Source organism: Ptychodera flava, chromosome 10 (genome assembly GCF_041260155.1).
Source record: "Ptychodera flava strain L36383 chromosome 10, AS_Pfla_20210202, whole genome shotgun sequence".
Classification (NCBI taxonomy): Eukaryota; Metazoa; Hemichordata; class Enteropneusta; family Ptychoderidae; genus Ptychodera; species Ptychodera flava.
The window spans coordinates 14,392,554-14,464,642 of NC_091937.1; the positions used below are offsets into that span (position 1 = coordinate 14,392,554).

Genomic DNA, 72,089 nt, shown 5'->3' on the forward strand with positions numbered 1-72,089 from the left:
GCTAAAAATTTCAAAGTTTTCTCAACATCTTCTCTGCGCATGAAATCAGTGTTCGTGCCCCGAAATGCATTGACTCGACCTCGAGTGAAGTGCGGTGACTTTGCCTCAGTCGGTGATGGCTGTCCAAATATTGCACATTTTTTTGGACGTGGAAATTGCAAATGAAAAAATGATGAACAGAAAAAGAAGCAGAAAAACGACGGCCGTAGGTTAATTTGGACTGAAGTTTTACATAAGGTTAATCGTCATCGCGTAGAGTCACACTTTACAATTTAAATGACATCCAAATATAGGCAAAAATGAAAAAAAGACGCACCGAATTTCTTGTCATGCTTTTCGAAACAAACGCAAGTGGAAACTCACACCGTAGAGTGGTAGTATTCGGGTCGAAATGAAATGTAATATCGATGACACTGCACTCTCAGAAAAGAGAGGGACTCACACAAGCCTGGCCCTAGTTGTGCGAATCAACCAATGGCGGAAAAGACGATTACGTGGGTGTTGATATTGGCAGGCAAAGTCGTATAAAGCGATCGGCGGATAATTGTTTACATGTTCACGATAAAGATTTTCAAAGGCACACACAGGCATCCATTGAAAAACAATTTGCCGTCCGTGGCTTATCAAGGGAGTCCTATAAGCCTTAGTCACGCGCAGTGATTGGGGCATCTGCTATGCTTCGTCGCCAGGTATGCGTACTGAGTACTACCATGGGCCGGTCGATACTCCTTCCTTTATGCGTGCTGTATTTGTCGTGTAATGCCCAATTTGACGGGAACGACAACGCTCCCGAAGTCCGCAAGCAGGCCAACGGGTGCGCGTACACCTTCCTGCTGCCCATTCCCGACGACGGGGAGTGCTTCGAACCGAACGAAGTGGCGAGTTCGGTGTCGCCCTATGGCGAAGACGTCAGCGCGCTGGTCAAGAGATTGCAGGCTCAGGGTGACAAGATAGACAGCCTGAAGCGAATAGGTCTGCAGCACTTATGGCGTATGGACGAGCTGGAGGCCAACAAACACGAACTGCAGAAAGCAAACACCATTCAAACTTCGAGAGTCAATGAACTTGAAGACGAAAACAGCCGACTCCTGTCAGAGCTCTCCGAGCAAAGCCAAGAAATCCGACGCCTTCAGCGCCTTGCAAGCCAGCTGATTGAATTAAGAAATGCTGCCCGGGAAAATGCCACAAAATTGGAGCAACTGAAAAACCAGCTGCGAACCTGTAACGGTGGGCAAGACGACACCGCGGGCATCGATATCGGTAAGGTGAAACACAATACTTATGCGATATCGCTTTAATCTGTTACATAAACCGTCTTTTCCCCTTCTTTATTTAAAGTTTGCACAAGATAAAAGCAACGCTTTGTTTTAAAAATTTCAAAAACTATAAATCTTTGGCTTTATTGCCTCATCTAAGTTCAGTTGCAAATGATTGGTCGTTTTCCAACAGACCAACGCAAAGAAGAGCCGGATTATACTTTCATGAACAGAATTTATGAACACCCGTAAAAAGAAACGCACAGCCTTGGATGGCAGGCAACGACATGGATATTTCCTCGCACTCCATTGTTCTCACATGGTGATATTTAATGTTGATTTATGTGTTTTTTTAATTTTTCGTGAAATTGTTGAGGGGTTTCTTGACTTATCTGTACGGGGGATCGTCGGAACTTCTCCGTTGTCAGACTCCTGAAGCCTTTGGATTTAAAGTTTGTTTCGATAACTGCATTTCACAGGTGTTGTGATGGTTCATTTAATATAGAAATGGGTTTTAAGACCCCTGTCGACTTGAAAAAAACAAAATTTATTCGTGTTAGTCTGAGATAATGGTTCCCCGCCTACAAAATTACCCAGTCATCTCGTTAAGGTTGCGACAATCGGTTTGAACTCTATCTGCACGGTCGTGAACTTGACCGAGCGAGTAAGGTGCGGAATTGTGTCTTTTACACTGATGCGTTTCTAATCTCCATGTATTGACTATGGGAGCTAATGTAGCTAAAGTGGCTAAACACAGCTAAACAACTACCAAACTATCGTTCTAAACTTTATAAATTTGCCGCTATTTAGCTAAGGCGTTCTGGCAGTCGGAGAAAAAAATTTGGGTTGTTATATCCGATATTTAGCGCGTCTAATTATCGTTCTAAACTTTATAAATATGCCACGGTTTAGCTGGGGCTTTCTGGCCGACCAAGAAAAAAAAATTGGGGTGATATATCCGATATTTAGCGCGATAATTATCGTTCTTAACTTTATTAATTTGATGCTATTTAGCTGGGGCTTTCTGGCCGACCAAGAAAAAAATTTTGGGGTGATATATCCGATATTTAGCGTGATAATTATCGTTCTAAACTTTATAAATTTGATGCTAGTTAGCTGGGGCTTTCTGGCCGACCAAGAAAAAAAATTTGGGGTGATATATCCGATATTTAGCGCGATAATTATCGTTCTAAACTTTATAAATTTGATGCTATTTAGCTCGGGCTTTCTGGCCGACCGAGAAAAAAATTTTGGGGTGATATATCCGATATTTAGCGCGATAATTATCGTTCTAAACTTTATAGATTTGATGCTATGTAACTGGGGCTTTCTGGCCGACCAGGGAAAAAATTTTGGGGTGATATATCCGATATTTAGCTCGATAATTATCGTTCTAAACTTTATAAATTTGATGCTATTTAGCTGGGGTTTTCTGGTCGACCAAGAAAAAAATTTTGGGGTGATATATCCGATATTTAGCGCGATAATTATCGTTCTAAACTTTATAAATTTGATGCTATGTATGCTATGTAGCTGGGGCTTTCTGGCCGACCAAGAAAAAAAAATTTGGGGTGATATATCCGATGTTTAGCGCGATAATTATCGTTCTGAACTTTATAGATTTGATGCTATGTAGCTGGGGCTTTCTGGCCGACCAAGAAAAAAAAATTGGGGTGATATATCCGATATTTAGCGCGATAATTATCGTTCTTACTTTATAAATTTGATGCTATTTAGCTGGGGCTTTGTGGCCGACCAAGAAAAAACTTTTGGGGTGATATATCCGATATTTAGCGCGATAATTACTATGATCGTTCTAAACTTTATAAATTTGATGCTATTTAGCTGGGGCTTTCTGGCCGACCAAGAAAAAAAATTTTTGGGTGATATATCCGATATTTAGCGCGATAATTATCGTTCTAAACTTTATAAATTTGATGCTATTTAGCTGGGGCTTTCTGGCTGACCAAGAAAAAAAATTTTGGGGTGATATCCGATATTTAGCGCGATAATTATCGTTCTAAACTTTATTAATTTGATGCTATTTAGCTGGGGCTTTCTGGCCAACCAAGAAAAAAATTGGCGGTGATATATCCGATATTTAGCGCGATAATTATCGTTCTAAACTTTATAGATTTGATGCTATGTAGCTGGGGCTTTCTGGCCGACCACGAAAAAAATTTGGGGTGATATATCCGATATTTAGCGCGATAATTATCGTTCTAAACTTTATAAATTTGATGCTATTTAGCTGGGGTTTTCTGGTCGACCAAGAAAAAAATTTTGGGGTGATATATCCGATATTTAGCGCGATAATTATCGTTCTAAACTTTATAAATTTGATGCTATTTAGCTCGGGCTTTCTGGCCGACCGAGAAAAAAAGTTTGGGGTGATATATCCGATATTTAGCGCGATAATTATCGTTCTAAACTTTATAAATTTGGTGCTATTTAGCTGGGGCTTTCTGGCCGACCAAGAAAAAAAATTTGGGGTGATATATCCGATATTTAGCGCGATAATTATCGTTCTAAACTTTATAAATTTGATGCTATGTAGCTGGGGTTTTCTGGCCGACCAAGAAAAAACTTTTGGGGTGATATATCCGATATTTAGCGCGATAATTATCGTTCTAAACTTTATAAATTGATGCTATTTAGCTGGGGCTTTCTGGCCGACCAAGAAAAAAATTTTGGGGTGATATATCCGATATTTAGCGCGATAATTATCGTTCTAAACTTTATAAATTTGATGCTATTTAGCTCGGGCTTTTGCCGTTGTTTGTGGTCAAATCAATTCCGGTGCCTTAGTCACTTCGACCTCAGTCACTGTTCATGTTACATGTACCTGACAACGTTTTACTGAGTACATTAATATTCAACTTGTTTCTGTGAGAAAAGCTGCTTGCTTCGAATTCGCTACAACAATCTGATACTTGTGGGAGGCCTGGGGTACCACGGCCCCATTGTCATTTACTGACTAGGAAACGTGTCTCACTGAAGTGGGGATGGATAAAGCATGTTATTTACTAATTTTGGAAATAAGGCATTCGTCATTATCGCAATTGCTTGCCATATGCGGCAAGATTGGATGAGCGAAGCCGATCCGCTCGCCTTGGTGTCTTGACGCCAAATGAGCCTATTTCCGGTTTAGGCGTTGGCCTTACAGCAATGCATTATAGGATATCTTCCAGGGCGGCAAGTGCTCCCAGTAAGATGTAGTAATTTCGAATGTCGAACCTTGGGTGAAAAACGTTAATTAGCGCGATAATTATCGATCTAAACTTTATAAATTTGATGCTATTTAGCTCGGGCATTCTGGCCGACCAAGTAAAAAAATTGGGTGATATATCCGATATTTAGCGCGATAATTATCGTTCTAAACTTTATAAATTTGCCGCTATTTAGCTCGGGCTGAATGGCGGACCGAGAAAAAATTTTGGAGGGGGGGGGTGATGTGTTCGATATTTAGCGCGTCTAATTATCGTTCTATAGTTTATAAATTTGCCGCTATTTAGATAGGGCTCTGGCTGATCGAAAAAAAACGTTTGAGCTTGTAGGAGCAGTCTTGTAGAACCAGGAAAGTACTATTTGTTTCCCCAAGAGGTATGTTTGAAAATTCAAAGCTCAAAAGTGACTTGTCCCATAGATTTCATTGAATAGTACCTCGTATATAATTGACAACTTGAATAGGCCAGAAGTTGGAATGGGCTTGACGTTGTTAATTTATAAGAGGAAAGTCTTACAATCCAAATCTCAATGTTACTTTTTCCCCAGACTTCCGTAAATAGTACCTCCTATATGATTGATCATTGCAACTGGCAAGAAGTTGAATGTCGGGAAGTAGAGAACAGTGGCAGTTTTGAAACGATCTTGTTGAAGAAAAATTGTCAATTTTTTTTTGCGCGTCTAAAACAAAGACTGTCAAATAGTTACCGCTGGTGTCCGTGACAAATAAACCAGATATGCAATTCAAAGTGAAGACGAATATAAATAAATGTAACCATACTGCCATATTTCAAATGACCAAGGTGTGTTGAGATAATCTTATTTCCAGGACGATCGCGTCCATTTGGTGCAGATTAAACGGTGCAAATTAACGCTAATAGCCTTATCAAACGTGTTGCCGGCCAAGCTGCCACCTCCAAGGTGCGCGTGAGCCGCGGCAAGTGCTCACAGTAAGATGTAGTAATTTTGAAAGTCGAGCCTTGGGTGAAAAACGTTTTCCAAGGATATATAGGATCAGGGACCGTGATAGGATAAAAAAAAATAATTATCGCTTTCAAAATAGCGTTGTAGATTTAGAAATTAGCTGTAGTTTAGAAAGTCAGGCCTTAAGTGAAAACGTTTTTTCCGGAAAATATCGGACTGAACGTCGTTACATCATTTCTGTTGTTATCTTTATTCCCCACGTGTTTAGAGTAAAACGTTTGAGCTTGTAGGAGCAGTCTTGTAGAACCAGGAAAGTACTATTTGTTTCCCAAAGAGGTATGTTTGAAAAATCAAAGCTCAAAAGCGACTTGTCCCATAGACCTCACTGAATAGTACCTCGTATATAATTGACAATTGGAATAAGCCAGAAGTTGAGGATGCAAATGCGACGTCATCCAGTTCACACGTAGGCCAGAAGTTGAATGTCACTAAGAAGGTCCAGAAGAATGTGACAGTGAGTAAGCTGACGAAAAATTGTGAATTTTATTTGCGTGTCAAAAACAAAGACTGTCAAATAGCCGCCGCTAGTGTTTATGACAAATAAACCAGATACGCGGAGTGGAGACGAATGTAAAACAATGTAACCATACAGCTACATTTCAAATGGCCAAGGTGTGTTGAGATAATCTTAGTTCCACGACGATCGCGTCCATTTGTGCGGATTATGTTAATGTTAATAGCCTTATCAAACGTGTTGCCGGCCAGGCTGCCACCCCCAGACGCGTGCTCACAGTAAAAGATGAAGTCTGGCTAAACTCCGTGAATTTGCCGCTCTTCAGCTCGAGCTTTCTAGTGGACCTAGGAAAATGTTCTGGGATGATATATCCGATCTTTATCGCGTCACTTGGTCGGCCAGAAAGCCCGAGCTAAATAGCATCAAATCTATAAAGTTTAGAACGATAATTATCGCGCTAAATATCGGATATATCACCCGAAATTATTTCTCGGTCTGCCAGAACACCCGAGCTAAATAGCATCAAATTTATAAAGTTTAGAACGATAATTATCGCGCTAAATATCGGATATATCACCCTAATTTTTTTTCTTGGTCTACCAGAAAGCCCGAGCTAAACAGCATCAAATTTATAAAGTTTAGAACGATAATTATCGCGCTAAATATCGGATATATCACCCCAAAATGTTTTCCTTGGTCTGCCAGAAAGCCCGAGCTAAATAGCATCAAATTTATAAAGTTTAGAACGATAATTATCGCGCTAAATATCGGATATATCACCCAAAAGTTTTTTCTTGGTCGGCCAGAAAACCCCAGCTAAATAGCATCAAATTTATAAAGTTTAGAACGATAATTATCGCGCTAAATATCGGATATATCACCCCAAAAGTTTTTCTTGGTCGGCCAGAAAACCCCAGCTACATAGCATCAAATCTATAAAGTTTAGAACGATAATTATCGCGCTAAATATCGGATATATCACCCCAAAATGTTTTCCTTGGTCTGCCAGAAAGCCCGAGCTAAATAGCATCAAATTTATAAAGTTTAGAACGATAATTATCGCGCTAAATATCGGATATATCACCCCAAAATGTTTTTCTTAGTCTGCCAGAAAGCCCATAAAAGCTTTCCATTTGGGCTAATTTTGATAGTACAGTTCAGTTCGGCTAAATATCGGATATATCACCGAGTAAAAGTTTGGCTGGGGAAGTCCGATCTAAACTCCGGCTACATGTGAGCTAATTTAGAAAGTTTAGAACGATTTTTAGCTCGGCTAAATATCGGATAGTTAGGCTAATTTAGTACATTTAGATGTAGATGTAGACAAACCAAAATTAGCTTTCTAAACTTTCAGCTAATTTAGAAAATTTAGATGTAGATGTAGACAAATCTAAATTAGCTTTCTAAACTTCAAGCTAAACTTTCTAAAAACGATAAAACACAATTCCGCACCTTAATGGACCGAGCACACTCAGTTGCCGATTCTCGGTTCCCCGGTATGGGGACTTGTTGTCATAGTACACACGAGCGCGCTGACGATTTACTCGGCAACTTTAGGGCAACACATCATGCCAAAAGATCAAAACCGGAGTGAACGTGCCACGTCATTGTGAATTTGTCCTGAATTCTTGGCATGGTAGGGTTCTATAACAGTCGGTCAAGACGTCTCTGTAGTCAAAGTCCTTCTCCATAAACAAGTTTGTTCTTGATTAATAGTTAGCCGGCTGCTCCTCTCCCAAATCATCGCCCGTCCTGTATATGTGTGTCAAGAATCTCTCTTCGTTGTAACTTCGCAATTATACGCAGCCTATTCGCAATTTCTTGCAAACGTACAGAACAACTGATTTTTGTTTCTCGTTCAGACCAGATTGCTATTACTCATTATTTCCCGTCATTGAGGCAAGTTTGTAGATTCCCGCGGTTTCGAGTTCTGACAAGGCCGTATCGTTTGGCACTGTGCCATCTTATAGCCGACTCTATCGTTTCGACCGTTGTTCAGTGATGAGCAAGCAGGCACACTGACTTGTTTTACGATGCAGCGAAATTGAATCATTCATTGCACTAAAAATAGACCCCAAGGAAATAACATTCTTGTGAACTACAGCAATGCAATTATATAATATATTAGTTATTACAATTGCTTTCACTGTAATTGCAATCGCCATGGGCAATCTATCCATGCCATCGACCTGAAATCTGGCGAGAGAGAGAGAGAGAGAGAGAGAGAGAGAGAGAGAGAGAGAGAGAGAGAGAGAGAGAGGGGGAGAGAGAGAGAGAGAGAGAGAGGCGGGACGTCGCGTCATCAGGGCAAAATTGATGTTTTCGACAAATATTCGTGTGATGCAAAACACACCGCCATCTTTAAGTGAAAGCGAATGACAATGCTATAAATTCAATGTCTCTACAGCCATTTCCTCGCAAACAATGCTGAAAATACCAGCTAATTGTCGACACAGCTTCTGTGCGTGTGATCAATTACTCATTGATAATCGAACAAGCAAACATAACAAGTTGTGCACACATGTGATATGGACGCACAAACAGGATGTTTTTACGAAGTTCAACACAGGGCATTAGGCACGGTTATGGTGAAGAAGAAGGCGAAACGGTATCCCATGAAAACATAGCAAATATATCAGCAATAACGTCAATAGCCCCAAGATAGTTTTACGCTCTAGGAGAACATTGGCTGTAACCTTTGAAAATTGTTTTTTTTTAGCTTTTTGTGTGTCATGGCAGCATGTACACATGTAAAGTGCACTGTTATTGTTGACGTTTGAATTTCAGTCCGGACTCAATTCACTTGTCAACAATAACAATGCAGTCTCTACATGTAGACCTACAAAGCTTAGTTGACAAGCTGAATACTGTACATCTCAACGTGTTCTACAAGGAGAATAGTCGACATTTTATACAAAAAGTAGTTTTAAAAATCGTCGAAAGTTCCAGCTACTGACGTTTTCATAACGTCAGTGGCTAACACTAGCAAGCTGTGGTATGGTGACCTATATTTCCCTGACGACGGCGGTCAGGATCTGTCAACGGTACGTCATTTTCAAAACATGTGTCGTTAGTCATGATCGTTTCCCAGTGCCCTGGTATGTGCCATTACATGCGAAGAAGTGGGAAGCGAAGTCGCATACAATGTGCGATTGAACGTAAAAAAAAATTTGGTGATTAAATCGAGACGGAAAGCTATTAACGTAAACCCAGTTTCGATAATCCTGCTACGACCTCGAATAAAATCGCTGCTATGGGATAGATGGAGCCAAACTAGTACTGTCCAAGTGAGTCACGATGTGCTAATATTTTTTTCTAAGTAAACTGTCAGATTTCTCATTTTTGTGCGTTCTGATTTTTTTTATTATGCAAAGTGGTCTTTCCTAATTTTGCTTAAATTTTTTTTTCTGTTTTTGACCACCCCTCCCGAGACCTAATGATCCATCCCTAACTGATAAGAGAACAGAATTTCCGAACGAAATCGTTAACGGCGACGACAATTGTCGAAAAATCTGTAGACAAACGGAATTTACAGTTTCAACGATCTTCAGCTCAGCTCGAAACACAAAACGCTGGGGAGACGAGAACAGTGCCGCTGTGGTTCTGTAACCACCACAAATAGGCGAAACACACGCCTCCACACCAAAATGACAAACTTTTGTACGGCTAGCATGTATAAAAGCATTGATACTGACTGCCACCGATGGGCCATCATTTGTATCGTGCACAGTCAGCAAAAAAAAACCGGATTGTGTTTCAAGGAGCACAAAGTAAACCGCCATAACGAGTTTAAACGGTTGTCATTTCACACAATTTGTTGGTGAAATGGGATCCTTAATTACAGGCATACGGTTGTCAGTGACACAGCGCTCTCATTTAGCCAAATGAGTTTCTCTGAATATGATTTACAGCCTTGCTTTGCACTCCTCCCAGCCGTCCCGGTCGATTGGCTTCTCTGTGTCAAAGCCTATCCTGACTGTATGTGACAATGTGTCGAAGCCATTCCAGGGTGTCTGTCTGTCTCTGTGTCAAAGCCATAAGGCAAATAAGGCAACTTGAGATTGCGTGTTTTGAGCGCCATATTCGAAGTATCGACACAAGCGTTTGGTGAACAACAACTTTAATCGACGTCTAAGATGTCAACAAAGATGCTCATATGACGGCTTTGTCCCGTTGCGACAATGACATAATTATTGATGATGTTTTTCGGTTTATTTTTTTGCAGCACCAAGGGAAGCCAAACTTCTTTTTGATGGGACTTCGTCGATAACTTATCTAGATGAATCTAACCCCATTCAAGAGTTGGCCGAAATGACCTGGTGTTTTTGGATGAAGACAGTGGCCGGCATGACCTATGACGACAACACGGTGCTCGTGCACTACCAATCCCCCTTTTCTTCCCGTGCGACTTCTCACTCCATCTCATATGCCGTCACTTTCTTCATCGAGCAATTATGGAACTACCGACTCAGGACTGGCGGCGGGGTAACCCTCTTCAAGCGTGTACCCCGAGACGGTCATTGGCATCACGTGTGTATGGCATGGGTCGGTAGAATTGGCAAGGGCCGCCGATGGTTGTACGTCGATGGCACCGGCACAATCCTTGGCGATGGGCACGTTGAGACGGTGCTGGGAAGCGGGACGCTGTACCTCGGCTTCAGACCGGACATTGACTATCGTCGGACAGAGGGCTTCGTCGGTGAGATGGCGCTGTTCAACATGTGGGACAGACACCTCAACGTGGATGAAATCGCCGCGTTCGCCAAAGAGTGCGGCGACGCGACGGAGGGCAACGTGGTTGGATGGTCGGCGATGTTCGGAGGAAATGCTGAGCGAGAGAATACTGTGGCAAGGCAAAAAGATTTTTGCTGTAAGTTGAGTTTTCTGGTTTACACTTTAAAACCGTGAGTCCTACTGATAGACTGTCGACAGTCCCCTGTGCCTTTTCTGTCTTTTATTGGTGTAGTCACAGGGCGGCAGGAGAAGATAAACAAACATATAAACAAAAAAACAAATAAACAAACATACAAACAAGCACACAAAATCATTGAAAGTTGAATGAGTTGGAAAGAGTTACAGCAAAATTTGTTGTTACGAGTGTGCAGTTTTTGTTTATTTTTACGCACAATGTAAAGAGAACTTGTGATCACAAAATAAAAGTGCGAAAGTGAAGTTCACCAATTGAACGAAGGTCAAACCCCCTCCCCCGTAAACGAACGAATTTCGCTTTTTGAACTTATGCAACAATCTGAGACGATCCCTATCACGAATTAGGATGATCGCCAAGCGAATGGCAAAATGACCGAGTAAGTGACTGTCTGACTGAACGAATGAATGAATTAACCAACAAACGAATGAAAGAATTGGCGAATAAATATGAGTGATATAAATGGTGGTAACGAATATTATTTTATTCATTCTGTTCTCCGTGCTACATCATGACGTATACTGCCAAAATGCCTTTCACGTCAAGTACGTACTTCTCATTGACAGCCAACGGAGATTGTGAAGACGTTGATTGTATGACGGAAGGTGCTTGCATCGATGCCCCCGTGGGCCAGTGTTCATGTCCGTCACAAACGTCGTGCCAATCAGGTAAGCTGTTGAAATCAACAATTTCAAGTACACTGGAGCAAATGCCAATGAATAAAGTGGAGTTCTGACATGGCTAGCCTAGAATTCTATTCGTCCGCTTGCCTCCGTACCTCCGGCCCACTGGGGGTACGGAGGCAAGCGGACGAATAGAATTCTAGGCTATGACATGGCATGGGCAGCTGTTCGTTTCATTGGCATAACAAAACGGATCCTAATAAAATGCTTTTATACCTGTCAAGTTTCGTAAAGACGCGACTCTATTTTCGGAATATTTTAGTTCTGGTATGTTATTATTATTATTATTATTATTATTAGACTTTATTTAAACTCGATAGACTGTTGAGCCGAAGGCTCTTCTCACACAGTGTCGAGACGCAAGAAATATACAATATGTACATTAAAGAATATAAAAAACGGAACAGAGAAAAACAAAACATTAAGACAGCAAGAAACAGACGACAAAATATAAAAAACGCCAAAAATGGCTTAAAAATTACATTTTGCCAAAAGATGAGACTTACATTTCGTTTTAAAAGAGTGAAGAGTAGAGCAAAATTTGACATCTGCTGGTAAACTATTCCATATTTTGACACCGCTATACGTAAAACTCCTCTTAAAAATTTGAGTTCTGTGTCTTGGAATATATAATTCATTTCTGTCTACAGATCTTGTACTACGACTGTGGACGTTCTGGACACTTCTAAAAACATTCAAATAATTAGGAACCAAATTATTTTGGACTTTGTACATCCAGACTGATTCATTAAAACAATCCTTTCTCTAAATGGTAACCAGTTTAAAACGTTGAATAAATTACGACTAGGAGTGCTAAAATCTGAGTCTAAAATTTACTCTGGCTACAGCTTTCTGTAGTCTTTCAACACGAAGTAAAGTTTGTTGGAACAATGACCCCATATGTTAGAACAATAGTCAAAATGGGGTAATATAAAACAATTGTAAAATATCATCTTAGCTCTCTGAGTTAAAAAGGGACGAATACGTTTTAGATGCAGCAATTTAAAGGCTACCTTACTACAAACTGAATTTACTTGCTTTTGCCAATTTAGGGTGTCGTCAATGGTTACACCCAACAATTTTTCATGGGTTACACAATCGAGCTGATCATTGCCACACATAACATTGATGTGATTTTTCGTTCTGGCTTTTTTCTGCGTTGTACCGGTATGTTTCATCATTCCAAATAATTACGAGTGTGTCAATATCATTTTGAGCGTATTCTTCTTCGGAATCGTCGGTTGTTCAACGAATGCTTTATGGCATCTCATTTACTCTCTACAGAGGGAAGAAAACTTCGGTTCGATGGCTCGTCCAGAGTTGACGTGAATGTGAACGACAGAGTCACCCAAATCGATAGTTTGAGCATTTGTATGTGGTTGAAGATTTCCTCATCCAGGGGTACCCTTTTCAGTATAACCACGCCAACATCGACCGCAAATAACGCCATACAGAAGATCGAATTTCATGGCTTTAGCCTGGCCGTGCAAACGTACGGCGGGAAACCGTCACAGCTGGTACTCCTACCTCACGCTGGATCCCTCGAAGGTGACGGACAACCGATGGCACCACGTCTGCATTGTCGGCGAGCTCGCCGGAGACCGAAATACCATCCTGCGCATCTACAAAGACGGCATGATGATCACCAGGCCATTCTTCAGACAAGCCATGACCATGCGCGGCCTCGAGACGATCAGCCTGGCTGGGTCCCCGGACACACAGAGCATCTCCGCAGAGGTGTACGGCTTTCAGTTTTGGAGTCGCGACCTCAGAAGTGAAGGCTCGGAGATCTATCTGATGTCGAGGAGATGCGGAGAATACTACACTGATGGCGCACTGGTGTCCTGGTCTATGTTCTTAGACGCTGCCGTTGGCACCTCTGTCGCGACCTTACCGGCAGACGTCTGCCTCAAGGAGACGTAAAGACATGCACCAGACTCTTCTTTCCCCGCTATTAGTTACAAGTTGAAGATTTCGTAGATCTTTTAAAACTGATTTTTGTATCACCATGTTGCTGGATTCATTTTCCCCGCGATAATATTAGATAATCGAGCTTTTGAAAATTGTAATTCCGCTGGCTTGGTCAACAGGCTCCGAAGGAAATATGACATCAAATCAATTCCAGCAATCATTATCATTCAAGGCAAATAAATTACAGGTCCAATAAACAGTAAAAACAAACACACAAAGAAACATAAGATCACTGACAAAATCGGTAGTACAATCTTGAACCACTATATAAGTGGTGGTACCAGGTGTCCGGAATGGGACGTGCATTTTGTGAGATATTTTACCTAATAATCTTAAATTTGCCTGATCGTATATTCCCAGCACAAGTGCGTTTAACAGTTTTACATTGGACTCACACCCTTTTCAGATAAGACTAAGAGAATCATCATCTGTTAAGAACGATCATTGTCTCCAGCAAAGTAAGTGGATGAGGCATAGAAATTTCATTATATCTCACAGTTTCTTCGTGATTTTCTTTCATAGTTTTCAAATGCCAGATTAAATATGACACGTTTTTTCAAACAAAAAGGCACGCGTGGAAGATTCTCAGTAATTTTGCCGTTTATGGTACGGTTTCCTATCTTCAATGTCACCATCGCCGCTACCGCCCTCCCACCACCCCAAGCATCGTCATCATCATCATCATCATTATCATCATCATCATCATCATCATCATCAGATTGTAAAGTAAAGTCTTTAGTAGCTATAGCAAAATGCGACATTGCACCCTCAGGCAGACATAAACATTTCGCACTTTTGAAGTTTCGTTTAGGGGGAGGGGGAGGGGTTTTGATCAAAACGAATTAATTTCTAATTCGTTTCTTGAACTTCTGCGACAATCTGAGACGGTCCCTTACTGCTCTCAAGTACTTCAATTTACCATCACCTCATTTTAGTTACGTCGCTGGTATGATCGACTATTTGTATACATTTCATCGAGCTACTTATCTAGATTCAAGCCATTTTATTGAATCTAAAACTCGAAGGTTGAATAATGCAAAATTAATTTGGTCGGAGAAAGAAATCTCAATTAATAAACAGAAGAACGTAAAATATTACAATCATCATGGTCATAGCAAAGGTTATTTGTAATTTTTCTTTGTGAAATTATAGGCAGGCAAAGTGCGCCCTCAACTTTAGAAACGCCTCGTCTGCCTGGTCATTATTCATTTGACACTATATTCGTTTCCCTTTCTTTGTGATTATGTCTACCTCAGTTCCATGTTGTGACCATTTGCAGTTCCTTCGGCTGTAATAGACCTTTTCCGGTTATCCCATAATGCTTTACTGTGGCTGTATCAAACACTTTATTGACAATAAAAACAACAAAATATACTGATTTTTGTGTTGTAAAACGGATTATTCCACAAGAATGACACAAATATGCAATTCCAAAAAAAACTTGTGTATTTTGTATTCATTGGCGACGAAAATATAAATATGTTATTGTGTTACCTGCCAGAGTGATCTTTGAGTATTGTACCCTGCGTTTACCCACAGTCCCTCTATGTGGATAGAGGGACTGTGGTTTACCCTATGGCTAAATAGTTCTATGAGTAACGTAAGCTCTGTATACCCCAATCTGATTAAAATCAGATGCAGAGTACCGCGATGTCTTTACTTACGCGGTATTCTCTTGCTGTCGCCTCTCACTACCGCGTAAGTAGACGTCGCCGTACTCTACATCTGATTTTAATCAGATTGTGTATACCCTAGCGCCTTGCATCTTGGAACCGGTAAAAGAGCTATTGAAACAACTGTCCTTCGATGGATATGATTACGTAACGGATTTGGCTTGCATTGTGGCTTACCCCTTTCACGTAAAAATCAGACTATTTTCACGATGTCTGTTTCGCTTATTGTGAAAAGCTACTGTCTGTGTCAAGAGAATTACTAAGAAACTGCCCGCGTTGCGTAAGTATCAAATTCCTGAAATTCGGACTTTAAAACTGCTTCCGCGTCCGATGATCGGCCAGTTTAGCTAGAGCGCTGACGCGCATCATGGAGATACCAAGAGACTCCATGCGCGCACCTACTATTTCGCGGGGCTGCGACGGGCAAACTTTCCGTAATATATGCATAGCATGCCACGCGACGGCCGCGATGTATCGAAACACACGTAACCGTGCTTTGTCCCGTGTATTATACTAGCACACATTACAAAAACTGACTCAAAAATCAACCGTAATGCATGCTACGCTGGTAAGATATTCTCCTATACTAAGGAATTTTGTTATTTTGGTTTCAGACCCGTAGTTTATTTTTAACTGCAGTTAAAATTTGTGCTACGACCTTTAGAACGGAAAATCATCTCCATCAAATGTGTTTGGAAGACAGTTTATACTAAGAACGTAGAAAATCTTGACTCAGAGCGTTCGGTTGGCAATACGAGTTCAATCTTGATTGGAGTGAAAGTGCTTTCTGTGTGAGGGAAGTTCTTAATCTTGAAAAGCCCGCTAGGTATGTGCGAAAATTTAGTTGTTTTAACTTTCAGACCGGCCCGGTTGTCGTCTTGAAACCTGTATGGTACGAGGTGCTTGTCTGGAAAACCTGAGTCCAGGAGCGAATGGTGATACGTGCATCTGCGCAAATTTCGGGAATACGTGTCCTGCAGGTGTGTTTAACTTTTTCTCCCTCTGTTCATTATAGAAATAACGGGCGACGCGCTGACCATTTACGTTTATTTATGGGCAAGGACGAGAGGAAGCCAAAAATTAACAAGCCTCGCCCGTAAATTTGCGTTCTTCGAGCCCGGGCCCATAAATAAACGTTAATGGTCAGGACGGAGTCTGTTATTTCCATTATATTATCAACGAACCCAAGAAAACCGTCAAAATTTGCGAAAATTTCCCAAGCGAACGACAACTGTAAACATTTGGCAAATCCGGCGATGTTTTCAGAAAAAACGTATCGCAACTTGGCCCACAAGTGCTCCATTTTATTTTGTGATTGATTATGATTTACTGTTCAGCTGTAAAGTTACAATACTTTGAGTTGTTAATCTTATTATTCATATTCACGGGCATGTAAACAAACCATTACTGTGTATTTGTGGTCAGTCACGAGGTTCAGCTCGACCAATCAAAATGCGACGGACAGGGCATGGTAATATAATATCAGTTGGATACAGTATAATACAGTATCTAAACTCTAAAATGATGAAGACTTGATATTCAAAAGATAAAGGCATGACTGTCTCTTTCACTGAAAAGTTCATGTACGTGGTAGTCACAAATGAAGCTCAAGTTTGTGTATTCTATTCGAGATATTTGATTTTTTCATGATGAAAGGAAGATACCAGGGCTGTTCTTCAGATTCTACATCGATTCCTTCGATATCACGAACAGGCGGTGTAAATTTTTGGACAGCCTCGATTACTAGCGTTACAATACTGAATTCTTTCATAAACTAAAATATTTGACGCATTCTTTTGAAAGCTATACATAAATGACCATCAACAACATATATGTAATTTTATATCTCTTTGTCCTCCCCTCCTCACGATCTTCATCACAATCGATTCTGGTTACGAGATGGCAAACCCGATACTTTCCGTTTCCCGTCGATATTAACACACTGTCAAACTTTTTTTTAGTACGATTGAAAAGGGCTGATATCATATCCTTGAATCGCAATTTCGATCATTCTGTACCTAGTACGTTATCTATAGTTATTATATCAAACTAATGATCTCTCCACGCTTTCACTTTCCAGACCAAACTTCATCAAAGTACGTCCTTAACAGCTCATCCAGAGTTTCACTGTCGCATGCTGGAGTGGCTAGAAACTTATCAGCTTTTACATTTTGTCTGTGGACGAAAACAGCCACCAATCGTAACTATATCAGAACATTATTTGAGTTTGAGGCCTCCGGTAGCAATGATACCAATAAAACAAAAAGCATCTTCGTTGATCACCGTCAGCTTGTTGTTACTAAATACAACGATGACCAACATCTAACCAGCTCGTACATTTCTAGCCGAGCACCAGCTCGTACATTTCTAGCCGAGCAAACGATGGCTTGTGGCACTTTCTCTGTGTGTCCGGAACACTGCCTGATGAGGCGTCCTATCATATATATCAAGATGGCATCAAGATCAGAACAAGAGCGCATGCACAGGAGTTGTTGCTTTACGGCATGGGAACGTTGAGATTAGGATTCAGTCCAATGAAGCCCAACGATGCTTTCCAAGGTGACATGTACGGATTTCACATGTGGCCAGTGGATTTGAGTGAAAACTCGCACCAGATGTACTACATGTTCAGACAGTGCGGACAATACATTACAGAGGGCGCTGTCGTCGATTGGGCCGACTTCCGGTCTGACAATGACAACTTTCAAACCTCGGCTGTCGGAGTCGTGGCAGCAGACATATGCGTGCAGGAAAATTAGTGTTCGACCGGTGGTATGCTTAAGTTCTTTTCAAATATAAAATTGGAATCAACTTAACATTTTTATCACTATCAGAGAAATAGAATATAAGTCCTGTGCTTGGCCTCAGCGTCGTTACATTCCTCTTGTATATTTTTAGAATCATATCCAAATGGGCAATGTCGCCGTCTTACGCTGCGAATATGATAAGAATACTAGTATCTTCTCGTAAGAAGTATTTTGGAGTACTTTGATTTACGCTGGATATGAGACTCAGGCTGAGAAGACATTACTTGCCGCGAATTATCGCGACACATAAATGAATGATCGTGATATTTTATCACGTTCGGATTGACGTCAGAGGAACTGTACATACACTGTAAAGTTAAGTGTTTAAAGGATAGAACACCAATTAAACACCTTTTTGTAACACTTTTGAACGCCTTTAGACGTTCAGAAATTTAACACTACGTGTTCAGCCAACATTCAATTTTTGAACAGACGTGTGCAGATTTTGAACGTACGTGTTCATCAGACATTATATTGAACACCGTGGCGTTCCATATCTGAACACACGTTGCACAGGAAATGTGTTCAAAAAATTGAACGCTTTTACGCGTTCAAAGGGTGTAACACTTTTTGAACGCATTGACGCCGTTCAACGATAAGTGTGTTAAAGGCTAGAACACATGATGCGTGCTTGTTGAACACCTTACTTTTGGGCGTTCACGGGGTGTTCAAGCTTGAAATAACATTACAGACCATTGATATCCAGTAAAATTATTTTATTCTAAAATACACGAAAGATTTCTAGAGTAAAATACAATAATTTACTGTAAAATGGGCAATAAACATTGCAACTTTGTATGTAAAGTTTGTCAGAGGAAAAAACCAACAGTGTTAACACCTTCCTATCAAAACATAAGCAATAAAAATCACCATATTGTGGATTACGTTTTATGTTCATACTTGTTTAAAATGTACAAAAATCATCTGAAAAAGCTCAAAATTTGGCATACTTGTTGTCTTGAAAAGACGTATATGTATGAAATGCATACTCCATTTTTGTAAGATGGTTTCTTAAAGACATTTCCTCTTGTATAGACAATTGTAAATTTTGAAGAAAAAAGAAGTTAGTCAAGGCTTCTCTGGTGCACATGGTATATAGTTGTCCACACTAAAGTAAACACAACATGTCAAGTTGTCAAAGTGTCACAGTAAGGCACAACATGCAGAAAGTGGGGAAGTGGGTCCTTGGCAGGGTAAAACCTATTTCCTTGTCCAACAAAGTCCTTCATAAACAAAAAGGTTGTTTGTTTGTAATATCTTTAAATAAACCCTGAAATAAATTGGTGACATTTCAAAATATACGTCTCAGAAATTTAAAACATATTCGTAAAGACCTTTCAAATTCTGGTGTACCCTGCTATTAATTTTTATACAATTTTTTTACCAAAAATGGTAAAAATCACCCTTAAAATGAAAAAAATGTACATTTCATCATAACTTGAATATATCACATTCTGGTAATCCCAATGTCTTAAAATGTCTGAAATGTCTTTAATGTCCTAAAAATACAAAGTTGCAAATTTCTGCATAATTTGAACAATCTGAAAAAGACTATCAGTAGAGATCTATGTCCTAAATATCAAAGCTGTTCGATTAGCAGTTTTGAAAAAGATTTTTTAAAGATTTTTGACCAAAAATGACAAAAATTGCCATGAAATATAAAAATTTGAATATTTCATCACAACTAGCACAAATTTGACTAAGGTCATTTTAGGGACATGTTTACCAAATATTGAAGACGTCAGTAAAAGAGAAGAAGATTTTTGCCAAAAAATAGCAAAATTAGCTTCAAAAATATAAATTTGCATATTTCATCATAATTTGAACATATCTGATTAGGGTAATCCCTTGGGACCTGTAATCCAAATATTAAAGGATTCGTACAGGCTGTTTTGAAGAAAAACCTTTGGATGTACAAATTTGAGGACAATGCTACACATCCACCTATTTAGCTGACAGCAAAGCTAAAAACCAGTTGCTAAGTACAAGAGACGTGTTGAGCTACAATACAAAATAATCTACGGTTTGGTAGCAGGCTATGATCAACTAAATGTTACAAGGGCATAAGCTTTCAAAGACGTGAAGTCTCCTTCATCAGATGCAAGGGGGATGAAAAATTGAAGCAGAAAGTGACAGAAAATTCAGAGTGAAAATTTCAGAAAATCAGTAATTCAGAGTGGACATTTTTACTCTGAATGGTCTGTCGCTTTCAGCTTTAATTTAAATAAGGGAGACTACACGTCTGTGAAAGCTTATTCTCGGCAACATTTAGTTGATCATAGCATGCTACCAAAGCTTAGATTAATTCAGAACAAAAATACAGAAATTATCAAAATTCAGTTACTGACCCTTGGAAGTTTAAATCTACATTAGAGATGAACTGAGGTTCTCAAGCTTGTTTCGAGACAGCTACCTGTACACTCATCGTCTTCCTGTACATCATCTGTACCACCAGCTTCTATAACAACTCTTCGATTTTCAGTTAAATCCAACTTTTTACATCCTGAAAAAATGCAACAATAGGTAATATGGCGAGATGAAACTTTAAATGAAGAAAGGGGCTGATTAGGTTAAGGAAAAGGGGAGACTTTCATATACAGTACCTCATACTGTTACAAAATATTTGCTGCTTCTTGTCATCAACTGATTAAAATAAAAAAGCCACACTCTCATATGCTGAAACAATACATTGCATACTCTACGATGTTTAATTGATGTTTACATAGGATTGTGTCCACTAAAAGACATGTGTTAGCTGTGATTACGCAGCGGTACTATGCAAGGCGTATCGATCGCGCTCAGGTCAAGGGTTATTGCTGCAGTTGTGTTGCCATGACTCTTGACCCGAGAGAGATCGATCGATAGGCCATGGCCAAAAGTACCACTGCGTAGTCACAGCTAGTTGTCGGTATAGCAGCCACTTAAAGAAAAGAGGTTTCTTCACGTAGTTAAGCTATTTCAAGGTACAATACAATTAATTTCAAAGGACGATAATATAGATGCTTCAAAAATCTAATACCTTTTACTATTTTGGAGAGGAAACTTACCCTTTCTGGTCTTGCTTCCGCACGATCACGACTTCAGGGTGCGCTTACAAGAAAAATGTCGCAACTTCCGTTTTGATGCATCATGGGATAGGAAAAGACACCAAACTTGAACACCAAGTGTTTAGAAGTAGAACGCCTCTTGCACGCCGATGTTAAAATTAAAACGCTCATGGTGGTTTTCTGATTTTCTTTTCTAATTTTTAAACTTTCAACCCGTAATAAACGTGTAAAATTATTTTGTATACTTCCTTTTTTAGAAAAAAACATGCTTTCAGCAATTGTAGGCCGGAAATATTTTTCATTTAGTGTGAAATTCGTTACACCAAAATCCGTGTACGTTTGCCGGACAGTGAAGCAATAGTAAATTTAATATAGCCATTGTAAGAAAAAACACAAAAGACTGTTAATTGTTTCACAGATATTGTAAAATTTCTGTGATGCTGAGTTTTTGAACACTTGAAGGAGATCGTTGTTAACACATAGTGTTCAGGTTTAGAACATCATTGTTAATATTATGAACACTAGTGTGAACAATATGAACACTAGCCGTTCAAATTTGAACACCGATATGTACATTTTGAACGCGTAAAGACGCGTCTAGCGTCCGCTATTTTTACAGTGTAGCATTCGGAAATTTTTCCGAAAATATTTTTGAAAAAATGTTCTGAAACTTTAATCATCCAATTACGTAAAGTAGTAAGGAGAAAGACCACAGACCTTGGAATATAAATCAGTGTAATGTAAGTTTGTTATCGAGTCGATGGACCTTACTGAAATGAACCATGTTCATCTGAACGATATTATAATTAGCTTGTTGTAAGTATCAGTTGAATAAACAATACAAGACAATGGTAATAAGTGATGCGCGGTGCATGTTTTTCTGTGTGATTACTCGAGCTCTTCTTCGCCTTTTAGTAACATAAGGCCTTGACAACTTTTAGTTCACAGTTTTAAACTGTTGTCAGGAGCGATTGTTCACCGCTTGCTCAAGACAGGGGGAGACGGAAAGTCTGGTTCAGGAATAGGGGAATGGAGACGTACAGAATATAATCCAAAATTCATTCGACTGTGTTCACAACAGTTCGAAAGAAGATTTGGTGGTTAGTACCCGATCAAGACGACCAGAAGAAAATAATAAATAATCGAATTAATTAGAAATTGACACTGCCGTAATAATTTAGTGGTCGCTGGTCAAATTAATTGAAAGGACGATAAAGAAATTAGCGCGAGACATGTCTGTTTTGTGCACATTGCTTCAGTGCATGGACAGTGACATTTTGTGAGGTCAACAAGTTCGTCATTCGGCAGTTCTATGCTGTACGTTACAAATTCAAACAAAGACTTGAAAAATCGCACTAGGGTATCATGTCAAAATTAAAGTGACCGCAATTACAGACGGAGCGATCTGTAACACTTCACAACTGGCCACTCGATTGACGACATGTAAGTGCACACAGTCAAGACAGTGATCAGTTTTCGACAACGTAAATCTCTCTAAATTACTAGATTATATATTCTCGTGATCTTCATGAACTCACATGCAACAATCAAACCATGGTCGAAAGACAGCAAAACTCAGCGATGATTTCTTAGATTACTGACACAGTATTTTTTATCTTTTTATCAGTTTCAAATCAACTGACAACACATTTAATTGATACAAGATTGATAATTTGGTGAAATTTCTGCTGAGTCATATCTTTAAATAAAAAGACATCTGCGTTAACAACAGCATTGTGCGAACTATGAACGGCTTCCATTGCCTGCACGTAAAAGCAAATAAACTTTCCAATATCAAGACTGACATTGAACATACCATGACATTTTATACTTTATTCTTTCAGTTTCCTTATGATCATGTGTATTTCCATGTTGTGACCATTTAAAGACCCTGTCGCTGTATAGAAACTATTGTCCTTCGACGGATATCATTCCGTAACGGATTTGGCTTCCATTGTGGTTTGTCCCTTTCACTTGTAAAACTAGGATCATTAGAATAACTGTTTTCACGTTGTCTGTCACCGACTGTGAAAAGCTACCGTCTGTGCCCAAAGGGTTACGTAAAAACTGCTCGCGTTTCATACGCATCACGTTCGGAATTAAAAACTGCTTCCGTGGTCGATGATCGGTCAATTTATTTAGACCACCGTCGCCCATGCACTAACTCTCTATTTTGCAGTAGGGCGACGGGCAAACTTTCCGCAGAACTTACATTCACAGTTCTTCCTCAACGTTGAAGGATCCAACAACGGTAGCTTTCCCTGGCTTGACCCTTCGACAGTGTAATGTAGGTAGTTTGGAGGGACTTGAACCATATTTGAAATGCGAAACAAATACAATTATCCCAAATTAGTTCCAACCGTGTTAATTGCAGATTTTAAATTTGAACGGTGACATGGGACGTCTGTGAAGACTCAAAGTGGTCCCATGCTAAATGTCCGGTAAGGGACTGGTCAGTTTCTTCCGCCTGGGGGGGGTGGATTATTTTTTGCCGACGTCAATAAGTGGCTGACCCCCCTATTCCAAATTTTGAAAACAGGGTGACCCCCCTATTCCAAATTTCGAAAACAGGGTGACCCCCCCCCCGGGCGCGCGACATAGGTAAAACAAAAGGTGGACATAAATTATATATATATATATATATATATATATATATATATATATATATATATATATATATATTATTTTACATTTTACATATATTTATATTTTAAATAGTCATTCTATGTTTTAATGAAATTGTTGACATGTCAGTTGCAAGATAGGAATTTCAAAGTGTCAATCTTAAAGTTTGAATACAGTACATTTTGAATGAGCTGTATTTTGAATGAGCTGTGAATGTAATTCACACTTTCTATGCTTAACCAAATGTCCTGAACTGTTGTACAGAAACGGATGTCAATCATTAATATCAAAGAGCAAAAAGCAGTGAATCAAAAACTTTGATGGGTGTTAAGACTTGCCAACCATTCAATTAAATCTCCTGAGGAGCCATAGAGAGCTTTTTTAGCCAAATCTGATGTGTACAGTGTCTGAGAGGACCTTTTCTTGTAATATTGAAACAATAATGACAAAAACTGCCTTTTTAAGTGTTATTTTGTTCATAAAAAAGCATCTTTCTACAGAAAAGCTGTGAAACAAAGGAAAATAATTGCATCAATGAGAAGGAAAGATATCTTGTCATTTTTCTATCTCTAAAATAAGTCACTGTATCAAATATAGGGTATATTGTGAAATATTTGTGCATGTTGCTTTCATACTGAATTCTCATAGAGAGAACAGAAAAGTATCAGGAATTTGTCATCCTTTTCATATGAAATGCAGATTTCATAATCGTACACTTTCACTTAGCAAACATCAAGATATCTCTGATTTATTAAAGTATGGCGCCTACAAGGCGCGCCGAAAATTATGAAACATCCTGATATCTCTGATATCAGGATGTTTCATATTAAAGTCATGCACCTGAAGGGCATGCTGAAAAATATCTGATATATTAAAGTAATGAGCTTGAAGAGCACGCTGAAAAATATTGAACATACAGATATCTCTGATGTATGTATGCTTGATATGTTTAAGTTGGGCGTGCTGAAAAATATGACTGATTATTAAAGTTACACGCCCGAAGGGCGCGCCGAAAAATACAACTGAATGATGAAATTTGTGGCTGACACTGGCATTTTAGGCAATGATGAGCCTGTGTCAAAATTCAAAAACACACTGACCCCCCCCCCCTATTGGGCATTTCAAAAACATGGTAAAATCTTTATACTCATTTCCATTTTGTATAAAAAAATAACATAATATTACATTATTTAAGAAAGCTCAATTTTGTTAATTATTAATTATTGTTGGCTAACTTTACTCTGTGTTTGGTTTTTGTGTCTAAAATATTTGTAAAATATTAGTATTTACATGTACTGACTATTTTTTTTCAGTTTCTTATAATACGCATGATCTTAGAGAACACATTCACACACAAAGAAACAGGCGTACTGCCAGACACTGACAGACGAACACGGAGAGATAGAGAGACAATGTCTATGTAATGTCTATATAACATATTTGTATGTAATACACTCTTAGAGAAAATAATCGATTTTTAAGAGTTTACTAAGTTCTCCACAAATTAAGAACATTGCTGGTGCCATAAACGTTAATCGAATATATCGAGACTTTCGGTATGTACAGCAAGACGCTTCTGCGGACGGGATAAATTCTGACGCAATATTTTATTTCTTTGTAAGATACACTCTCTGATTCTCCTCTTAACATCAAGTCGATATGCCTATTATTAAGCACAAGAACGCGGTCTTAATCACCCAACTTATTGTTGAAAGCTGAATTCAAGTTCGACTAGAGTTAATGAGTAAACAATCAAATTTCGTATGTATACAAGTTAGCAAGACAAAGACTTTCAAACTGTATTTATAAATTTTTTAGAGGAAATTATACGAGAATGCAAAATTGTATTGTATTAATTGTTACCATAATTAATTGAAATATTATCAAAAGATGCAGCTCTCATCTCGGAAGACTTATACTGTCAGACGATATAACTTCGGCGAAGAAAAACTATCTGACACTTTAATGTGATTGTTTGAAATACTACAGTGCTAATCATTGATGCTATTACAAGACGTCTGGTATAGTTGAAAAGTCAATTATTTTTCAAAGGGTAACACGCTTCTACCAAGGTATTTTATGTACCTTTCTAATTATCCGTCTATCTATCTATCTATCTATCTATCTATCTATCTATCTATCTATCTATCTATCTATCTATCTATCTATCTATCTATCTATCTATCTATCTATCTATCTATCTATCTATCTATCTATCTATCTATCGATATATCTATCTATCTGCTTGTATCTTTCTGGCTTTTTTTCTTTCTTTTTTGAATATTTAAAATATTTTAGAAATATATTCTCTATGTTTAAATTTGGTTACCAAACGTATTTTCAAGTTGCAATCGCGGTTTAGGCTGTTTCAAATCCGTTTATTGGAAGTGCGGTACTCCTTTCCATATTCATACGCATACAACAACGCTATGCGTTTCAATAGAAAAGCGAAATATCTTACCAACTAACAAAGAACTGATCTCTGGCCCTGTAAAAAACGTTATATTTTGTTAAAGTTGCTATCTTCTAGTTCTTCATATATCACAGAAGCACTGGTCCGTCGGGGATCATCAGTCTGCTGAAGTTCAAGATCGGTGAAAGAACAACCATCGGCGTTTCTCGATTTCTTCTCCTCAACATCGTTTCCTTCGTGAAAAGACTCAATTGCTGAAGACGTCAGTCTGTCGTAGTCAGCTGATGGTGTGCCAGCTGAAAGCTTCCTTTTGTAAATTTCTTTGGTGGTGACGCCATCCTTACTTCTAGCAACTACGTCATACATGTAGGTGTTACTGACAGACTCTTTGGTCACTGCAGAGGATGACGATACTGGTTTTAATTCCTCATACTGTACAACTTCAATATCCTGCATTTCCTCGCGCTCTTCGACGTCTCCTCTTTCAGATTTGGTATTTCGGTTTCGTTGAGATTCGTCATTGTTTCCCGATGAGTTAACAGCTTCTTTTCCACCACTTCGTCGATGGGTTAACTTATAACCGATGTAAGCGGCGACACTTGCACCGATCAAGACAGCTACTGAAACTATTGTAATGCTTAGTATTAGCTGGTTGTTATTGGCAGATAATTGCTTATTAGTCTGAGTCTCCTCAGATGTGATGGATATGGCTGTCCCAAGAACGACAGGAGAGTCCCTGACGGCGATTCTAGCGATGTCAGATTTCAGGACAACTCTATTTTGACCAGTTAGATACACATCACAGTAGAAGGTTCCATTCCGTTTGATATCAAATATCAATAAGTCAAACATACCCGGATCTCTGTCACCGTGTACTGTTATTTTCCCTTGAAACTCAGACTCGCTATTCAAGGCATCATAGTTTCTTGAAACCAATTCACCATTTCTAAACCATCTCAACTGGAAATACGACATGTCAATGTTCTCTAGATGACAAAGCAAGGTCAAATTTTGTCCTGCGTCAATAATTTTGTCAGATGGCATTTGTCGAAATTCGGGTTTTGAAAGAACTGAAAGATATCCCCATGTTGACGTTAATTCGGTATTACCTCCAGAGAGGTGACACCTGCAACGCTTTTGTTCAGCTGTTGAAATGTTCCTTATGATGAGTGTAGACATTTCTAGCGTGCTGGATGTTAAAATGTCATATTGTTCGTAAATATCATCGGTGCCCTCTCCATCTGTCAGAAAATCCTTCTTTTTGTCGTGATACTCAATTTCCCATTTTACGGCATACCTATCTACGGTATCTTGTTCGAAACCAGTGAAAAAGCAATGAAACTGTGCAGTCTCACCCTCCAGGACATTGACATTGCTCGGTTGTCCGTTTGTAGTAAATTGCAGTCCTCCAGTCATGGTTGTATCACACGTCAGAATCAAAAGAATGAATACCAATTGGCTTACGGTAGATGATCCCATTATTGTTGGTGGTTAACAGCAATGTATCGTTATGAAGAACTGTTGCTGACTCTACCAATGTAATTCCTATCTCAAGTGGACGCAGTTGAGATGAGATAAGATACAAAATACAGCAAGTTGCTTACATTAAGGAAATTACAGGTTTTATAAAGATTACCATTATTATTTAACACGATGACAGAAAACAGGAACTTCTCGTTCTACAGAAACCACTCATAAAAGACATGAAATCATATTCCATGAATCACCATTACAATGTCAAGCCATTTGATGTATGTTATCAGCAGTTTACCGTTTGTCTTATTATTGAGATTGGATAGTGTGGCAGTTTGATAAAGTGTAATCTTTGTATGAAAGGAAGCAGGGGTGTACAATGTATCAGCTGCTTAGAAAGATTTATTGGAGAAAAGTTAATATGTAACATACTTGTCAACAACAACGCATCTGACACCCATGTTAGTGGAAGACCTCTCTTTTTATTCATATTTTTTTGCACATGTAAGTGAAATAGAAACTATCAACATTATTTACAAAGCAAAGCATATTAATGATATGTTCTGATTACATCTCTTTCAAACATCTGAGAAAAAAATGACATTGCATATCAACATGAATATTCAAGAAAACCACCTTAACAAATAAGTGCACTTGGGAATAAGAGCAAAAACAATTGAGGGTCAATATCTTGTAAGAACGAGTTGTCATTGGTGATACTGGAAGTACTGTAAGAACGCTGAATCACATTGAAAGATTTCGAAAGCTTATTGAATGATTATTGAACTTATATAAGACGACTAATGTGAGACGACTTTAAAATTCAAAGTTGCGATTCGCAATTACGATTTAAGAGTATGTGACTATTATGAACCACGCACTGCTTTCCTATTTTAATGTCGAACTGACAGTTTTATCATGTGATAAAGTGTATTTTATACGTCCACCATCGAGAACGGATATATTTTCGCGCGCATGCTAAAAAAGCCCTGCGAGACATGCATTTCGTAACATCTACGGTTTTCAGGCGGTCCAAGTGCAGCGCACTCTACAAGGCCTCTGCGCGTTAAAAGTTTGGACAGTTTCGAGGAACCCATTGGATGGTCAGAAGAACGTGTATTAGGCTCTGTTAGTGTAGATGTGTACAGGATACTGTGCATAATATACTTCCGCTATAAAGTTGAAAGGCTTTTGAGGCTGTTGCTGGCATTGCATGAAAACTGTCACTGATATGCCCATTTGACGCTACGTTCGTTACTTTAATGTGTATACATATATAGATATTGCAAATACACGGCAAAAGATACAGTCAGACATTAGCGCCATGAATGCTTACCTTCTCGTGCGTCCTCTGCGGCACTTTCATAATAACCTTATAATATTTGCATACGACGGAAATCAAGGGCGTACAGTTAATTATATGTAAAGCTAGAGAAGGAGGAATGGATTGATTAATATCTGAATGCCATAGGAAAGATATACTATCAACATCAGCCATCGGGGAATTGCCACTGAGAGAGCATCGGGATAACGCAACGGCGCATTTCCTCCTCGTCTTAAAATTGTAGAAACTCTGTAACAATGCATAACATTAAGTGCCTAAGTTTGTGGGTGTATACAAGAATAACGTGGACGTAATTATCTTTATTAAGTGAGTTTGAAAATGGTGAAATTTAACTTCTTGAATAGGTCAAACGACATGCAAATCCACAGCTGTTGACAACCATTACTAAATTGAATTCGTATTTACAACTGTGCTATTGTAAATATCACTCCTATAAAAACGATGACTTTCTTTTCTAACATTGATATAACTGAACTTACCGATGGTCAGATATTTATTCAAAATGAATAGTTTTCGCCGAATGATGATACAATTTTTTTTTTATATTTGAATGAAAGCTATTTAATTTACAGATGTCCATCGACGCAAAATATTTAATCAATGGAATCGCAGCTTTTACCTTCGCAGACTTTGACTTTACTCGGAATGACGAAGGAAAATTAGGAAAACTGCAACATTGTAGTTCATGACAATGTCAGGTCAAGAAAGTGTGAAAGTAAGACTAAATTTCTTGATGATGTCATTTAATTCAACTTATGGGACAGTTAGGAATACATAGGAATGCTATTTGTATAATTTATATAGATGGTGTTAATATATATATATATATATATATATATATATATATATATGTGTGTGTGTGTGTGTGTGTGTGTGTGTGTGTGTGTGTGTGTGTATATATATATATATATATATATATATATATATATATATTAAAGTATACAGATGTCCTCGTAGAACATTACAGTGTTCGATACTGATGCAGTGCGTCATAAATAATAAGACAAATGACTTCAAGTACAAGGTAATGACATATGTTACTTAACTTTCATATATCCTGCAATCTTCAGACAGAAGAAGTGATGAAACAAAGGATTATTAGCTCAACAGTCTCATATGTATGATCGGGACTTACCATTCTACTTGTAGATGGTGTTAAAATTTGATAAATTATATTTGTTTTGGTGGCGACATTTTGAAACCAACTCAGAGCGTTTGTTTAACAGCGTAGATTGGACAGCATTGATAATGTGCAACTTTTCTGATATAGAAAGATTACATCGCTTGCTTATGGTAGAGTAACTCGATGCTTTATCAATAATTGACCATGAAATGTCAAAGACCAGATTATTTTGTTTTAAGGACCAGACGAACTTGGACAGATCCGTGCAATGCCGATACCTTTCGTTAGGAAACGATTGCATGTGATTAGCGAAGCGCGTCTTGAAGGTGGTTAACAATGAGGCCGAGGTATCAAATTGCATATGTCAAGACCAGCCAATCAGTGATCAGAAACAATGGCAGGAAACGCATCATCACGTGGTTCAGCTCCCTTTTCAGCAGCAACGTGGAAACTATTATCGGCAGGAAATTCCTTCAACTTGTTGACAAACACTTTCCAAAAGGATCTAAGCTTCATAAGACCTTCAATAGAAACAAAAAGTGAGTTTCAGCTGTATAAAGAATATGGCTAGTATTATCAAATCATATAATAAGTGAGCAATTGCCCGAGACCAACGTAAAGATCAACCAGCTGATTGTACTTGCTGGGACAAGTCTACATGCCACCTTAAATGTTTAGATGACGAATTGCTTTATACCCGACACAAACTGTTACACTGGCAAGAAGATTGACGATCGACACAATTACTGAAACTGTCAGGATTTTCATGAAGCATTTCTCTGTGTTGTCAGCATGTTGTCCATCAGAAGCTTGTGTACTTGCTTGCTCAGCTTACACCAAGGTAAGTTTGATTGCTGCTAGCGGAAGGTGTTGGACGTGGATACCAGCGATGCTAGATTTCATGACAACTATATTTTGACCATACCCAGGTAGATACACATCAGAGTAGAAGGTTCCATTTCGTTTGATATCAATTATCAATAAGTCATACACATCCGAATCTCTGTCACACGTACTGTTATTTCACCTTGAAACAGAGAGACCCTATTCAAGGTATCTTTATTTATTTATAAAATAAAAAAATTAAGGTATCATCATTTGTAGAAATCAATTCACCGTTTCTAAACCATCTCACATGGAAATACGACAGGTCAAAGTTTTCCCGATTACAATGCAATGCCGCATTTTGTCCTGCGTCAATAATTTATCAGAGGGCACTTGTCGAAATTCGGGTTTTAAAAGAACTAAAAGATATCCCCATGTTGACGTTAATTCTGTATTACCTCCAGAAAAGTGGCACCTGAAACGGCTTTGTTCAGCTGCTGAAACGTTCTTTATGGTGAGTGTAGACTTTTCTGGCCTGCTGGATGTGAAAATGTCACATTCGTCTGTAATATCATTGCTGCCCTCGCCATCTCTCAAACGATCCTTCCTATTGTCGTGATACTCAATTTCCCATGGTACGACATACTTCTCTGTGGTAAACAGTAAAAAAAGGCAATGAAACTGTGCAGTCTCACTGTTTAGTTGTCCACTTATAGTAAACATTGGTCCTGCAGTCACAAATGAACCACTCGCCATAATCAAAACAATGAATATGAATGAGGTGTCGAAGGATAGCTCCATGATGGTTGACAATAACGACAGTAACACCGATGCAACGTTATGAAGTGTTGCCGCTGATTGCATTTTAGTGAGTTTGATATTACTGAAAGAAAACCACATTTAACATGATTTTTTGGAATGTTATCAAATAACAAATAACGTTTGAAAGAAACTGACAAAAGAGTAATATTTAGGGTGGTTTTAAGCTTTAAAAAGAATAGAGCAGTCGTCTAAGGTTTCTCCCGTGTTATAAGCAATTTTCGTTTGAGTCGGTATTTTGTACAGATAAATTTTGCAGCAAAAGCTTGCATTATGTGTTGCAGCATTCTGTATTCTCACTGGTCATCAGGAGGTAAGTAAATTGCTAAAGTTTGGTGAACGGCATTTTTCTTCTAACAATGTGACATTAAAAACGTGACGAGACATCGCCGTGTGTCATGTTGGTATCTTCCATTTAGGAAGTAAACTTTGGCTCTTCTTCCCCGGGGGCTAACACTGTCAACAGGGTGCTAGCTAAACGACAGGATGGCTTTATGTTGCGTTACTTACAGTCAAACATACTGAGTCCCGTCAAGCTTTGTATTTCAGTGTTCGACGTGGTCGCATGGTTTTAACTTGCCATGTTACTATATGGTGATGGTGCAATCATATAAGTTATAGAGAGATAAAATGATTGTTGAAATCTGTCATAGGAGGTAAGAAAACAATAGACTAAGTCTTCGTTGGCGTGTGTGAGAGTGACGGGCACTGTTTTCAGCAAGCACGTTCACAGACGAAATAAAATCCCCCGACAGAATGTCAAACGAGGTGAAAGGTTGCAAAATTAATGTTGGCTGCCATGTTTTAAATACCAGTTCACAATTACATAAATGTTGCACATTCCGCTCCTCTGGACAAAGTGTATTCTTTCAAAATTACAGTTTGCTTGAAAAGCGTGGTAATTGCGTCATTGTGAATTTTCCAAGGGTAAGATATTTATTGCAAGGAATGATTTTCATAAATTAATCCATATTTTAGTTGTCAATGAAATAACGCTTTGCGGTCTTAAAATTGTTCATGAATGAGAATTCGGATATGCATTTTACTCATACTCATGGTGCAATTATGGGGTCAGAAGTCACAAAAGGTCTACATTAGACATGTATATCGTAATATTATACTTAAACAAAACCAATCTGTATTGAAATCCTGACTCATGTTCAAAATTGAATCCGATTTCGTGCAGTTGTAGTTATAAAAAATTTAGCGCTTCTTACTTGTTCCTTAGCCATATCGTTTGGGTATTTATCATTTGAGAACATAATCAGCTTCTGGCTATAGATGAGATAGCATTTTTATTGGTTTGATTACACGATTGTAGGAAGACACTTTAGTCAAAAGAGTAATATTTCTATATGTCTCGAGTCATACAAAGTCACAATTAATACTCCGTTCTGTAAATTTGCTGATAATATGTAAAGAACAAGAGAAAATATATAAAAGTTGATGTTTCAATAAGAGTAAGGAATAAAAAGAGAAATGTATTTATAATTATATGGAAACCATATTCCCTTGTTCAAATCCTAAGGTTATGTACAAATGCCTAGCGTTCATTTGTCAACTTTAAATATAAATGTTATTATAATTGATAGCTGAATTTTAGTCAGAACTGAAATTCATTTGAAAACCATTTGCATGTCCTGTAGACGATGCATCGATGTTGCAAAACTGATATTTTGTAGTTAAACATACTTTAAAGGGTATAATATAAAAATGTTTGGTTTATATATTATAGAAATATCATGAAAATATTGTGTATCGCTACAACTTATTCTGTCCGTTGATATAGCAATGCTAATGTTTTAGGTATCTAAAAATGTCAAAATCTTTGATTTTTTTTCAATTATCTATAGTCACTGTGAAAGCTGTAAGACGCATGGTATATCCAAAACTATTTGAAAGTAGAATAAGTATATACAAAATTGCAAATATTTCCTAAATATGTAGTATTTCGTTCTTTCCTTCTCTGCTTTGTCTTTTAAAGTGATTATAGTTACATTTTCATATCTCTATTTCGACACCATTACGTATAAAGAAGGTTGTCACGGGTGAAGCAGTTTCGTATCACTAACATAATTAGCATAACTCTTTTCTTAGCTACACTCTGACACAAAAAGCAACCAAATGAGGATCCATTCATTCTATCAGAGAAGCATAAGAACTGAGTTGCCTTTGAACTTCGAATTGTGTAAAACTGTGTTCAGCCTCTGTTTAATTAATGTTGGCAGCTTGCAATTCAGCATACGTCACAGACTCCTCCTCTTTGTCGATTAATGATGAGCCAGCGGTCTGGGGATAGTTGTCATTGTGTTGAAGGTCAAGATCAGCGTAAACCAACCCCTCGACGTTTCTGAATTTCGTTGTCCCACTATCATGTCCATGGCGGGGAGACCCATAAGATGTGGACGCAAGTCCGTCGTCGTCAGCTGATTTTGTTTGAGAGGAAGGCTTCCGTTTGCTAACTTTAGCGTATGTGATGTCAATGTTATCTTTAGTAACATCTTCGTAGGGTCGGGAAATTGGAGACTCTCTGGTCACTGCAGATATGGATGTTGATTTTATTTCCTCGTACTTTACATGTTCTACTTCCTGCATTTCCTGGTACTCATCGATGTTTCCTTGACCAGAATTGGTATTGGTATTTCGTGGAGATTCCTCAAAGTTTGCCGATTGGTTCGCAGCTCCTTCAAGTTTCCGATCATTCCGATAACGGATCAACTTACAACCAACGCATATGGCGATACTCATAACGACAGTGACGATCGAGACGATGACAGAAACTATAATCATATTTTGTAAGAATTTATCGGTGTTTTTAGGTGGTTGTATATCAGGCAGCACAGATGTGGTATAAATAGCTGTCCCTGTGACACCAGGAGAGTTTCGCACTACAATTTTAGGTGTTTGTATATCAGGCAGCATAGATGTGGTATAAATAGCTGTCCCTTTGACAGTAGGAGAGTCTCGCACTACAATTCTAGCAATGCCAGATTTCAAGACAACTCTTTTCGGATCGATGAGATAAACATCGCAATAGAACTCACCGTTTTGTTTAATATCAGTGACAGTTAAGTCATATATCCCCGATAACTTCTCACCGTGTACCATTAGTTTGCCAGAAAAGCTTGAGGCATCGGTCTGAAGGATTTCATAATTTCTAGAAATCTGTAGACCATTCCTGTACCATCTCACCTGGAAATGTCGCTGACCAACATTCTGCAGACGACAACGCAAAGTCACTATGCCTCCTAGGTCAACAGTATTATCAGAGGGCATTTGCCGGAATTCGGGCTTAGGGAGTACCGTAAGAAGTCCTGGTCTTGATTCCAATTCCGCCTTGCCTCTGTAGAGGAGACACCTGTACCCATGTTGGTCAGATATTGTAACCTTTTTAACCATAAGAGTTGAATTTTTTAGATTGCTGGTCGTTAGAACATCATGTTTTTCTGTGGCTATTGCGTCACCGTTGCCCATAGTCAGAAAATTCGTAGTTCCGTTGGGATAAACTATCTCCCAGTGTACCGTATATATGTGTATGACATTGTTTTCAAAACCACTGAAAAGACAATGAAACTGTACAGTCTCACCCTCCAGGACGGTGACATCTCTTGGTTGTCCATTGGTAGCAAGCTTTGCTCCGGCAGTCACGGCTGAATTATACGCTAGAATCAAAATAATAAGTATCAGCGGAAAGACAACTGATGATTCCATGAATGGGCACGACAGCAATGTTTACAGCAATTCACATGAAGGGGTTATCAAGCACAATCTCTGACTGCATCAGTTGGGTTTGCATCAATCTAATAACGCCAAGTCAAAAAATATGCTGGATATTGTCAAACGATATTTGAAGAAAACACAACTTGATCACAAGGAACAGGAAACACACTGATCAGTCAATGTCTACAATTTCTCCTATGCCATAAACTGCTGATTGCATAAGTGAGTTTCACAATAACACAAAGTCGACTCTTTGTCGGTTAGTATTCAATGAAATTCGAAGGAAACATAGAAAACAGCACGATTACAAGGAACAGGAAATACATCAGTCGATGTCTAGAATTTCTCCATTTCATAAACTGCTGATAGCATAAGTGAATTTCATAACTCTCGAATAACACAAATTCGCACACTTTGTCGGTTAGTATTCAATGAAATTCGAAGGAAACATAGAAAACAGCACGATTACAAGGAACAGGAAATACATCAGTCGCTGTCTAGAATTTCTCCCATGCCATTAATAGCTTTCCCTTAAAGTTCCCTTACGTCGACTCGATACAACTGTCCGTCCCTACAATTCGTTGTAGAATTCACTTTTATCTATCGTGGCGATGAAGGAATTAAATTGACTATGAGACGTGTGCATGGAGCTTGGTCTTAATAATTAAATTATCTGAATTAAAAACGAGAGTGATCACTCTGTACCAATGGTGTTAATTCAGTGCTTGACATTGTGAGCCACAGGCTAACACTTCGATAAAGACAGACGGGGTTGCCTGATGTGGCGTTACTTTAAAAAACAAACATGATGAGTCCCTTAAAACTTCCTGCTTAGGCTTTGAATGTGATCGCATGTTAACAACAAACACTTCACAAATGCAGCAAATTAAACTATGTAATCAATATCATGATAATAATGTATAGCCATATGCATTCATTTAAAATGCAATGGAAATTGATATTCAACGTGCACATCAATGAAAGAGTTGAAAATATCATAACAATAGAGAAAAAATACTAAAAATAAAAACACGCTAAAACACTTTTAAGACTAAAAATACGAAATGAGAAACAAACATATTACATTTGATTTAAAATTCAAACTGATGATGGATAAAATCCCTTGCGAAACCATTGAGATTATGTTCTGATGCATCGATAGCGCCGCCCAGAAGGTAAAGTTCAAAATATTTATTAATTGTTGTCATTAATGATAGATTTGGTTTTTCCAGATGGCCTGAAAAGATAAATTGATGGCAATGATCTTAACCAGCAATCTTCTCTGCACTGCTAAAGACTTTAACAAGAGATGCAACTCTGCAGTAGTGATATTTCCAAACCAGACTGTTATAGATTATGTTAAAATACTCTCAATTGCAATGCGGCAAAATGACACGACTCATGCAAAATTTCTTCAGGCGTCTCAGAAATCACAGGCATTGTGAGCTTTCTTAATTAAAGACTCTGTATTTGTATGCATTTTTTTTTCATATATACGTTCAAATTTTTGTTTGAAAGCTCCCCTCAAGAAATCACATACCTAGACCTGACTATCTACAAAGGTCATCAGTACAACAAAGAGAATATTCTCAACATCAAGACACACACAAAGCCAACAGATACATTCCAATTCTTACAAAGAAACTCATGCCATCCGGCAGCAACATTCAATGGTCTGATCAAAGGTGAAACATTACGATACATCAGAACATGCAACAACGAAACCGATTTTACACAGAAAGTCACACAATTTAGTGAAAAATTACAGGACCGACAATACAAGAAAAATGAAATAGAACGCATTATCAGAGAGACAAATCATAAAAAAGAAAACAACTGCTTGAACAACAAAAAGACAAAAATAACGCCACCAATAATACAATAGTCTTCATAACAACATACAGCCCGTACATAGAAACAACAAAAATCAAGCAAGCCCTGACAGAAAACTGGCATGAACTTGAAAAAGACGAAACACTAAAAAAACTGTTCCAAAACAAACCAATAATCGCATACAGAAGGAACAGAAATATAGGCGACACACTTATAAGCGCCAGACTTCACAAAAACAACAATAGCTCAAACTCAGGTTCACAAGAACCTATACAAACACAACGAGATCAAACAGTAGATATTTTAGCTTCCTTATATGAACAACAAACTCAAATGGAACAACATATTACAAAATAAAAACAATCAACCATTCAACACGTCTCACCGAACAAAACTGAATTTTAAGCGACTGATGAAGAAAACTCTGTTTTCGAAACGTAGCGCCAAAGGATCGTAGTGTCACAATAATCTCTCCGCCCAACCCGGAGTAACACAAGACACGTAGATTACGGGTACGTCTCGCCATGGCTAAAACAACAATTTACATGAAACAGCCAAACAGGATATACACTTATATTATACACGATATCATACATAAAACGCAAACAACCCAAATATGAACGATGTGTGGAGTTGCTTTCCTTTACTACCTATGATTCTTACTTATCCCTGTTTTGCAGGTTTAAGTCGAAAGCTTACATACACGAGAATACCTTTTTAGGTATCCATCGTCATATACATATATGCGTAACCACAAAAAAAGCCCAGAGCTGTTTCTACACTCATATACTAATTAGCCAAGGCACTATTCGATACAGAGAATATACAGATAGCGCACCGCTGTCTACGTAACACAAAATTCATCAGAGCTAGGTGCACAAACAAGATTCTGAAATTAAAAAATACACAAATATTAACCAATAACAGTGCTCATGTAATGACCAATAGAAACATAACAGGAAACAAAAACGACCAATCAAAATAAAAGCGGGAAAAAGAGATTACATCACGCTTACTACAAATGATGACACAGACAAAAATAACGGTCAGTATCTCACAATGAGTGACACCGATAGCAACCCAAATCTCTCAACACGAGACGTGAGCTTCATTAGTCTCTCTGATAACGATCAGAGCCTAGCATCAGCTCAACCGATACGCAGTAGTACACAAGATCCAAGTCATCAAGACAGGGAACAACTATCTGGCACAGAGACAGACGACAGCTTCGCTCTCTCCGACTTAGACCTCCACATACCGCCGAGCCAACCACAACGCAGCAGCACTCCCGATCTGACATTCAAGGTAAGAAAACACACAACATCTAAGAAAAAGGACGACAACAACATCACAGAAAGAATTAGCAAGACGAAACACGAACTAACGGCACTATACGAGACCGAGGAAAAAATAATCAAACAGCAGACCACACTAAAACGCTTCCTCAGAACATCCACAATACCTCGCAGCCTCCAAGTCCGTCTGAAAGCATTTATCTCGGGAACCAAGCCAGACAACGATTTCATCAAAAAGTGGCAACAACTAGAACGACACAGCGATAAGCAGTTCGTCACCCTTCTCCACAACTACCTTCCAGTACATCTAGATAAACAAAAACTCAGAACAAAAGCCTTCATCAGAAGTCTTCGTCGGGAAGCGGCGGCCATCCGAACCAAGACTGAGAGAGAGAAAGCACTCCAACTTCTTAGCTCGACTATCAAATCGGCTAGGAATAAGGCGAGAGACAACATAAACAGCAAGTCGTCTTACCAACATCAATAAGTGACGGCTCTCGCCTAACAAAACCAAACCACAAACGGCCTTTTTCAAGGCCAACACATATGAAAAGATAACTACCGTTAAAAACAATGAACCACCAAGAACACAGACAACACAAATCCAAACACAATAGAAACTACAAAAAACAGAACAAAGCTAAAAAAAGAAACACAGAAACAAGAATCACAGTATGACAAAAATAACGAAACATCGCAATAGAACAAAATTGAGCACTGTAACAAACAAAAATCTCAGATTCATAAAAAACCTATCAACACACAAACTCACCAACATTGAAATCAACGTACTTAGCAAAGGCTTAAAATTCATTCCCACACCAAATCGTCCTAACAGAATCCACCTATTAGAGGACATCAAAAAATACATTCGGAAAATGAGACTCCGATATATCATGAGACACAAACAGACCGTAAAACACCCATTCAAAGTAAACTCGAAATGGATCCCACATACAACCGAGAACACAAAACTAGAGAATTATTTGGAAGCGACAAAATTGGCTATTGTTAACACACCTTTTCGGAACACAAAAAACCAACATGACACATGCAGAAAAAATAGCGTTAATAACGCTATCAAAGAACAAACAGATAACCATCAAACCGTTTGATAAAGGTCGGGGGACAGCAATTTTAAACACTAATGATTACATAAAAGAATGTCAACGTCAACTTAACGACCAACGATACTACACAAAATTGGCAGCAGATGCACTCGAAACACAATAGAAGTCATACACAATCTCATAACAGAAATGTACAATGAAAAACACATTGACCATCACACATATGAATATCTGAATCCAATCAATAGAAAAATAAGAACACCACTTTGGTACCTTCTACCAAAAATTCACAAAGTGCCGCCACCAGGAGCTATATTCATAGGACGGCCAATCATAAGTGGATGCTCCAGTCCAACATTTCACATATCAGAGTTCATTGACCATTTTCTCAAACAAATCGTCAAGAAACAACCAACATACATCAAAGACACAACAGACTTTATACGGAAAATTGAGACAATCAAAGTTCCGACCAATGCGACACTAGTAACACTGGATGTAAATTCCATGTACACGAATACACCTCATGATGAGGCAATTGAATCAGTCGGCAGAGCATTAAATCAGGAAAGATCATCAAACAATTACATAATCATGCAACCACCTACGAAATACATGATAGCTCTGCTAGAAATAATCTTAAAAAACAACACATTTGAATTCAATGATGAATTCTACAGGCAGATTTACGGGGTAGCAATGGGTTCGCCAACGTCGCCAGAGCTGGCTGACCTCACATTCCACGAGACAGAAATGAGAATAATACATAAACACAAACAACAAATATCGACCTGGCTGAGGTTCAGGGATGATGTCTTTCTGATTTTCATCGGAACACAACACGAACTCAATGAATTCATATCAAACATAAACAAAATGCATCCACGTTCAAATTTTCGTTTGAAAGCTCCCCTCAAGAAATCACATACCTAGACCTGACTATCTACAAAGGTCATCGGTACAACAAAGAGAATATTCTCGACATCAAGACACACACAAAGCCAACAGATACATTCCAATTCTTACAAAGAAACTCATGCCATCCGGCAGCAACATTCAATGGTCTGATCAAAGGTGAAACATTACGATACATCAGAACATGCAACAACGAAACCGATTTTACACAGAAAGTCACACAATTTAGTGAAAAATTACAGGACCGACAATACAAGAAAAATGAAATAGAACGCATTATCAGAGAGACAAATCATAAAAAAAGAAAACAACTGCTTGAACAACAAAAAGACAAAAATAACGCCACCAATAATACAATAGTCTTCATAACAACATACAGCCCGTACATAGAAACAACAAAAATCAAGCAAGCCCTGACAGAAAACTGGCATGAACTTGAAAAAGACGAAACACTAAAAAAACTGTTCCAAACAAACCAATAATCGCATACAGAAGGAACAGAAATATAGGCGACACACTTATAAGTGCCAGACTTCACAAAAACTAAAATAGCTCAAACTCAGGTTCACAAGAACCTATACAAACACAACGAGATCAAACAGTAGATATTTAGCTTCCTTATATGAACAACAAACTCAAATGGAACAACATATTACAAAATAAAAACAATCAACCATTCAACACGTCTCACCGAACAAAACTGAATTTTAAGCGACTGATGAAGAAAACTCTGTTTTCGAAACGTAGCGCCAAAGGATCGTAGTGTCACAGTAATCTCTCCGCCCAACCCGGAGTAACACAAGACACGTAGATTACGGGTACGTCTCGCCATGGCTAAAACAACAATTTACATGAAACAGCCAAACAGGATATACACTTATATTATACACGATATCATACATAAAACGCAAACAACCCAAATATGAACGATGTGTGGAGTTGCTTTCCCTTTACAACCGAAATGCATTTTCGTCAAATCTGTCTTCTTGTAAGTCATGTGCTGAGCTCATTTTTTAACATAACCTCACTTGTTTGGTATCATTAGAAAAGAAATTTATTCCTCTTTAAGATGACATATTGCACTATGCAATATCTTCTACAGTTTTTGTCAAATATAACCAAAATTTACCCCTTACCCCAAAATTTAACATTACAAATTACAGAAAATCTCAAATTCTACCAATTTTTTAGCTAGGCATAATAAAAAATGCAATGTTTTGTCTGAAATCTGTTTTATTTGATACAGGGACATGTCAGAAATATGAATAGACGTTTAACAAAAAAAATATTGGGAATCTACAGCTGTAACAGTCATATTTTGAAGGGTACCGCAAAATAACAGTGTAGCAGATTTGCATGCATTTTTGTTAAAACTGTCTTCCTATAAGTTATCTGCTGAGCTTGTTTTGAATATAACCTGACTTGTTAGATATCATTAGAAAGATAATTTACTAATCTTTAGAATGACATATTGTAACATGCAATATCTTGTATAGTAATCATAATACATAACCAAAACTTACCCCATACCCCGAAGTTTACATTGAAAATTTCAGTCATAGCTAGAACCAAATTCTACAATTTTTTTAGCTTGACACAAAAAGTCTGGCGTTTTTGCTTTTAAATCTATTTTATTTGGTACAGGGATATGTCAGAAATATGAAATAGTTATGGCTGTAACAGGCATATCCTGTGGAGTACTGCAAAATCACATTAGCGCAGACTCATATGTGTTTTTTGTTAACTTTGTCCCATTGTAGGTCATCTGCTGCGCTTATTTTATTACATAACCATGTTTATTTGGTACAATTGAAAGCTAATTTACTATTTTTTAAAATGACATATTATTATATGCCATATCTTATATAGTTTTCATGGAATATGACGAAAACTTACCCCATACCACAAAGTTTATATCGAAAATTACTTTCGTAGCTATCGTCAAATTCTACCAATTTTCTAGCTAGACATAACAAATAAGGCAATGCTTTATATGAAATCTTTTTATTTGGTACTGGGGAATGTCAGAAATATGAAATAGACTTTTAACAGAAAATATATTGGGACTCTACAGCTGTAACAGTCATATTTTGAAGGGTCTCGCAAAATCACAGTATTGCCAACTCGCTTGCTTTTTTGTTAAACCTGTCTTCTTATAAGTCATCTGCTGAGCTTGATTTTTGACATAACCTGGCTTGTTAGGTATCAATAGAAAGGTAATTTACTAGTCTTTAAAATGACATATTGTAATATGCAATGTCTTGTTTAGGTTTCATGAAATAGGACCAAAGCTTACCCCATACCCCAAGGTTTACACAGCAAATTACTGCAAATCTGAAACTCTACCATTTTTTACAATTTATTAACTTTATATACCAAAGGCAATGCTTGTATGCAATCTATGAAATCTGTGTTTTTGTTAAAAAGTATGTTACAAATATGAATTAACTTTTAACAGGAACATAATATGATTTTTTAGCCTTTTGGATCATATTTGGAAGGGTACCCAGGTATCAGGGCAAATTTGCCGAAACACATACATTTGCAATATATGGGTTCCCCCTCCAAAAATGATCCAAATGGCTACTAAATTGTATCATCTTCCCGTTAAAAGTTAATTTTATACTTGTGACATACTTGTGTAACAAATAAATCAAATTTTAAACAAGAATTGCCTTTTGTATTATGTGCAGCAAAAAATGGTAGAATTTAAGATAAGCCGTAATTTGCGATTTGAACTTTTTGGGTATGGGTTAAAGTTTGACCATATTCCAGGAAAACTATGAATGACATTGTATATTACAATATGTCATCTTAAAGAGGAATAAATTGCCCTACTAATGATACCTCACAAGCCAGGTTGTGTCACAAAATAAGTTCAGCAGATGACTTACAAGAAGAAGAATTTAACAAAAAAGGTGCCAGTTTGCGGTACTGCGATTTTGCATTTCCCTTCAAAATATGGCTGTTACAACTATACAGTCCAAATATTTTTTCTGTTAAAAGTCTATTTCACATTTCTGACATGACCCAGTAATGACCGTGTCACCACTCACTCGTCTTCGACTCGTGGTGACACGGTCATTACGTCACTCGTATTTTCCTTCGCTGAACGACGAAAAATATTAAGGAATAATATCTAATTATTATGTTTTCGAGTAACTTTATGTATTGATGAAAGGATATTTTTGAACACTGGGACATTGCAATATATAAGAGGGGTCTGTTTACACGGAAAACTACTCGAGTAAACGGACAATGTCGTGATCTTATGATTGTTAGAACAAACTTTGGTACGTTCATAATACCAGCAAGATAATGTTGAAATCTAATCATTATTTGGAGTCAAGAGAACGATTTATCTATTTCCAACGCTGAGGCATTCCTCAAAGTTTCAGACTGCAAGACAACTCTGTAACGATTAGGCATACGTCGCAGTAGAAATCGTCATTTTGTCTAATATCAGCCATAGTTAAGTCATATACCCCGGAGCTTTTGTAACCATGAATTGTCATTTCCCCACAGAAATTAGAGGTACGAGTAAGGATTTCATTATTTCTAGAAATCACGTTACCATTTCTGAACCATCTAACCTGGAAATTAGAATGATCAGTATTATTTAGATGACAATACAAAGTCACATTTTGTGTGCCATCAACAGTTTTGTTTGAGGGTATTTGATGAAATGTAAGTTTCGAGTGTACCGTAAGATATGCTGACCTTAATTAATGTAAATTCGGTTTTAATTCTATGGAGGAGACAGCTGTAACTCGTTTAGTCAGCAACCCTAACGTTCTTTATAGTAAAGGTAGAATTGACTTGGGTGTTATTTGTAACAGTGTAAACATCAAATCTGTCGTCGTCCTTTGGTACATCGTTGCTATCGGTCAAAACAGTACTATCGCTGGAAGACTCTGCCAGTATATGACGTACATTTTCCCACCATCGTTCACTACTTCATTCCAAAGGCAATGAAACTTAGCAGTCCCATCCTCCAGGACAGTAATATTGATTGCTTGCCTATTTTTAGCGACCATCGGTGTTGCAGCCACGGGAGAATACATGCCAGAAACAACACAATCGTGAATATAGACGAGGACACAACGAATACTAACATGGTGATAGCGACGATGATTATCCTTACTTCCCTATAACACTAGAAATAACGCAACTGTATCAAAAACTATCAATGATCGTTCAGCCTTAGCTTCATTATACTTTTACAACATTATCCTACAGGATTGGTTGAACATATTTCCTATAACAGATGACGGCAATAGGGGGCTGCGGAATCTGAAAAATATACGAAATCCAAACGGGCAGACCACGGTATCTTCTACTCTTTCTCTCATTCTGTAGATCGTACTCTATAAAGAGACTCAAATCTGTTTACATTGCAAAGTGAGCAAAATTCAAACTTCCGTATCCGCTGAGTTTTGTGCTTTCAGGAACTAAATCGGATACATAGTGCTCACAATACTTTATATGTGTTCGATCTGAATGAACAAAGTCCCATGACAGCTTTTTCTCAACAACGTGACAGAGATCGATTGGATACAATCGTCATTTCCGCAAAAACTACCCTCTTTTTTGTAAAAATGCGAAAAAAGAGAGATTAACTTCAAGTTTATTTTACACACATGACACCGATTAGTAGGACTGGCACTATAATTACAATGACTGTCAATGACGTGAGCTGTTAAGGGCAGGCATTTGACCTATACTGTAATGCTGAAACCTGACTGGCTAGACTTAAGAAATTGGCCAGTACGAGGCTGAAACACAGTTTTAACTTTATCTTATCGCTTGTACTTTAATTTCCATCATACAAAGACAAACAATAACCACAAAGCATTTGCAAGCAAAAGCGAAGTTCCAGAGACCAGAGCAGCGGAAGAAACAAGAGAATGTATGACAAAGATAGGTGCAGAATGAAAGAGTGCTTTGGATTTTAATATTCAAGCACGTACCTATAGTTAGGGCTGCTAGCAGTAAAACACCATAATACAACTAAAAGCAAGGCAGTCCACAGATTACAAATGCCTACATGTACGGTAAAAACGCAACAGATACATACGGGGGCGACAACGCACGGAAATGTATATCAGACGACATTCTCGCGAGCCAGAGCAATAATTTTTGCTCCGCTGACCTACGCAAACAAATCAATCGCTTGACGGGTAGCGATGAGTTGTTGCCGTAAAGAGGCGCGTGGTTTACAACAATGATCAGTCGACAGGAAACATATTTTTTACATCCATGATCGGACCTAGGCCGTTGAAATTGAAAACTGAGGCCACATGCATTGTCATTTGATTAAAAGCACAGACTAAAACAATTTTCATTGCAATGTCGCTGTTTTCACAAGATACTGACCGTTTGATCTTGGAAAGTTGAGCTGCTTTAATGTGCAGCCAACGCATGCCCTTGCGGTGACAGGGCTGTGTGTTACCGGCGTTAAACGGCCTCGCAGACTGATATAGGAAAAACCGCTGGTGGCTCCTCAGAAATACGGCGGGCAGTTTCTCCGCCAAAACAGCCGATTTGAATCCAAATTTTGCAATGATCTTCGTTTTCGAGCACACCCACCTCGCCTAGGTACACGATGTGCCCAGCCGCGCTTGTAAACTTACAAAAAGCCTATTTTTCTCTCTCTATGCGAGCGAAATCCGCCGCCATTGTTATCTCATGAGCATTCGGGCGAAACAGTATAGCGCCACGTACGGCGAGTATTTAGAGAAAAATAAAATCAAAAAGCAACAAAAAACAAAGCGAAAGAAAGCTAGAATTATTAATAGCTTAACGCAATATGATAGTCGAGCAATGGAGAATAACAAATAAATAAATAAACACACAAGAAATGCCCGTAAAACCCGTCCGAGCTGAGCGATGACGTCATAAGCGTGTCGCAATGCATTCTGGGTAATTAAGGTAAAATTTGTGTATAGCATGTTCTATGATAGTAATACCGGAAATAGAGAAAGAAAGAAAGAAAGAAAGAAAGAAAGAAAGAAAGAAAGAAAGAAAGAAGGAAAGTGAGCAAAAACTAACAGTTCCAGAGCTGGTCTCTGGAACTAATTACTTTCTTCCACAAATAAGCTGTAGCCTGGAGTTTTTGAAGTTGTCCTTATATTTCTACAAGAGAATCTTCTTTGTTGACATTGACGTTCAAACGTTATTCACCACATTCATATGTTTTAATGTAGGTTGATTATAATAGATGTCTTAAATACCCGAAATAATCTGGGTAATTGTTCTAATGTATAACTGCAACTCACTTAAACATTTAAAGACTGATAAAAAACCTGCCGATGACACCATACCCATGGTTCCAGACTAGTATATGCAAGTCATGAACGTAATTTGTGTCAATACGTTTGCTTTTGTTCTGAAAACGAACTTGGTTTTCCAGAGCGACGTATTCGGCTTTCCCCGAGTGACCACAGATATCATGTTACCTCGTGAAATTGACATTCAACATATATTATCACATTCATATATTTTAATGTATGCTGATTATAATAGATGTCTTAAAGACCAACAATAATCTGGGTAATTGTTCTAATGTATAGCTTCAAGTCACTTAAGCATTTATAGACTAATAAAAACACTTTGAATGTAACAGAATATTCAAATCTTTACGCTCATTACATTTTGTAAAAATCGTATAACATAATGTTCCATTATTTAAGAAAACCCAAACATGTTTATTATTGTTGGCTATACAATTATACTCTGTGTTTGATTTTTGCCGCTAAAACAGCAGTAATTATATTTACAGACTATTTTTGTTCCGTAATTGTGTTGATAATACGTAGAGTCCTATAGAACACAGACCCACGGACACAAAAAGCTGGAGACAATGAGACACATGTACACAAACACACACACACACACACACACACCACACACACACACACACACACACACAACATATATATATATATATATATATATATATATATATATATATTATATATTGTCTATATATGTCTACATACAGTGCGTTTCACATAAGTGCCGCAACTAAGCATATTGGACGGAGACACTTCACGTACAAAACACACGATTAGCTTGGGTATCACGACACATTTGAAAGTCTCCGACTCATGGATTAAATACAGTAAAGAAGCATGGAACAGCCGGTCTGTCTAGACTGAGATATACACTGTATTTAAAATGTAACTGTTTTTACAATTTCAGCTGAGAGTTGAAGAGCTGAGGGCTTTCTCAACAGAAACTAAATAATAAGCCACACATGTTGCTGCAGTGCTGCAGCGCACCTCAAAATTAAAGAAAATTAGACAAACACACATACCGTAACATACTTCAAGAAAAATAATAACACAAGTGATCATAAGTCACCGGGCTACGTTCGGTAGCAAAAAAATGTGGCATTTCAATTAATTTTAGCTTTCAGCTAAAACTGTAAGAACGGTTACATTGTAGATCAAGTGTATCTCTCGGTTTAGACAGAGCGCCTGCCCTATGTTGGTTTACTGTAATTGATCTATATGTCGGTGACTTTAAAATGTGTCACGATACCAAACCTAATCGTTTGTTTTGTACGTGAAATGTGTCCGTCTCTTACGCTGAGTCGCGGTACTTACGTGAAACGCACTATATGTATGTATTATGTAACGGAGAAAATATTCGATTTCTTATGAATTCACTTACTTCTCTATTAATTAGAAACATTTCTATGCGATAAACGTTAATCGAATATAGCGAGACATTTGGTACCTAGACCTTCTGAGACGGGGCTAAAAGTTGTGCGCGATACTTTGGTTTCTTGTAAGATACACTTTTTGCTCTACTCTCAACGTCAAGTCGGAATTTGTATTATCAAGCTCGTCATTTCTGTAATAACCAAAATCATTGTTGAAAGCTGCATTTAAGTTCGAAGTAGAATTAATGAGTCAACAATAAAATTCATATTGTATACAAGTGAGCAATACAAATACTTTCAAATTGTATTTTCTAAATATTTTAAGGGAATTATACGAAAATGTAAAATGTATTGCATTAATTATTAATTACCAAAACTAATTGAGATATGATCAAAAGTTGCAGCTCTCGTCTCGGAAGACATACTGTTGAATACTGCAGTGTCAATCATTAAATGCTATTAAAAGACGTATGGTACAGTTAAAAAGTCAAATATTTTCCAAAAGGTAATACGTTTCAAACAAGGTATTATATGTACCTTTCTAATTATTTGTCTATCAATCTGTCTATCTTTATATATATCAATCCACACTTGTCTCTAATGTATCTATCTCTGTCTATCTGTCTATTAATCTATCTCTATTCATTTATAATTATCACTATATATTTGTCTATCTATCAATCTGTCTATCTATCTATCTATCTATCTATCTATCTATCTATCTATCTAGCTAGCTAGCTAGCTAGCTAGCTAGCTAGCTGTCTGCATGTATCTTTTCTTCTTTCTTTCTTTCTTTCTTTCTTTCTTTCTTTCTTTCTTTTACATATTTAAATATTTTAAAATTGAATTTTCTATGTATGTTTAAATTTGGTTACCAATGTATTTTCAAGTTGCAGTCGCGTTTTAGGCTATTCTAAATTTGGTTTATTGGAAGCACAGTACTGCTCTCCACATTCATATACGTACAACAACTCTATGTGTTCCGATAGACAAGCTAAATATCTGACCAACTAGGAAAGAACTGATCTCCAACCGTGTAAAACAAATGTTATATTTATTTAGCGTTGCTATCTTCTGTTTCCTCATATATCACAGAAGTGTTGGTCTGCGGGGGGCCGTCAGTCTGCTGAAGTTCAAAAGTGGTGCCAAAAAACCCCTCGAATTTCTTCTCTTCACCATTGTTTCCTTCGTGCAAAGACTCAATAGCTGAAGATGTCAGTCTGTCGTAGTCGGCCGATGTTGTGTCAGCGGAAAGCTTCCGTTTGTAAACTTCCTTGGTAATGACGCCACGCGTACTTCTAGCAACGACGTCATATGTGTAGGTGTTACTGACAGACCCTTTGGTCACTGCAGAGGATGACGTTACTGGTATTAATTCCTCATACTCTACAACTTCGACCTCTATGGCGTCTCCTCTTTCAGATTTGCTATTTCGGTTTTTTGGAGATTCCTCATTGTCTTCTGGTGAGTGAACAGCTTTTTCACCATTTCGTCGATGGGTTAACTTATAACCGATGTAAGCAGCGACACTTGCACCGATCACGACAACTACTGAAACTATTGTAATGCTTAGTATTAGCTGGTTGTTATTGACATATAATTGTTTATTACTCTGAGTCTCCTCAGATGTGATGGGTATGTCTGTCTTAACGACGACAGGAGAGTCCCGGTCCCTGACGGCGATTCTAGCTATGTCAGATTTCAGGATAACTCTATTTTGACCAGTTAGATACACATCACAGTAGAAGGTTCCATTCCGCTTGATATCAATTATCGATAAGTCAAACATACCAGACTCTCTGTCACCTCGTACTGTTATTTCCTCGTCAAGCTCAGAGACCCTGTTCAAGGTATCATAATTTCTTGAAACCAATTTACCGTTTCTAAACCACCTCACACGGAAATATAACAGATCAACATTCTCTAGACGACAACGCAAAGTCACATTTTGTCCTTTGTCAATAATTTTGTCAGAGGGCATTTGTCGAAATTCGGGTTTTAAAAGAACTGAAAGATATCCCCACATTGACGTTAATCCAACATAACCTCCAGAGAGGTGACACCTGCAACGCCTTTCTTCAGCCGTTGAAACGTTCCTTATAGTGAGTGTAGACTTGTCTAGCGTGTTGGACGTTGAAATGGAATATGTGGCTTTGATCTCATCGGTGCCCACTCCATCTGTCAGAAGATCATTCGTTTTGTTGTGATACTCTATTTCCCATTGTACGACATAACTATGTGTGGTATTTGGTTCGAAACCAGTAAAAAGGCAATGAAACTGTGCAGTCTCACCCTCAATGACATTGACATTGCTCGGTTGTCCGTTTGTAGCAAACTGCAGTCCTTCAGTAACGGTTGTATCACACGTCAGAATCAAAATAATGAATACCAATGGAATGACGGTAGATGATCCCATGATGGTTGACGATAACGATATTTACAGCAATGTAACGTGATGGAGTACTGTCGCCGAAATGGGGGTATACAATATTATGACAAAGCTGAGAAGGTTCAACGTAAATGGTGTAGGATATTTTTGGGTCTGCCTTCCAGTGCAACGAATGAAGCAGTCCTTGGAGAATGTGTGGTAGATTACCCATTTTTGTCAGAACTCTGCAACGTTGTGTGAAATTTGGCTTAAGTTAACTGAACTGCCACCAACTAGGTTGCCACGCCAAGCTTACGTCATGCTCTTTAATTTAAATTCTCTTGGCAAGCAGAACTGGGCAACTTCAATAAAACATATTTTGTATTCATACGGTTTTGGTTACGTATGGCTAGCCCAGGAAGTGGGTAACAAGGAAAGGTTTTTGTATGAATTTTTTACTAGAGTCCAAGATGTTGCTAAACAGCAATGGTGGGCAAATTGAACAGAAAACAAAAAATGCGTTCGTATACTTGTTTTAAGAGTGCTTTAGAACCTGAAAAATATTTGTTTATGAATTGTAATTTCAAATTCCGCCAAATTTTTGCATGTTTTCGTTGTGCGTGTCTGCCATTAAACGTTGAAGAAGGCAGACGAAGTGGTACTCAATGTAGTCTCAGATTTTGTAAAATTTGTAAATCAAACAAGGTTGAAGATGAATATCATTTTTTATTTGAATGTCCTGCTTACACAGATTTACGAATAAGATATCTTCCCAGTGACTTTATTATACATCCTAATCTTTGTAAATTTTATCGCCTATTACGCACATCTGATAAAGAATTATTACGTCAGATATACACATATATTTATAAGGCTTTTCATTTACGCAAAGAAGTGATATGTTATGTAAATTAATCTTGTTTTGTTCCTGGCATATTGGCGGGGTTTTTTTCCCCATAATTATTTGAAAATGTTCATTTGTAATTATTTCATCTGGAATGTAACTCCTTTGATAGGGGCCAGAGGCCTAGAAATACAATAAATCTATCTATCTATCTATCTATCTGTCGCCGACTGTACCAATGTAGTCACTGTCACAAGCGAAGTGAACGCAGTTTGGAAATGTTAAAGCAAGTTATTACGTACACGAAATGACAGGTTTTATGATGATTGCGAAACCAATTATTCAATAAAATAGAAACATCCAAACCTACATGTACAGAAACCTCTCACAAAAAAGACACATGAAATTAAATTTAACGAGTCGCTATTACAGTGTCAATTTAGTTGTATGTGACTGTTTGGCAGCGTGACAAAAAATCTTTGTATGTGAAAGGAACCACGGGTGTACACTGTCTTAGCTGCTAAGAAAGATTCATGTCACCAAATGTCTGAGATCGATTCATAAAACTGGAAGACTTTTTAATTCATATTCTTTTGCATGTGTAAGTTCAAGTCCATATTTTTTTCAAGGCAAAGAATACTAATGTTTTGTTCCGATTATGTTTCATAAATAATCGAGAGAGAAAATTGTGTGGGCATATCAACAGCATCATAAATAAGTGCAATTGGGAATACGAGGAAATGTAATTAGTGTTCAACACCCTGTAAGAACGAGTTTCCACTGGTGATTGTGAAAAGTCTGTAAGAACACGGAATTATATTCAAAGATATCGAAAGAAATTGAAAGATTATTGGACTTTTAAAAGACGACTTACATAAAACGACTAAAAATGGAAAGTTATAATTCGAAATAACGATTATCGCTTGACTATTATCAATCACGCATCGCTTGCCTAATTTAACAGAGAACTGAAAGTTTCATCAAGTGGGAACGTCTATTTTGATACACCTAAAACCGACAACGATTGATTTTCGCGTGCGCACGTGTACATTTTACAAGGCCTCTGCGAGTTCAAAATCTTGACAGCGTCGAGGGATCTATTGGATTATTGCACGAACACGTCTCAAGCTCGGTAAGTGTACAGATGTGTATACACGTACATGAACTATACTTGCGCTGAAGAAAAATGATGACATTGCACGGAAACTCACTATTATGCCCACTGACGCCCCATTCGTACATGTAATGAATATGATAATATGGGTACGGTTTTACAAAAATAATGCAAGGATGCAGTTGAAGATTAGCGCAACGCATGCTAAAATCTCCTTGCGTCCTCTGCAGTATGTTTGTAATAACCTCATATGACATTAACATGCGAAAGGAGTTAAGGGCGTACATTTTATCAGCTTCAAAGATATGGAGGGAGGAATGGGTTGATGGATAGCTTATAATGTTACAGGAAAGAGATACTGTGTATTTCAATATCGATCATCGGAGAATTGCCGGCGAGAGGTGTTGCGATAATGAAAAAAGGTATGGGCTCCTTGTCTTCAAATATAACACTCATTTAGTAGCTCACGTATTCACACACGTGAGCTAATGTTGTAACGATGTCTGTCGGTGTATGAGTGTGTCTGTCTGTCTGTCTGTCTGTTCACACGATAACGCAAAAACACCTGCTGAACGGATTCAATTCCGAATTTGGTAGACAGGTCCATGGCAAGAACTGATTGAATTTTGGTTAGTGTTGCTTGCACATTAATGAAGTTATGAAACGTCTTTTTTCATATTATGGTTTCTTATGGCGACAGTAATAACAGTGTCGGACATATATCAAGAATAATGCACAAAATTTCAAGAAACTTTTCACTATGACCATCTCAGGACATTATTATGATACTGGCAATTACTGCTCATCAGCATATTTAATTGACTTTTTAATTAGTGATATAACTCTAAAATTTTGGCACCAAATATGGTGAAACGTGCTAGAGATATTGATTTGATAAATATTTAATTGTCGCGTGAAGCACTGAGCAGTGCTTAGTTAAGGAATAGCTCATTTGCATATTTAATGCAGTTTGTATTATTCATATAACTCTGAAACTACTGCACCAAATTTGTTTGAAATCTGCTGCAGATACTGATCAAACAGTTATCTGACTGTGTTGAGAAGCATTAAGTAGTATGTAGTTAATTAAGTTCATTTGTATATTTAATGAACTTTATATTAGTGATTTAAGCCCGTGAGTACTGTTGAAAATTGATGAAGCCTGCTACATATAATAACATGACAGATATCTGATTGATTTGTAAAGTGTACTACGAATGAACCTGTTCTAAATCACGTAAGCACATTCAGTTCACATTTGTTTTCTTATACATATTATACGCACTTTAAGGTGTTCTCTCTTCTAAACGTACATATTTTATATGGCGGTTATTTGCAAACACTAAATATAAATTCCTCATATCATACCCTTTACACGGTGAATATCATGTGTGATCAAACCTCTTACAATGCTACGTTAATATAACTATCGCTTTAACGATTTTGTTTAAGACTTCTTCTTTAGGCGAAAGGTAAAAAGTAAAGTATCTTTTGGCATTTTACATAAAATGGCAAAGTTAACTTAAGGTGAAGTACGTCTGTAACAATACATGGCAGTAAATTTTTGCGTTCGTTTTGGTGTTTATGAGAGTAAAACGCTTTAGCAAGCGAGCTTGAAAATGCTAAAAACATCTTCTACATAATGTTAACAAGGTGAATACCCACATCTGTTGACAGCCTTTTTTAAAGATCTATCGCGAAAGCCATTACAAGACATCTGTTATATATAAAATAAAATAAAAACTGTTCGAAAGAGGAATACTTATCAAAAATTGCAAACATTTCCAAAATATTTCCTGTTTTGCTTTGTGTTTACAGATACCTTTCCCTATCTCCATTTGATACCGTTGCATTGTAAGGTTTTGTTGCGGACCTAGCCATGTCGCACCTCTAACAATAAGAGCACATTACTCTTTTCGAAGCTACTTTTCTGACACAAAAAGCAACCAAACGAGGATCCCTACATTCTATAAGATAAGGATAAGAACTCAGTTTCATTTGAACTTCGCATTGTATACAACTGTGTTCAGCCTTTGTTCACTTATTATAATATTGGCAGCCTGCAATTCACCCTATGTCACCGACTCCTCCTGTACATGGAATGATAATGAACGGGCGGTCTGGGGAAGGTTGCTATTGTTTTAAAGGTCAAGATCAGCGTAAACCAAACCATCAATGTATCTAAGTTTCCTTGTTCTACTATCGTGTCAATAGCGGAAGACTCATAAACTGTGGACGCCAGTTCGTCGTCGTCATCTGATTTTGATTGAATTGGAGGCTTCCGTTTGCTAACTTTAGCGTATGAGATGTCAATGTTATCTTTATCAACATTTTCGATGCTCGGTGCGGAAAGCAGAGTGTTATAAATAATATCACAAATCACTTCAAGTACAAAGTAAAGATATATATATTACGTAAGTTTCATGCATCCTGCAATTATCAGACAAAAATGGAGCTAGGAATTTTTTTCCCTTCTGTCTGAAGATTTCAGGATGCATTGAACTTAAGTGGCATATATTATTTCTCTGCACTTGGAGTAATTTGTGTGTGTGTGTATATATATATATATATATATATATATATATATATATATATATATATATATATATATATATATATATATATATATACACATATATGTATAATTTATTTATATGTGTATGTATATATATATATTATTTATTTATATGTGTATATATACATATATGACAGCCATCAACAGTCTATATTACTTTAAGGAGAAATGACACTTTGACGACGAGGACTTGCTTTAAAGTCTTCTTTTTAAAGCTGCGCATTAGTTCATCGCATACCAATAATATGCTCATTCACGATGTACCAGTATAGCAAAACATGCATTAGTCTTCTTCAGCACATTGCAATAAGTAAATAAATCTGCTAGATTTACTTCATCGGAAGAAACCATTGTTATAATATTTTCTTATGGTTAAAAACAATGGATTACAGAAATTCGATTTAACGTCATCAAATTCTATGACGTCATATCTTTTAACAAAATTTATACATTTTAGAAAGACCAGTATCTACGCTTTCTAAAACTATAAGGGATATTATATGGCATTTCAAGCAAGTTTACTTTATCAAGGAAAGAATGTTGTACACCCCGCCTACCCGTTATTTTCTTGCTTGATATGAAGAAATAAATAATCTAAGCACAAAAAGCTGTCAAAATTTTGCTTCATAAATAATAAATCACAATTGTTACATGGTATTGGGGTAAAAAGATTCAACACTGTCAAAAATAAAATCCATCTACACGTCGTCCTATTCTATGTACACAAATTTATTTTGCTAAAGTTGGTGTTTCTCATAAAGAACAGTGTCTGAGCTTTCCAAAAATGTAAGGTTTATGTTATTCAGCCCAGAAGAGTAGTCCATCCCAAAATATCAATGTTGACATATTTTCTCTTGTTCAGCGGATCTTAAAGACAGGTTAAAAGGTGTGCACGGTGGGCTCCTCCAGCCCACGGACTATTATCTTCCCACGCTGTAAAAATAGTTGACGCCAGACGCGTCTTTACACGTTCAAAATGTAGATATCGGTGTTCAAATTTGAACGGCTAGTGTTCATATTGTTAACACTAGTGTTCTTATTATTAACAATGATGTTTAAAGTTTGTATGTGCGATGTGTGATAGTGAGCATGCGTGCGTGAGTGCTTCACGAACTCTACAACGTGTGGAGCGGTCTCAGTCAGAAAAATGTAACAACGTAGCCGGCTATTGAAACACTCTTTTTTGGGAGTGGAGATTTAGCCGAGCGGTTCTCTCTGTGGCCTCTCCGCTAGGCGACTGATGCCGTATGTTGTGGGTTCGAACCCGATTGAAAACTAGCCGTATATTCTAAACCTGAACACGATGTGTTAACAACCATCTCCTTCAAGTGTTCAAAAACTCAGCATCACAGAAATTTTGCAATACTGTGAAACAATTATCAATCTTTTGTGTTTTTTACTTTACAATGGCCATATTAAATTTACTACTGCCTCGCTGTCCGGCAAACGTACACGGATTTTGGTGTAACGATTTTCACACTAAGTGAAAAATATTTCCGGTCTACACAATTGTTGAAAGCATGTTTTTCTACAAAAGGAAGTATACAAAAACATTTTAAACGTTTATTACGGGTTTAAATTTTGAAAATTTGAAAAGAAAATCATAAAAACCACCATGAACGTTTAATTTTAACATCGGCGTGCAAACTTCTAAACACTTGGTGTTCAAGTTTGATGCCTTTTCCTATCCCATGGTGCATCAAAACGGAAGTTGCGACATTTTTCTTGTAAGCGCACCCTGAAGTCGTGATCGTGCGGAAGCAAGACCAGAAAGGGTAAGTTTTCTGTCCAAAATAGTAAAAGGTATTAGATTTTGAAACATCTGCATTATTGTCCTTCCAAATTAATTGTATTGTACTTTGAAATAGCTGAACTACGTTAAGAAACCTTTTTCTTTCTGTGGCTGGTATACCAACAACTGGCTGTGAATACGCAGTGGTACTTTTGCCATGGCCTATCGATCGATCTCACTCGGTTCAAGGGTCATCGCAACACAACTGTAGCGAGAACCCTTGACCTGAGCGTCACCGTCACGTGATCGTCATAGCTTGATGACAAATTGACAGTATAAGAACGGTCGCCATTGTGCTTAAGGTCAAAGTCAGATAGAGGGAGTACGCGCGTTTGGGAGTCCTGTCATCTGGTTGTAAATATGTCATGTGGTTGTTGGCTATGACACACCCATATTTGGTTATGTTTCGATGTCAAAGATCAGAGTTGAAAGTCCAAGCATGGGTAATTCCTTGCATTCTTGATACCTTGTGCTAGCTCTGGTTGTCAAAGCACGTTTTCATTTGTGCCATTTCGAAGCAAGTGAGTACAAGTATAGTAGTCTGTTCGATTCTTGATCGTAGGCTTGTAACACAAGGATACGATTTCTCATATATCTCTGGTGTTAGCATGCAGGCGGTTTTAAAATTCAGGGGTCTTTAAAATTCAGAGGTCAGACGAAACCAGGTCTACATGACAGTTCGCCTCTGACTGTGTCTACATACATCAGTCATCATGATCGACCTCGACAGATTCAGCACTTTAGTGTTTGATTGTTATGGTCCAAAGCCGTACAAAGCTACTGTGCTTGCTTTGTATTCATGGCACTGCTTCAGTAACAACGGTCGAAAATGCTCAAAGCATTATAAACCTGGTTGCATGGACACTCCGGCGCATCTCTCTTAGTGTGCTATGGCTGTGACTTCTAAGTTTTCCCAGTGGTTTATCATCTTTCTATGCTATCGCCAACTAATTTAAGTTGTCTAATCAAATATTTTTGCAGAATCTGCATTTGGAGTATGCTAGTCACCATGTGTCACCTGGTTGCACGGACACTCTGGTGCATCTCTCTTACTGTGCTAAGGCTGTGACTTCTAAGTTTTCTCATTGGTTTTCATCTTTCTATGCTATCACTAATTGATTTAAGTTGTCTAATTAAATTATTTGCAGGAACTGCATTTTGAGTATGCTGAGTCACAATGTGTATTTAACCTGGTTGCATGGACACTCTGGCGCATCTCTCTTAGTGTGCTAAGGCTGTGGATGCTAAGTTTTCTCATTGGTTTTCATCTTTCTATGCTATCGCCAACTGATTAAGGTTGTCTAATCAAATTTTTTTGCAGAATCTGCATTTGGAGTATGCTAGTCACCATGTGTCGCCGGTTGCACGGACACTCTGGTGCATCTCTCTTAGTGTGCTATGGCTGTGACTTCTAAGTTTTGCCATTGGTTTTCATCTTTCTATGCTATTGCCAACTGATTAAGGTTGTCTAATCAAATTTTTTTGCAGAATCTGCATTTGGAGTATGCTAGTCACCATGTGTCACCTGGTTGCACGGACACTCTGGTGCATCTCTCTTACTGTGCTAAGGCTGTGGATGCTAAGTTTTCTCATTGGTTTTCATCTTTCTATGCTATCGCCAACTGATTTAAGTTGTCTAATCTAAATATTTTGCAGGAACTGCATTTTGAGTATGCTGAGTAACATGTGTCACCTGGTTGCAACGAAACTCTGGTGCATCTCTCTTACTGTGCTAAGGCTGTGAATGCTAATTTTTCTCATTGGTTTTGCTCTTTTTATACTATTACAAAGTGATTCAAAATCAAAATTTTATGCAGTCGTCTGCTTTAGGAGTATGCTGAGTCACAATGTGTCACCTGGTTGCACGGAGTCATGTGGTACATCTCTCTTTCCCTTATAAGGCTTTGTCATCTAAGTTTCTCCTATGTTTTGCTCTTTTCATGCTAAAAAAGTGATTCAAGTTTTCAAATCAAAATTTTATGCAGGAATCTGCTGTTAGATCATGCTGAGTCAGAATGTGTCACCTGGTTGCACAGAGACTTTGCAGTGGTATAAAACTTGCTAATTAAGGGGCGCTGCACCCAACACAGGGTATTTTGCACCAAAATCACTTTTTTGTAGACATTCATTTAATTTAATGAAATTGTTAACCCAAGATTAAAATATTATTATTTGGGTTCATCTTCAAGGCTGTGAAGCAGTCGTAGGTTGCTTGATAAAGAAGTGTTAATTTTTGCAAATGTTTGCAAATCACCCAATTTCCTGGCTTCACTATTCTTCCAATTTCAAGATTTCCAAACAATTTAACTCCATACTGACTTGGTCAAACTTTCTTAAATTTTCACATTATTTTCTTTAAATGTTGTTAAACAAAACTTTTTTGATTGGCAATAAAGTTCTTACATTTTGAATAAGAGGCATTTTAATTTGTATGAGGATCATGTACTGTAAAATATGTTCAGATGTAACCTGCCAAAAGAAGGAAATGACGACCATGTTAAAAGTGATATTTTATTCAAATCATATGTGTCACTGCCCATTTGGGGCAACTGTTGTCAGCTCCACTTATACATAACCAAATGCAAGACTAATATCATTTTTATATGCAAAGTAAAACATAAACTGTGTCTTTTGAAGGTTTATGGCATGTCTGTTGAAAACAGAGAGTATTAAAAAAAAGAATACTTTTTAATATGAAACGTCTGTTAACAGTGTTTATTCATTCTGATGTAATAATGGATTTCTGTTTGTTTTGACAGTATCTTTGAATGATATGACACTGCCTTAACAACAGATGGAAGAGGAATGTGAAAGAAACGTCAATGTAAGTAGGGTATTATGTTCATATGTTGCTACTCACATTGGTGTACCATTTTGTAGTTACAACTTGAGCTGTATCCTGTGAATGGTTTTGGGATAATTGTGTAAGTTATTATATTACAACTCTCAAAAATTTAGAGGGCCTGTAATGCTTACTTTTGATATTATTTTCATTATTTATATTTGTCCACTGTAAGTTGTTATTTTACTACAAAAAGATTGCTAAAAAATCAATATTTAGCTTGTCAGCATAGTATTTGAAATATACAAAAATGTATTAATAGTATATCTATATTTCTATTTTTCACACTCAGGTTTGTTGTAGACTACATCACAATTGTGTTGTTGGAGGAGGCTGAAGTTTACCTTATGTCAAGGAAAAGAATGGTTATGCTTGAAGAAGCAAATAAACTCTAGAATTGCCACAGAAATCTAAAATACTGTTTTGCAGGGGTAACCTTATTGACATTTGTTCATATTGTTATGAAATATTTTAAAACTTAAATTTTAAGGCAATTATTGTCATATTTAACCAAAAATATCATTCAAAAGTTCTGGTCAGACACATTAATATTGATTATACATGTCCCTTAGGATGGCAGCAATAAGATTTTGTAAAATCGTGCCAAGATATGCAACTTTGTATTTTTGAGATTATTTTTGTCATTGTAGATCTATTTTTTTCTTCAAAATATTTATTACTGTTGTTATTATTGCTAACTGTTGTTTTGCCTGATTGAGGCACACACCTAGCTATCCTATGGATTCTCTTGAACATTATCACAGTACAGCTACATGAGATACCAGGCCGCTGCTAGTTGAAACGCCTGTTTAGTAATGTAGATATTGTGAGTTAAAGCTCATGTAGATATTGTGAGTTCAAGCCTCATAAAATGCATCAGCAAGACTGCATCAAAGTTGACCACTTTTACTGTACATGTTGTTCACAAATTAAAGGCCATCAAGAATATTTTATGGGTCTTTTAGAGTAATTTAACATAAGGGCCTGGGGGGGTCAGAGGAATGTGAGGGTAGTCACTCAAAAAATTGAAAGCTACAAGGAGGTTGTTCAAAATTGGAAAGAAAGAAGGGGGTTGCTCAATTTTGGTACAAAATGAATTGAAATACCTCTCAGATTGCACCATTTCATCAATTTCTCAAAATTCTTAATGCGACCCCCTGTCACTTCCTCTCCCCCTGGGGTGTTCTGACAGTTTTACTTAGTAAAAACAAATAGAAAACACCTAATATTGCACCAGACTGCATCATTGAACTCATTAATTTCTCAAAATTTCGGACGTGGCAGAGGGGACACGCCTCTCACACTTTTCCCCTGTTGGGTGTTCTAACAGTTTTACACAATTGATAACATCTCTCATATTGCACCAGACTGCATTATTGCACACATCAATCTCTAAATTTTCAACACGAGAGGGTACAACTCCTCTGACACTGCCCCACCCCCCAGCCTCCTGACTGTTCTCCTGTACTTTCAAATTCTGCCCTGTCAGATATCTTAGTGGAAACCTTGTCATGATACCCATCCAAAATAAACAATACTGTATGGTAAACAATACTATATGGTTGGATAGTGGTTACAGCATGAGCTTTTGTATCTACATTTTATTGTGACTTTGAATTTTCTTTTGCCGGTCACATCTTTTTCAACTGTCATGAGGTAACCGATGATATTCCAGCAGGATATGAAAGGTCTGTACTATTGCTGTAGTTTTGTAAATGTTACAAATACATGTCTTGGTATTTAACTGGTCTAAGTGGGGGGGGGGGAGGGGAGGGATCAGTCAAAATTTCTGTGTTAGAGACTGGGTTACTCAAATGCATTTGGGTTGGCATGGGGTTTACTCGAAATTTCAGAATACTATGAAATTCCCCAGACTCCCCCCCCCCCAAGGTCGTAAATAATTACAACTCCCTAAGTAAGATTTTTACCACAGGAAAACGTTAATTTTATTCACTCTTCATCCTTTGTTAACCTTAGAAAGTTTGATTATGTAAAATTGTGTTGTTACTTGTTGTAATCTTGAATTGTTGAAATGAATAAAATCTTGGAAAGTAAAACATGATCCTGTGTCACTGTTGTTCCTGTCTTGTTTCCCATCAGAGAAAAAAAAAGATTCTAATAAATTAACACCCGATTGCTCTACCAAAACAGAAAAATTATTGAAATTTTTCAGGCAAAACACACGCCGTCTCACCAGTAATACTTGTAAGTTCAATGCAATTCTGCATAACATGTTCGGACGAGAGAGGTGGCCATAGAGGGCGAACGTCCTACTGGTACTCGTGTGACAGGCTTGCAACCACATGACATACTCCGAGTGCGCGCGTACTGGTCTACAGCAAAGTCAGCGTAAACTAAGCCCTCGACGTTTCTGAATTTCTTCATTTCGTCATCGTTTTCATTGTGGCAGGACTCATTACGTGTAGACGTCATGATGTCGTCGTCATCTGGCTTTGTTTCAGTGGATGGCTTCTGTTTGCAAACTTTCGCATAGGTGACGTCATGCTCAGTTTTAGCGATGTTCTCGTAGGGCTGAGATATTGTAGACTCTTTGGTCACTGCAGCAGATAAAGCTATTGAATTTCCTTCCTCATCCTTAACATTTTCAACATCCTGCATTTCCTGGTACTCTACGTCTCCTTGACTAGAATCGATTCTTTGACTTTGAGGAGGTTCTCCAATGTCTCCTGATTGGTTTGCAGCTTCTTGTCGACCTTTCCAGAGAAACAATTTATGTGCAACGAAGGTGGTGATACCTATGTCGACAACGACGATAGAGGCAACCAATGAAGCTATTAAAATTCTCCGTTTAAGTCTGTCAGTGTTCACAGATATACTAGAAGTGGTGTCATGTGTGATCCTCGAAGTTATTGTTGTGACAGCAGGAGAGCCCCTGAAGTCGACTCGAGCAATGTCAGATTTTAAGACAAGTCTATTTGAACCGATTAGATACACGTCGCAATAGAAGTTTCCATTTACTTTGATATTAATCATAGTTAAGTCAAATTTCCCCGAACCATCGTTACCACGTACTGCTATTTCCTTATAAACGCCAGAGGTACCGTTCAAGATGATATCAGAATTTCTGGAAATCAATTCACCGTTTCTAAACCATCTGACGAAGAAATGGGACATATCAACGTTCTCCAGATGACAACGCAAAGTCACATTTTGTCCTTTATCAACGATTTTGCCAGAGGGCATTTGTCGAAATTCAGGTTTTGAAAGAACTGAAAGAAATCCCCATGCTGATGTTAATTCTGGGTCACCTTTATAAAGGAGACATCTATAACCCTCTGGATCAGCTTTCGAAACGTTCCTTATTGTCAGAGTGGAATTATCTAGAGTATTGGTTGTCATTACACCATGTCTACCTTTGAGATGGGTTGTGAAAGTGCGATCAGTCACAAACCCCCCGCGCTGGCCACCAATCAGAATCTCCCAGTGCACTGAATGCATGCCTATGGTATTGTCTGCGAAACCGCGGCTGAAGTGACAATGAAACTGCGCAGTCTCACCCTCCAGAGCAGTGACATTGCTCGGTTGTCCATTTGTAGTGAAGTTTGGTCCGGCTGTCAAGGCTGAACCACACGCCAGAATTAAAAGAGTCACAATCAATGCTGAGGCAATAAATGATTCCATCTTGAGGGACAATTCTATCGCGATTTATCAGAAAGATTGGTAACGTTTACCATGCTCCTCGCTTACTGCAGTATTGAGTTGTATGCCACTGTAATAAAACCAGTTACTCATTTCGTCGGATGTTATCAAATAACATTTTAAGGAAACAGAGAAAACAACACGATTAAAGATAATTCAGAGAAAATAGATCCTGTCTATTTATAGGGTATAGAATTTAACATGTTACCAAGTGGTAAACAAGACCGCTTGTGACACTGTCAAATTGCCGATGTCTACGGCTAATTCAGCGAGCCGTAAAGACCTTCGATTTTATATTCGTTGGCGTGACATTTTGAAAAATATAAATAGACAAATGGTGATCATTATTTTCAGTTCAAAGAATATTAGCATTACTTTCCAGCTACGCCTCTGAAATCAAGATAAACTATTCTGCTATATCAGGTTTAGGAATTACCTTATGTTAACATATTGTTAAAAAATACGAAAAAACACTTTCGTCTACGATGCATAAATAGGAATTTTTGTCACTAGATCGACATTATGTACCGTGAGAGTCATTTGTACATCTATTGATATCTCAAAAATTTCTATATCATAGCAATCAACAAAATAAGTATCACTTTGTCACCAATAAATCGAGTAATTATCCAGAGTCGTCAAACCACCAATGTTGCAGCGAATAAGTACTACCCTCCTTGCTTGACGGTTAAATTCATAGAACGTCCGTCGAGAATGAAATGCGGCATCGCCGTAAAAGCCATTTGACCGGGAGGTAGCAAGACTCAATGGCAGAAAATCAACAAGACTGGTAAAAGTTGAAATGATTTCATGGTGATTGACAAAGATGACAATCCCATGTCACGCTTGTCCACCTTTCACGTGAATTTTTGCAAATAGATATGATATTTTTATTAGGGGGTGGTAATTAAACGCAATATAATGCAGCCACGAAGAGGAAATAAGGCAGTACTGTAGGAAACAGATAACACTTGTTAACTGAAAAAGTTACAACTGTTACGTATTATCGCATACTTTCAGAGAGGAAATTTCAGTGGGCTAGGTCTGGCTAACTTTAATTTTACGTGACTCGAACGAGAAAATTTTGATCTGATCCTCAATATTTTCATGCAGGAAATTTTGCATCGTTTGCCTTCATAGACAAGAATGAATGTCCCTTGACCTTTCAACACCAAGAGTCTTTGGATAACAAGTATGATTTATGTAGAAGCATTATTGAACGTACGGGAGCTGTACGTCAGCCAAGTCTAGCCACGCTGACGGGTCTTCAAACAAATCAAGATCACGGAATTTTCAGTGCTGCAGTGGGCTTATGTACCGCCATGGATATACAAAAATGGTACCGGTGAGCGGCGCGCTTGACAAAACGTCGGCATTTTATGGCGATCAGCGCAGAAATGATCTGAGAAATTTTACTGTGCAGCTACAGTAGTCTACAGACACATTCATTCAAAATCATCAAAATGCAGAGCATTTTTATCTAGATAAGCGTGGTCCGTAGCGGCACATACCCCGTCGCGGCTATGGTTATCGATGCGTGCAGAGCCATAAATTACGTCGATATGTTGGTCAATTTATATTTTTCTTGATTATTTCATGGTGATCGCGCCAACTAGATTTGCAATATCTCTATCACTCTGTTAAAACCAACAATGCTATCAACACAAGACATATAATATTGGTGTCGTGTGATAACACATAAATATTTCTAGTTTATTCCTTGCTTACAGCTATCGTTGTTTGCTCAAAGTTCAAAGAATACCTACAATTCTGTAATCTTGAATGCAGAGCTTCGGATTTCAAAACAATTATACCAGCAACGTATTTTATTTACCCGAGCTTTATAGCAGAATGCTTTCTTTATTGAACGTGTTTATGAATTTCTTACACCCGTGGCCACTTTAGTGTTGATCAAGCCTGTCTGGTACAAGCAGAAATTCTGTCTGCAGAAGGGTGATAAAACGGTTACTTTACCCTGTATCAGCGGTGATAATGATCCTACTATCGGTACCCCATGGACACGCCGATTAGCCTGAAATTACGGAGTGATTATAAAATACACTGTATACATATGTTGTTGACCACGGCACTTGCCTTATCATTACCCAGTATCTGCTAAAATTAATGTGTTTCAAATGTAGTCAGTCAGTGTTAGAGAACATCACACATTTTGTGCCGATTTCAATATTGCAGTGAATGAATACCAACGATACTATAGCGTGTATCGCAAGTGTCTTGTTCAGACTTTGTTCAGACGCGGGAATTGAGAAAATGCCACTTTGAAAATGTTAGCGATTAAATTACAGACATCGCCCGTCTTGACTGCAAAACTTTCGAAATAAACATTCACTTGCACTAAGCCATGTTTCTTTCCTACAAACCGTGAATAAACTTACTCCAATTTCACTTGGTACGAGAGAAAGGTAAGAGTAAAGTACAGTCGGGGTAGCGTTTTACATGTACATGTATTCACATGTGTGTAACCATGAACGACACTTTTCTCATCCCGGTTGAAGGGAACTTGTCCTGATACATGTTCATCTCTTCCAAACTTTTCTGGCTCCCTCCACGCTTATCTTAAAACGCTTGCTTGTTTCTTTGTAAGCTCCTCGTGGTACTTCGCCAGATGCCGGATTGCCACCACAATCTCTTATATTTTGAACAATCAAGCTTGCTACGTCCTTACTGAAGGATTTGCCGACCGTTGTTATTGATGTTCATTGTCGGAGTGCAGACTTACAGCATGTCTACAGTGAAGTGTTGTGATCGATTTAAATTGGGCAGGCGAGACATTTTAGTAGAACGTTATCTCAATCCTAACAGTGGGGTGCCGATAGTGAACCTTGCATTTATTTACACGACCACCACTTTGTTTCGCAACTCATCGTAGTAGTTCGCCGATTTTAACTGGTAATATTCAGTGCCTTCTTTACTGAGTGCAAGGACATTCATGTTGCTATCAAATGCAGACAAAAAATAGACACGACAAATTGTCCCCAGACACGATGTCGATATTTGCTATCATGGAATGGCTCTGCCGATGTACGAACCGAGTTTTACTTTCCAATCTCGCACAAATTGAACAAATTTTAGGTATCGTAATTAACTTGAATTTAATGAATCGTCCACTATTTTTTGTGACATCGATTACACCTGTATGATCTTGGGCTAAAAGAAAGGGGGAACCGCTACGAGCAAAAGAAAAATAAATCTGCCCTCTTCTAATCTTACTGTTGAGTGGAGGACACGTCCAGCAATTTTCTAAACTGCTGTAAGAAAGAAACCGGAAGCTATGCATAGGGCTACAACTGGAAGCACATACTTTGTAAACAGACGCAACGGGTCACATACACGCGACTAGATCAATGTCTAGCAACGGAGAGAGACTTTGTAACAAATTTTTGATCGACAGTCACTCAGTCTGCATGATGGGAAACTTTCTATGCACATGCGTTGTATGTTGTATCAGAGTCTATTGTTTTTTATGGCGGTCGGTCAGGGCAATCGAAATCGCGGCCGAAACAGCGGCCTGTTTTGATGTCATTTCAAACGTCTCCTATCTGATATACCATCTGGATATAAATGTTCAAAAACTTTGTTTGTTTCTTAAAATTGAATATGTTATCCTGATAAAGTGGTAAACTGTACAATCAAAATTTCTTTAACAAGTTACAATGTCAGACGTGATTTTTTTTTCACGCAAAGTAGTAAGCAATAAGCAAACGCACAGTTGCCCAGTTTTTACTTTTGTTCTGCGTTGAGGTCAAAGTTCATTGCACCTTTTTGTTAGGTATTTAGTTTGCAATATTTTACAGACGGAAGTGAACATACGCAACAGTGTATGGAAGACCGGTCACGACATGCGACATGCGAGTTTTTAAATTTAAAACTGCGATCTGCGGTTAGGGTTAGGGTTAGGGGTTAGGGTAGGGGTTAGGGTTAGGGTTAGAGGTTAGGTTTTCTCTGGTAAAAAGCCTTACTTCGCTCTCAACCCTGGAGGTTAGGCCAAGGGAGGGAAAAATTGTAACGGCATAACTTAGGGTTAGTTAGCGTTAGGGGTTAGGGTTAGGGTTAGGGTAGGGTTAGGGTTAGGTCGCAGATCACAGTTTAAAGACGCAGGTCGTATGTCGCAGGTCGTGACCAGTCTTCCATACATGTCGGAGTCCTAACGTGGCCGCTATTTCTCCCAGGGTGTATTCATTGTAGAAGTATGCAGAAATAAGCTCGTCTCTACCTCTGTAATCCATCGTTAGGAGGAGAACGAAATGACATATGCAAACGCCATATTAGTTTTGCAACTCGCATGTCGCAGTTTAAGAACTCGCATGTCGCAGTTTAAGAACTCCCAGGTCGCAGTTAAAAAAACTCGCATGTCGCATGTCGTGACCGGTCTTCCATAACAGTGACAACGTACTACTAGTTTATTTGACCAAGACGTACGCTCTCTCTCTCTCTCTCTCTCTCTCTCTCTCTCTCTCTCTCTCTCTCTCAAAAACGACCGCAAACTGTAGCCGTTAAGGCCATTTACTGCTGCGCCCGCGGTTTTACCGCGATCGTTAGGAGTAGTAGAGGTGTGAATGTTTCACTTCCAGTCCGCGGTAATGACTTTCTCATGAATATTCACTGTCTCTCTGTATAAGAGTCTAGTAGGACTGTTGTCAATTGAATATTGACCAGTGAGGAACCAAATTGCAAACCTAAATTTTTGGATAACCCCTTGACCTTTGAACTTCACATTATGCTCCACTTAATAAATCATGATAGCCTATCAGAAAGAGGTGGATGTCTGATTTTTGGTACACAGGGATAAGTATTGGAGCAAATGATTTTGACAAAATGTAACGTGACCAGCCACATCATGTACCTCATTAATTATGTGTATATCTAATTCTGGAGCAGACAATGGAGCCTGAGCTCTGAATTTTGGTACACAATGATCACTATGCAAGCAAACATTTTCGACTACACGTCACATGACATCAATGACCTTTGACCTCAGATATGCATATGTGCCCGTAAATCAGTAACCACAAGTTCTACACCCTCATATACGGTATGTATACTGGTAGGGTTTCTTGTGCGCCACATCCTGCATCTCATCATTAATTACGTCCATATCTAATTACGGGCTAGCCAAGAGAGCTAGAGGTCTGATTTTTGGTATATGAGGATACATATGGGAACAAAGGTTTTTGCCGAGATGGCATGTGACACAGGTGACAATTTCACAATTTCACAAATACCCCTTTAAATCAGTACCCACAAATGCTACTGCCTCCATATTTGATGGGAAGAACCACCTAAAGGTACTACATCCTCATTTAATATAGACATGTCAAAGTCTGGGCTAAGCGGTAGAGCTAGAGGTCTGATGTTTGGTATACATGGATAAAATTTGGGAACATTTTTTGCCAAAATCTTCAATAGACCCTGACGAACTTTGACTTCGATTTCACAAATATGCCAATAAATTAGTAACCACAAGTGTTACACCCTTTAAATTTGATGGGATGAAGTACCTATTGGCATTAGAGGGTTATTGTTCATTATTCTGGCACCTTTTGCTAGTGTTTGCAAGTGCTTGGGCCCTATGAAGCTGCTTGAAGCTGTAATTATTTCTTGATTTTGAAAATGAATAAATTTAAACTATATATGATTTCATGACATGTGTCACTTTCAAGCTATTGTAATTGTGTGACGTCATACCCACGTCTCAGCAGACCATTCAGCCGTTTTGTACACACAATATCATTCATTCTCTCTTTAATACTTGACAAACATTGCTTTGTTTTTTTCCCGGAAAAGTCACAGTCCCAAGCAACCTTTACCAAGTGGTCGAAATTGAAATCTTACTGTATCTTTTCAGCTGGTTACCACACAGATTCATCGTACTGTTCAAGTCTGTACGCCAGTTCTTATAAATACCATCGCTGCAAATAATTGGGCGTTGAGAAACTAAATTATCTAAAGATAACTGAAAGCCAAATTAAGTAGACATTAAATTTAGTTTTTAAAGCTCGACATAAATTTCTTTGATGATGTTTGCCAACTTACAATGATGACGATTTCTTAAAGACGCAACATTATTGTACCACTTTTAGCCCTCTACTAGAGTACAAATCCGGTTATATTTATTAGGAAAAAATTATGAAAGAATTTAAACACGGTGGAACAGCCTATATTTATGTCATCATTCTTCTTCGGGCACTGGAAGATTGTCTTAACAATTTGAGATTGAAATCCAAATATTAAAACCAACGACAGAACCCCCGCAATGACCAGGTCTTAAGTAATGTCCATGACTTGATGATCATCAATAACTCCCCCTTCCAAAATCGGGTAGGATGTAGCAACAGCTATGATCTTCTGATGTAGTGTTTATGTCATCCCTGCTATCAGTAAAAATAACGACCTATCGTAAACACTTGTTATAATGATATATTGAGTTTCATGTACGGGAAGTTTCCTCGCCAGTGCAGTGGGCGACGAGCTCGATAACTGTAACGTTCAGTTCAGTTGTTATTTGAGTTTAATTCACCCTTGACCCCATTACCCTTTCGTGTAAACACTGCATAAATCTTGAAAAAATACATACTTTGTATTTACAAAAGAGCAAAAAATGTTACTCGCGATGATTCATCACCAAATAATTGAAGACCGAATCCAGAAATTGTGAGTTTTCATTAAGCTTTTACTTTTGGTTTCAAACTTTCGTTCTCAGGCTGGTGTTCAGTTGCCGCGCTTAAACTTAACCAGCCCACCATTGCGAAATTCAATGCTCATACGTGGCGGAAGTTAAAAAACAACGGTTTTCAACTTCGCAAAAATATTACTAAACAGGTTTATAAAAATGAGGCGATCCATACAATGATGCGATCTATGTCAATCATACATCGTTATCGTTCCTTAATGCCACGTGACCTGAACGGCATGGCCAGAGAAGGATGTACTCACCGAGGACATAAATCCTGATATTTTGCGAGTAACTTTTCTACCCTGTGTTGATATGCTCTGCTGGTGGACAGAATTGTCCCCGAGGCTATCTTTCGCCCAGTAAAGTGATGTATTCATTGCTTCGATAAAGTTTGTGTGCGATGTGTGATAGTGAGTGTACGAGCGTGAGTGCCTTTGAACTCTACAACGTTTGGAGGGGTCACAGTCAGAAAAAAATTATAACAACTATAAGCTCGGTTATTAAACCACTCTGTTTAAGAGTGGGGATTTGGCCAAGCGGTTCTGTCTGTTGCTACTCTGCAAGGTGACTGGATACCGTATGTTGTGAGCTCGACTCCGATTGGAAACACCGTATTTATAGTGATGAAAGTATGTCTGCTAGGAAAACTTGGAGATTGCATTTCATAAGAGAGGTCTAATTAGACGGAAAACTACTCGAATAAACTGACAATGTTGTGAACTTATGATTTTTAGAACAAACTATAGTGTGGTACTTTATCATATCAGCAAGATAACGTTGAAATCTAGTAATAATTGGAGTCAAGAGATCTAAATATCATGTATCCAACGCTGAGGCTTTCCTGAATATTTATATGTCATCATTCTCTCTATATATACATCATTATACTTGATTCAATATACTCAGTATTTCATCTTGGAACCGACACTAAATCAACGTTAGTGGTTTATACCGTTTGCACAGCCCATCCGTAAATAATTAATATGCTTCCAAGTCCTCAAATTTTTGTTGGTTATCGAATGGCTGTTCCAACTCCTCCTCTTTATCATCTGGGTAGTCATCTGAGTCCACGTTGCTATGGCCACGACCAGATTTATTTGCGCTGTCCTCTTCATTTCTCCTTTGTTTCCCACTTTCCGTCGAAAAATACTTTCTCAGAACGAATACAATCACAAGTGAAGCTATTATAAGCAGCACCACACAAATGACCAAGATGTGCACGAGAGATAACCCCTGATTGGATAGCCTCTCAGCTTCCTTATATGACTGGAACGTTGACGGAAGTGTTTCAGTGGAGACTGTTGACATTGGTGGCGCTGTCGTAGTTGTCACAACGATCGTCCTTGATTGTGACACATACAGCCAAGCGGACGCTTCGACGGTTTCGTCGCCGCCGAGTAGACATGTCACCATGGTGATATTATCTGCTTCTGCCACTTCATGAATGGTCAATTCACTTCCATCTTCACTATGCACTATTTTATATTTCTCAGACTGAGCAACTCGTATGCCATTGACTACCCAGAAATATTCACCCATCGTCTTTGGATTAGAGCGAATAGTACAATTAAATGTTGCATTGTCTCCGATGCTTACAGTTGCAACATCGGGAGATATTGTTATTATTGGACCGTAATGTACATTTATCGGACCTATCGTGCATTCTCTCTGCTTTATAATAGCAGGGCCTTTCAATGAGCAGACGATATAAACACCGTCATCTTCTGCTTTCAAGGCCCACCGTTCGTTCACAATAGGGTTCAGTGTACTCACCGTCACATTCTTTATGTCTCGGCCTCTGATCCACTGAAAATACACCGGAGCATTTCCGCCTCTCGAGGAACACTTGGTATTGAGTCGATAGCCCACTCTGTAGTACGCCCTCAGAGAAGACGGTTCACATCGCGGATAACCCTCTTTCGGTGGGTGCAAAACTTTGACATGTGCCGTTACAGAACGAACTTTGTGTTTCCCACCGTTGACGGAATATGCTTCACAGTGAAAGAATCCCGCCGTCTGCCTGTTAATATTCATAGCCCCTAAATCAT

The 72,089-nt window shown here is 38.0% G+C and overlaps 1 protein-coding gene and 1 long non-coding RNA gene across 2 annotated transcripts; both read left to right on the forward strand.

The window, feature by feature from the left end:
- Nucleotides 1-555: 555 nt before the first annotated feature.
- On the forward strand, nt 556-14,888 carry LOC139142055 (uncharacterized). Its single transcript, XM_070711845.1, has 4 exons — nt 556-1,260; nt 10,145-10,789; nt 11,413-11,514; nt 12,814-14,888. The coding sequence occupies exons 1-4, from the start codon at nt 675-677 to the stop codon at nt 13,305-13,307; spliced, it is 1,827 nt and encodes a 608-aa protein (XP_070567946.1). The 5' UTR covers nt 556-674; the 3' UTR covers nt 13,308-14,888.
- Nucleotides 14,889-57,162: 42,274 nt separating this feature from the next.
- LOC139142060 (uncharacterized) lies at nt 57,163-60,492 on the forward strand. Its single transcript, XR_011554292.1, has 3 exons — nt 57,163-57,366; nt 59,605-59,669; nt 59,980-60,492. It is a non-coding gene; the product is annotated as an uncharacterized lncRNA (long non-coding RNA).
- Nucleotides 60,493-72,089: the final 11,597 nt, after the last annotated feature.

What these genes read in the sequence shown, in the direction of transcription:
- LOC139142055 (XM_070711845.1), top strand. Translation starts at nt 675, where the DNA reads ATGCTTCGTCGCCAGGTATGCGTACTGAGTACTACCATGGGCCGGTCG. An exon ending in AAGGCAAAAAGATTTTTGCT is followed by an intron (nt 10,790 to 11,412) that starts GTAAGTTGAGTT and finishes TCTCATTGACAG; the next exon opens with CCAACGGAGATTGTGAAGAC. An exon ending in ACAAACGTCGTGCCAATCAG is followed by an intron (nt 11,515 to 12,813) that starts GTAAGCTGTTGA and finishes TACTCTCTACAG; the next exon opens with AGGGAAGAAAACTTCGGTTC.